The 71,309-nt window shown below is 47.3% G+C and overlaps 4 protein-coding genes and 1 pseudogene across 11 annotated transcripts; 2 read left to right on the top strand and 3 right to left on the bottom strand.

The window, feature by feature from the left end:
• Positions 1-10,020: 10,020 nt before the first annotated feature.
• Positions 10,021-12,708, bottom strand: LOC147960711 (uncharacterized). The gene is made up of 2 exons (XM_087533505.1): positions 11,341-12,708; positions 10,021-10,419 (listed from the first exon to the last, which is right to left on the bottom strand). Exons 1-2 carry the CDS (start codon positions 12,706-12,708, stop codon positions 10,021-10,023), a joined length of 1,767 nt encoding a protein of 588 aa, XP_087389631.1.
• Positions 12,709-18,358: 5,650 nt separating this feature from the next.
• On the bottom strand, positions 18,359-25,690 carry LOC125519146 (cadmium/zinc-transporting ATPase HMA2-like). The gene is made up of 9 exons (XM_087531381.1): positions 25,359-25,690; positions 24,290-24,556; positions 21,566-21,663; positions 20,772-21,027; positions 20,532-20,669; positions 20,101-20,428; positions 19,803-20,005; positions 19,343-19,542; positions 18,359-19,220 (listed from the first exon to the last, which is right to left on the bottom strand). The coding sequence occupies exons 1-9, from the start codon at positions 25,564-25,566 to the stop codon at positions 18,474-18,476; spliced, it is 2,445 nt and encodes an 814-aa protein (XP_087387507.1). The 5' UTR covers positions 25,567-25,690; the 3' UTR covers positions 18,359-18,473.
• Positions 25,691-30,272: 4,582 nt separating this feature from the next.
• On the top strand, positions 30,273-39,844 carry LOC147960710 (uncharacterized; annotated as a pseudogene).
• A 2,548-nt stretch (positions 39,845-42,392) lies between these two features.
• Positions 42,393-44,992, bottom strand: LOC125525204 (uncharacterized). 8 transcript variants are annotated; one of them, XR_007291200.2, is made up of 3 exons: positions 43,991-44,624; positions 43,425-43,480; positions 42,393-43,106 (listed from the first exon to the last, which is right to left on the bottom strand). XR_007291200.2 is itself a non-coding variant. In XM_048690214.2 (3 exons), exons 1-3 carry the CDS (start codon positions 44,629-44,631, stop codon positions 43,208-43,210), a joined length of 348 nt encoding a protein of 115 aa, XP_048546171.1. In that variant the 5' UTR covers positions 44,632-44,992; the 3' UTR covers positions 42,747-43,207. The 8 variants fall into 8 exon arrangements, 1 of the variants encoding a protein (XP_048546171.1); XR_007291203.2 differs by having other exon boundaries at positions 42,393-43,102; XR_007291202.2 differs by having other exon boundaries at positions 44,482-44,564.
• A 19,309-nt stretch (positions 44,993-64,301) lies between these two features.
• On the top strand, positions 64,302-65,510 carry LOC147960709 (uncharacterized). The gene has a single exon (XM_087533504.1). The coding sequence runs from the start codon at positions 64,302-64,304 to the stop codon at positions 65,508-65,510; it is 1,209 nt and encodes a 402-aa protein (XP_087389630.1).
• Positions 65,511-71,309: the final 5,799 nt, after the last annotated feature.

Raw genomic sequence — 71,309 nt, 5'->3', positions numbered from 1 at the left:
GAGTTCCAGAATGGTCCGGAGGTAAAGAATTATATATAGGAAGTGCTGTTTCGGCCATCGGGACAAGTTTCGGGGTCACCGGTATTGTACCGGGACCACCGGAAGGGTCCCGGGGGTCCACCGGGTGGGGCCACCTATCCCGGGGGGCCCCATGGGCTGAAGTGGGAGGTAACCCAGCCCATAGTGGGTTGGGGCGCCAACCCCCCAAGGGCCCATGCGGCTAGGGTTGGGGGAAACCCTAGAGGGGGGCGCCCCCTTGCTTGGGGGGCAAGCCCCCCACCCTAGGCCGCCGCCCCCCTAGTAGATCTCATCTACTAGGGCCGGCGCCCCCCCATGGCACCCCTATATATAGTGGGGGAGAGGAGGGACTTCACACCCCAGCCCCTGGCGCCTCCCTCTCCCCCCGTTACGTCTCTCTTCCTCGTAGTATAGGCGAAGCCCTGCTACTGTGACGCCCTGCATCCACCACCACGCCGTCGTGCTGCTGGATCTTCGTCAACCTCTCCTTCCCCCTTGCTGGATCAAGAAGGAGGAGACGTCTCCCGTCCCGTACGTGTGTTGAACGCGGAGGTGCCGTCCGTTCGGCGCTTGGTCATCGGTGATTTGGATCACGTCGTGTTCGACTACATCATCACAGTTCTTTTGAATGCTTCCGTGCGCGATCTACAAAGGTATGTAGATGCATCCAATGACTCGTTGCTAGATGAACTCCTAGATGATCTTGGTGAAATGAGTAGGAAATTTTTTGTTTTCTGCAATGTTCCCCAACATGTTCACCGTCCGCACTTGTGGGGGAAAGCCCTTCTGTCCATTGTTGTTCGGCGGCTTGGGCTCCTCGTCGTCACTGTGCAGCCCCTTGTCTCTGTTTTCGGCCCTTAACTTGCCTGCCTGCTTGAACACCCAACAATCCCTGTTAGTGTGATTGGCTGGCCTTTCGGGGGTGCCATGTATCTGGCACAAGCGATCGAGTATTCGGTCCAAACTGGACGGGCCCTGAGTATTCTTTTTGAATGGCTTTTTCCGCTGACCGGATTTATAGCCTTTGAATCCGGCATTGACTACCGTGTCTTCATTGCTGTCGCTGCTAATGCGACGTTTTTGCTTGTTCTGACGTGTCCTGCCACTTTTGTCCTTAGTATCCGAATTACCAGGGTTCTTTGATAAGTTGTTACTGCGAGCTAGCCAGCTGTCTTCTCCCGCACAAAAGTGGGTCATGAGTGTCGTGAGGGCTGCCATGGATTTCGGCTTTTCCTGTCCCAGGTGTCGGGCAAGCCATTCGTCGTGGATGTTATGCTTGAAGGCTGCTAGGGCCTCTGTGTCCGGACAATCGACTATCTGGTTTTTCTTTGTTAGGAACCATGTCCAGAATTGTCTGGCCGATTCCTCTGGCTGCTGAATTATGTGGCTTAAGTCGTCGGCATCCGGTGGTCGCGCGTAAGTGCCCTGGAAGTTGTCGAGGAATGCGGCTTCCAGGTCCTCCCAAGAACCGATTGAGTCTGCTGGCAAGCTATTAAGCCAATGCCGGGCCGGTCCTTTAAGTTTGAGCGGGAGGTATTTGATGGCGTGTAGATCATCGCCGCGTGCCATGTGGATGTGAAGGAGATAATCCTCGATCCATACCGCCGGATCTGTTGTGCCATCGTATGATTCGATGTTTACGGGTTTGAAACCCTCTGGGATTTTATGATCCATTACTTCATTCGTGAAGCATTGAGGGTGTGCGGTGCCTCTGTACTGGGCTATATCACGAAGCAGCTCAGAAGAGCTATGTCTGTTGTGTTTGGCCCGGCCGGATTTGTTGTATCCGGAGTGAAGATCATTGTCACATGCCGTAGGGCGCCTGCGCGATCCGTAGATCGATCTTGTTTGTCTTGCCTTATCCTCCAGTATGTCTCGCAGGTCTGGCAAATTTTCCCGTGCCTTAGTTGAGCGGCGTCGGGGCATGGCTTGGGTGGAGGGCCGAGAGGCCTCTCTGTCGCGGCCGCGAGGTGGCCGGTCTGCCATGTCATGCGCTGGTGATGTAGGTGCTTCCTCCTCTGATCGGGGTAGCGGCCTGCGCTTTGGGTAACTCTTGGAGGGGCGTTCGAGTTCATACTCTTCGGTCGCAAGGACTTCAGTCCATCTGTCAGCTAGCAAATCTTGGGCAGCTCTAAGCTGTTGCTGCTTTTTCTTGAGGCTGCTTGCCATGGCTAAAAGCCTGCGTTTAAAACGCTCTTGTTCGGCGGGGTCTGATGGTATGATGAATTCGTCTGTGACGCCCCCGATTTGACCGTACACTAATCATGCACGCAAATGTGTACGATCAAGATCAAGGACTCACGGGAAGATATCACAACACAACTCTACAATTAAAATAAGTCATACAAGCATCATATTACAAGCCAGGGGCCTCGAGGGCTCGAATACAAGAGCTCGATCATAGACGAGTCAGCAGAAGCAACAATATCTGAGTACAGACATAAGTTAAACAAGTTTGCTTTAAGAAGGCTAGCACAAACTGGGATACAGATCGAAAGAGGTGCAGGCCTCCTGCCTGGGATCCTCCTAACTACTCCTGGTCATCGTCAGCGGGCATCACGTAGTAGTAGGCACCTCCGGTGTAGTAGGAATCGTCGTCGACGGTGGCGTCTGGCTCCTGGGCTCCAACATCTGGTTGCGACAACCAGGATGAAAGGAAAAGGGGGAAAAGGGGGAGAAAGCAACCGTGAGTACTCATCCAAAGTACTCGCAAGCAAGGAGCTACACTACAAATGTATGCATTGGTATCAACTGGAATAAGGCTATTATATGTGGACTGGACTACAGAAAGCCGGAATAAGAGGGGGGATAGCTAGTCCTTTCGAAGACTACGCTTCTGGCAGCCTCCGTCTTGCAGCATGTAGAAGAGAGTAGACTGAAGACCTCCAAGTAGCATCGTATAGCATAATCCTAACCGATGATCCTCCCCTCGTCGCCCTGTGAGAGAGAGATCACCGGTTGTATCTGGCACTTGGAAGGGTGTGTTTTATTAAGTATCTGGTTCTAGTTGTCATAAGGTCAAGGTACAACTCCAAATCGTCCTGTTACCGAAGATCACGGTTATTCGAATAGATAAACTTCCCTGCAGGGGTGCACCACATACCCCAACACGCTCGATCCCATTTGGCCGGACACACTTTCCTGGGTCATGCCCGGCCTCGGAAGATCAACACGTCGCAGCCCCACCTAGGCACAACAGAGAGGTCAGCACGCCGGTCTAAACCTAAGCGCACAGGGGTCTGGGCCCATCGCCCTTAGCACACCTGCACGTTGCGTGGGCGGCCGGAAGCAGACCTAGCCTAGTGGCGTTCTAGTCCAATCCAGCGCGCGCCGCTCCGTCGCTGACGTCAAGAAGGCTTCGGCTGATACCACGACGTCGGGATACCCATAACTACTCCCGCGTAGATGGTTAGTGCGTATAGACCAAATGGCCAGACTCAGATCAAATACCAAGATCTCGTTAAACGTGTTAAGTATCTGCGAACGCTGACCAGGGCCAGGCCCACCTCTCTCCTAGGTGGTCGGAACCTGCCCTGTCGCTCCGCCTCAAAGATCCACTCGCGGGTGCTCCTACGAGCCGACCCGTCTTTAATCACCACATGTATCATGTATAAAGTAAATAGTATATACCCGTGATCACCTCCCGAGTGATCACGGCCCGATAGTATAGCACAGCAGACGGACAAGAATGTAGGGCCACAGATGGAAATACTAGCATCCTATACTAAGCAAGTAGGATTGCAGGTAAAGGTATCAACAGTAGTAGCAAGGACAGGCTATGCATCAGGATAGGAATAATGAAAGCAGTAACATGTTACACTACTCTAATGCAAGCAGTATAGAGGAGAGTAGGCGATATCTGGTGATCAAGGGGGGGCTTGCCTGGTTGCTCTGGCAAGAGAGAGGGATCGTCAACTCCGTAGTCGTACTGGGTAGCAGCGGCGTCGGCCTCGGTGTCTAGCGAGAGAAGAGGGGGAAGAAACAATAAATATTTAAGCAAACAGATGCATAGCGATGCATGACATGACAAGTAGCGGTGCTAGGGGTGCCCTATCGCGGTATGAGGTGATACCGGTGAAGGGGGGAAACATCCGGGAAAGTATCCCCGGTGTTTCGCGTTTTCGGACAGATGAAACAGAGGGGGAAAGTTGCGTGTTCGCTATGCTAGGGATGCGTGGCGGATAAACGGGCTGCGTATTCAATTTCGTCTCGTCGTTCTGAGCAACTTTCATGTACAAAGTTTTTCCATCCGAACTACGGTTTATTTTATATTAATTTTAAAATATTCAAATCATTTTTAGGATTTATTTATTTAATTTAATCAACATTATCCAGAATAGTGTCTGCTGACGTCATCATGACGTCAGTAGTTGACTTGGTCAACCTGATAGGTGGGTCCCGATCGTCATACTCTATTTTAATTAACTAACAGTTAATTAGGTTAATTAGTGATTAGGTTAATCTAATTATAATTAATTAACTTAATTAATTCCTTAATTAATTAATTAATTAATTTTATTATTATTATATATTTTTTAATTCTTTTCTTCTTCTTTTTTTTAATTAAAACGTTCTGGGGCGGGCCCCCCTTGTCATTGGCCCATAGGGGTCCAGCGGGCTAACGGGCGCGGTTGCTGGGGCGAAGCCCCGTGAGCGTGCGGGCATGCGGGCGCCAATTGGGCGAGCCCGGGCGTAGGCCGATGGGGCACCGCGGGGCGAACGCCGGCAGCGGGCGAGCAAGGGCCGACGGTAGTGAGCGCGCGAGCGCATGGCGGCCGCGGAGTGCGGGCAGGGGAGCCCGGGGGTGCGGCAACGCGGGGCAGGACGCGCCCAGGACGGCGATGCGCGCTGGGGGCCGAGGCGCAGGTCGCGGGTGGCGCAGCATGCAAGTGCGGCGCGACGGCGGCCATGGGATGCAGCGGGCGAGCACGGTGACGGCGGCACGCGCGCATAGAGGAGGAGGGAGGAAGAGGGAGGCAGTGGCTCACATAGGAGGGGGGAGGGGTCATGGCAGCGGGCTCGGGAAGGTGGCGGCAGGGTCGCCGGCGATGGGGGCGGCAGAGGGCGGCGCCGTTCGGGGAAGCAGCCGGCGTCGGGGTCGAGCGGCACCGGGCTCGGGGCGTTCTAGCTGGGAGGAGGACGAGCAGGCGACGATGACGGTGGGTGGCTCCGGCGAAGCAGTGGCGGGACGAGGCATCGGCGGTGTGCGGCGGTGGCGGCGCCCTGGGCGCGGCTCAGATCCAGTCGGGGAGGTCGAGGTGGAGGATGGGGCGCCAGGGCATCGAGTGACGCCGGTGACGGCGAGGGGCGACAGAGCGCCGCAGGCAGCGATCGGCGTCGAGGGCGAGGCCCTGGATCCAGAAGGGATCGAGCAGAGGAGGGGCAAGGGGATCGGGGGTGGGTGGGGTTTGTGCGGTCGTGGGAGGGTGGCGGCGCCAGGAGGGGAGCGAGGGGAGAGATGGGTAGAGTGCTAGGGTTCGGTGCCCCCAGGGGGTTATAGGCCAGGGGAGGGAGTGGGCCGGCCTGGCAGGCCACTGGCTGGGCCGAGGCCCAGCTAGCCTGGGGGGTTTCTTTTTATTTCTGTTTTATTTTTCCCCCTTGTCTTTTCTGTTTGTTTTTATTTATTTAATACTTTATAGTTTTACAAAAATAAAACCCACACCTAAAATGGAGTTACAATTCCAACTACTGTCTTAAAAAGTTTTACCCCTAAACTAAACAGTTTAATATTTTATAAAAGAAAAATGCATTTATTTAATTGTTTTAGCTACTATTTTACTCATTTTAGTTTACTTAAACATTTTATAAAAGTGTGGTTTCTTTACCATAATTACCTATGCATTATTTGGGTCACTCCGAACATTTTTAGTTTTAATATTTAAAAACTTTTATTGTTTGCTTGATTTTGAATTTGAATTCGAACCGGTTTTGAACTAACGTGAGATTATCAACACTAACCGAGGTGATGTGGCATCATTTCCGGAGGGTTACTGTAGCTTAACTACCGGGGCGTTACATCGTCGTCATCAAGGCTTGCCTCGTCTTTGGAGGGAGGCGTATAGTTATCATCCTCGACCTCTCGGTCTGCCGCTCTCTCATGAGGGCTGGCTTCTCCATCTTCCTGTGCCGAATCTTGCTGTGGTGGGTGTTCTTCGGCGCTATCCGGGGTAGTATTATCTCCCGTGCCGGAATCACCGTTTTTGCTTTGGCGGGATTTAGAGCGGCGCCGCTGACGCCGGCGCTTTGGCTGTTTCTTGGGGGCGTCATCCCCCACTGTTCCATCGCCATCTCCATCTTTTGGAGTATCCACCATATATATGTCATATGACGAGGTGGCCTTCCAGCGCCCTACAGGTGCTGGTTCCTGTTCGTCTCCTACATCGTCGTCCACGCCGTCGATGTCTTCGGAGCCGAAGTCAAGCATGTCGGTTAGATCGTCGACAGTGGCTATAAAGTGGGTGGTGGGTGGGCTTTGAATTTCCTCATCGTCCGTATCCCACCCTCGCTGACCGTAGTCCGGCCAGGGCTCTCCTGATAAAGAGAGAGACTTAAGAGAATTCAGGATGTCGCCAAAAGGCGAATGCTGAAAGATGTCTGCGGTGGTGAACTCCATTATCGGCGCCCAATAGGATTCGATTGGCAGGGGCGCGGGGGGTTCGGAGTCCGGGGAGGGGTCCGGATCCTCGGAGTCACGGGTCGTGCAGAGTGCGGGACTAGCGTTCGGCTCGATCGCTTTTGGGATCGCAGCCCCCGAGGTGACGTCCAACCGCTCATCCTCGATTGGCGCAATAGGCTCCGAGTTAGGGGTCGGAACCGATGCGTGTGCGGCCTCCAGGACACTGTCCGGGGGCAGAGCTAGATCATGCCCCTCGAGATAGTGCGGCGCGCTTGGCCGTGGTTCGAACCCGTCGAAGATCAAGTCTCCGCGGATGTCAGCCGTGTAGTTTAAGCTTCCAAACCTGACTTGATGGCCAGGGGTGTAGTTTTCGATCTGCTCCAGGTGGCCGAGCGAATTGGCCCGCAGAGCGAAGCCGCCGAAGACGAAGATCTGTCCGGGGAGAAAAGTCTCACCCCGGACCGCATCGTTGTTGATGATCAAAGGAGCCATCGGGCCTAAAGGCGACGACACAGAGGAACTCTCAATGAAAGCACCAATGTCGGTGTCAAAACCGGCGGATATCGGGTAGGGGGTCCCGAACTGTGCGTCTAGGCCGGATGGTAACAGGAGGCAGGGAACACGATGTTTTACCCAGGTTCGGGCCCTCTTGATGGAGGTAAAACCCTACGTCCTGCTTGATTAATATTGATGATATGGGTAGTACAAGAGTAGATCTACCACGAGATCAAGGAGGCTAAACCCTAGAAGCTAGCCTACGGTATGATTGTTGTATATGGAGTTGATGTCCTACGGACTACAACCCTCCGATTTATATAGACACCGGATAGGGTTAGGGTTACATAGAGTCGGTTACAATGGTAGGAGATCTTGAATATCCGCATCGCCAAGCTTGCCTTCCACGCCAAGGAAAGTCTCATCTGGGCACGGGACGAAGTCTTCAATCTTGTATCTTCATAGTCCAGAAGTCCGGTTGAAGGTATAGTCCGGCTACCCGAACACCCCCTAATCCAAGACTCCCTCAGCATGATTATAGTACTATGAACACGTTAGGTACTCCCCACAACTTTTTCGTTCATAGTATGTGTAATGCGCTCCTTGCTATTTCCCAGAAGAAATAATTCATTTCAGCAAATAAAAACGCAACAACAGAATGGACATGTTTAATTCTAGCAAGCCATCAACCAAACAAGGCAGATCGAACAAGACAAGACAGTGAGCATGCACAATTAATGAAAGTTCATCACACATATGTGCACTTCCTCAGCAAGCACTCGCCCACGCAAGACCAAACGGCCGGCCAACAGCCATGCATGTCCGTATGTCCTGTGCATATCGAAATATCTAGAAACAAACCCACAAGGGTTGCATGCACATGGACATGGATGCATCCTGCTAAGTGTTTAGGTGGTAGCTAGCTGTTATGCGTACCATTGGTAAAATCAGAGAAGCTAGCTAGCCTCCATGAGTTGAGTTCAATCACCTTTTATGCTACTAGCTAGCTAGTCTGTGCATGAGTGCATGTGTGCGTGTCTTTCGCTGTACGCTATTCTTCTTGACATTCTGCACTACTCCTGTGTGGTCAAATCGGAGCGGAACACATGCATGTGGTCGGTCAATTATCTTGCTATAGCTATTCGTAGCTTCTGTTGGAAACGAATATTTTGGCAATGCAACTCGATGTATTGATCGCTGCAGAGCGCACGTATATATGGAGTACAAGGTGGGCCACAACCTCAACTATACAATGACTAGGAGATGGGCCGGACTATACAATATACATGCACAAACCATATATTCAACACCCCCCCCCCCCAGTCGAAGCGTCGCCGGAGACGTAAAGACTGGACCTGAACTCCTCGAAAACAGAAGTAGGCAGTCCTTTTGTCATAACATCGGCAAACTGTTGCGCCGTCGGGACGTGGAGGACCCGGATGCGCCCAAGGGCCACCTGCTCACGAACAAAGTGTATGTCGAGCTCAATGTGCTTCGTTCGTCAATGATGGACCGGGTTGGCGGAGAGGTACACGGCGGAGACGTTGTCGCAGTAGACGAGTGTGGCCTTGTGAATATCACAAAGCAACTCCTGGAGCAGCCGACGAAGCCAAGAGCATTCGGCAACGGCGTTAGCCACTTCCCGATACTCTGCCTCGGCACTCGAGCGAGAGACTGTGGGCTGTCGCTTGGAGGACCAAGAGATCAGAGACGGCCCAAGGTAGACACAGTACCCTGAAGTGGAGCGCCGTGTGTCCGGGCAGCTAGCTCAGTCCGCATCAGAGTAGGCGACGAGGTTGGTAGAGGCGGAGGCCGTCAGTGTAAGTCCCATGGACGTAGTGCCGCGTATGTAACGGAGGATACGTTTCACCAAGGTCCAGTGAGAGTCACGCGGAGCATGCATGTGAAGACAGACCTGCTGAACGGGATACTGCAAGTCGGGGCGCGTCAGAGTGAGGTACTGCAAGGTACCCACAATGGAGCGATAGAAGGCCGCGTCGGATGCGAGAGAGCCCTCCAGAGCTGAAACCTTGGCCTTGGTGTCAACAGGCGTGGGAGCAGGCTTGCAGTTAAGCATGCCGGCACGATCGAGAAGCTCATGGGCGTAACGCTGCTGATGCAGAAAGAACCCATCTGGCCGTTGAACCACCTCAATGCCGAGGAAGTAGTGGAGGGGCCCCAAGTCCTTCAGGGCAAACTCATCGCGAACACGAGCAGTAAGCCGCTGGAGAAGCGCGACAGTGGAAGCCGTCAGGATGATGTCGTCGGCGTAGAGCAACAAGTAGGCCGTGTCAACCCCGTGATGGTACACGAAGAGGGACGCGTCGGAGCGGGTCGATGTAAATCCGAGCGTCTGCAGGAAGGCAGCGATGCGCTGGTACCAGGCCCGAGGCGCCTGCTTCAACCCGTAAACAGAACGGGAGAGCAAGCACACATGGTCCGGATGTGTGGCGTCCACGAAGCCGGTGGGCTGCTCACAGAACACCTGCTCGGCGAGGTGGCCGTACAAGAAGGCGTTGGAGACGTCCAACTGATGCACGGGCCAAGATCGGGAGACGGCCAGCTGAAGCACGGTGCGGATCGTGCCCGGTTTAACAACCGGAGCAAAAGTGTCGGTGAAGTCCACGCCCGCACGTTGCCGAAAGCCTCGAACCACCCAGCGAGCTTTGTAGCGCTTGAGAGTCCCGTCGGGACGAGTCTTATGCCGAAAGACCCACTTGCCCGTGATGATGTTGGCATGAGGTGGCCGAGGGACAAGCTGCCAGGTGCGGTTCCGTTGGAGCGCATCGAACTCTTCCTGCATCGCAGCGAGCCCATGAGGGTCCCGAAGGGCGGCTCGAGCTGACGATGGGAGAGGGGACGGCTCGGAGACGGAAGCGGCGAGAAGATACTCATCGCTGGTGTACCGCGTACTCGGGCGGAAGGTACCGGCCCGACAGCGAGTCATCGGGCGGGGCAGCAAGTCCGGGGCAACGGGCGAGGACGAAGAAGAGCCCGCCGCCACTGATGCCGCGGGTGAGACCGCGGGTGAGGCCGCCGGCCAGGGCGCGGGGAAGGTCGCCGCGGGCAAGGCCGCCGGCGAGGGCGCGGGGGGGCGCCAAGGAGGCCTGCGCTGATGGTGTCGCAGGGGGCGTCGCAGGCGCCGGGAGGGGTGCAACCCCTAAGGAAACCGGCCGGGCAGGAACTCGACCCGGGGCACAGGGGGCACCCTCAAAGCCAGGAGGCGGCCTGAGAGAAGCGCCCGAGCGGCCGTCACCAGGAGCGGGCAAGGCCGCAACATCCAAAGGTACCTGCTGAAATGGAAAAACCATCTCATCAAAGTAAACGTGTCCGGAAGTGATGACCCGATGTGAGATAGGATCATAGCAGCGGTAGCCTTTGGTGTTGGGGGGATAGCCAAGAAAAATACAGGCCACAGACCATGGTGCGAGCTTATGAGAAGTAGTGGAAGCGATGCTAGGGTAGCACAAGCAACCGAAAATGCGAAGGTCGGTGTAGGAAGGTGGTGTGCCGAACAAAAGATGATGAGGAGCAAAATTCCCGCGAGTGCGACAGGGACGGATGTTAAGGAGTAGTGATGCGGTGGCGAGCGCGTCAGGCCAGAAACGTGGTGGCACGTTGGTGTGAAAGAGAAGGGTGCGAACGCAGTCATTAAGAGTGCGAAGCACGCGCTCAGCGCGGCCATTTTGTTGTGAAGTGTACGGGCAAGTGAGACGAAAAATCGTGCCATGTGCGGCGAGAAGGTTGCGGATTGCAAGATTATCGAACTCCTTCTCGTTGTCTGTTTGCAACACATGAATGGGGCAACCAAACTGCGTGGAGACATAGGAGTAGAATGCGGTGAGAGTGGCAACAGAATCCGACTTTCGCCGCAACGGGAAGGTCCACACATAGTGCGAAAAATCATCAAGGATAACAAGATAATAGAGATAGCTCGTGTTACTTGCAACAAGAGAGGTCCAAACATCACTATGAATTAACTCAAATGGGTATGAAGCAACATGCGAGGAAGTGCTAAAGGGTAAACGAGTATGTTTGCCGAGACAACAAGCATGACAAGTGTGATCGTCGATCTTATTACACGTGAATGAAAAACTGCGAAGAATATGACGAAGGGTGGCAGGGTTGGAATGACCAAGACGAGCATGCGAAAGGTCCACTCCAGCGGAAAGCGCCATGGGTGCAGTGATGGAGGATGTGGAGGAGTGGACCGGGTAGAGATCGTCGGGCCTGTCACATCGGTGGAGCACCATCCGAGTACGGGCATCCTTAACAGAAAAGCCAAACATGTCAAATTCGACGGTGACAGGATTTTCACGTGTAAGAGAACGAACAGAAACAAGATTTTTAATGATGTCAGGTGAAACGAGTACGTTAGAAAGATGTAATGGAACGGAGTTAGAAGGAAAAGCAGCATGGCCGACAAGAGGGATGGGCATGGAAGAACCGTCGCCCACAGTAATGCGAGCAGCAGTGTGAACAGGGTGAGCGGTAAGAAGGTTACTAGGGTTGGTGGCCATGTGAGCCGTGGCTCCGGTGTCCATGTACCAGTCGCCACCACCGGTGTACTGCTGTGGCGTGGGGGCGGTGTGGAGAGCCGCTAGCAGCGCGGGGTCCCATGGTGCCGGCGGGAGGGCCGGGGCCGACGGCAGAGGCTGTGGCGGCGGCGCCACGAGCCCATCGGCTGGAGGCAGCCCATAGGCCGCCGAGGGGCCGTAGAGCGGCGCCGGCGGATATGCCTGAGGGGCCGCGTACAAAGCCTGATGAGGGACCGGACGGGCGCCAAAAACATCGGGGACGGGGGCGCGCAGTATGGGCATGGAGTATGTGTGAACAACCCCCGTCCAGGGGTTCTGGCCTGCCTGCCAGGGCGCCGGCGGGAGCTGGTGCTGCGGCTGGCGCGGCGCCCCGCCATGGGCAGCTGGCGGCTGCTGCTGCTTGCGACCACCTCGGCCACGACGCCCGCCCCGGCGCAGCTGCTGCTCGGCGGGGGGCGGCGGAGGGGCCTGCGGCGGCGCGGGATATGGGAACCCGGGCGGCGGCTGCACGTGGAGGGGCCCCTGGGCGGGCCGTGGCGGGGGAGCCGGAGCGGTGGGTGGTGCATCGCCGCGGGTTCCGACAGTGAGAGCCGTATGGGAGGCCCGGGTGCGCGACATCCGCATCCTCTTCTCCTCCAGCTTCAGGTGCGCGACGACCTTGGGAAAGATCGGGTTGGTGATGAGAGGGGTGTTGGAGGCGGCATTCCCGAAGTCTTCGTTCAGGCCGGTGATAAGAGTGCTGAGGAGGAGCTCGTCGGAGACCTTCTCGCCGAGGTCACGGAGCTCGTCGACAAGCTTCTTGAGGCACATGCAATAATCGTCGACCGACGAGTCAAGCTGTTGGCATCCAAAAAACTCACCGTGCAAGAAAACCTTGTGTTGGAGCGCGTTGTCAGTGAAGAGGCCGTTCAGCTTAGTCCAAACGGTGTGAGCGTCATCATCGGCAGATACCACTGTGTGGAAGAGGTCCTTCGAGATGGTGGTGTAGAACCAGCGGATAAGAGTGGCGTCGATGGATGTCCACTCCTCATCGTCCTCCATGAAGCGGGAGTCCACACTACTAGGAAAAGGGCTATAGATGAAATTGGCACTAATGGCGCACTAGAGAAGTGGTGCGCCACTACTATATACTAATGGCGCACCATGTGGTGATGCGCCATTAGTGTGGAAGACACTAATGGCGCACTAGGCACAAGGTGCGCCACAAGTAACAATTTTTTTCATTTTTGCAAACACACTAATGGCGCATCCTGGAAAAGTGCGCCATTAGTAATTCTAACTAGTAATGGCGCACCAGACATGGAGTGCGTCATTACTGTATTTTTTTTTGCAAAACTATTAATGGCGCACCGTTGCAAAGTGCGCCATTACTAGTTTAAACTAGTAATGGCACACTATGCCACGGTGCTATTAGTATATATATACTTTTTTGTAAAACTACTAATGGGTTACTAATGGCGCATGGCTGTATGGTGCGCCATTAGTAACCTGGGACCAGCTAGATATTTTGGACAGCCACACCTACACACTCACTTTACCCACTTCATTTCCTTCACCTCCTTCTCCAAGCTTGTCGGCTGCCTCCTCCTCCTCACCTTATTTGCATTATAGATTTATCAAAATTAAGTGGTGAAATTACCTCATTTGCACCATGGTTATACCCGAAGCCAAATCCAAGACCGCGGTCGCAAACGTCACCGCGAAAAATGAGCCATGGGTACTGGCTTCCCAAGTGAACCAATGCTTCTTCATTACCGACCCGTCAAAGCCCAGTCGTGTTGTCGTGAGGAGAGCAAAAGGAAGATCATCGGAATGGATGGAGTAGCCAATGAGCAAGACTTCGACAAGTACGGCGACCCGAAGATCAAACATGACGACGACGATGAAGTAGCAGCATACACCATAAGAAGAAGCAGGACCACCCTATCTAAAGGACGTCCGTTCCACAGAAGAACTCCATTTGCGAAAAAGAAGGGCAAGAAGATTGTAAACAGATAGCTAGCTAAGATCGATTGTATTTAAATCGTAGCCTTCATTTCTCGATTGTATTTCATGGGAACTTTTTGATATCATGAATATTTTTAAATTTCATGGGCACTTTTTGAATTCATGAGGACACTCGATCTCGACCCCCCTTCATCTCGATCTCGATTCCCCCTCCATCTCGATCTCGATCCCCCTCCATCTCAATCGCTATCCCCCTCCATCTCCATCTCGATCCCACCCGCACCCTCCCCTGCTAGCTCCATCGCCGCCGCCGACCCACCGCACCCTCCCCCGCTCCACCGTCGCCGACGAGCACCCCCCGCATCCTCCCCCGCTCCACCGCCGCTGACGAGCACCCCCCGCACCCTCCCCCGCTCCACCGTCGCCGATGATATTTTCAAATAACAAATTTGATGATATTTTTTAAAAAATTATTACTGTTTTTATAAAAATATATTACTGTTTCATATTCATATTCATTTTTTTAAATAATAATAAAAAAAGTGTAGACTACAATCTATACTACTATTAAACAATCAAACAAGAACTTCTTTAAGCACACCCCACAAAGCGTACACAGATCCAATACCACCGCATGATTAGGCCCACTAAAATCAATCTAACGGTTAGCCTTAACCTAAATCATTTTCTGTGTGCACTTAGCAATTTACATTGACTGACCGTACTCCACCGTGGAGGAAAATATGAAACTCCATGCCTGAGCAATTAGGAAACTAATAATCACGGGCGCATCCTATTTTAGGAAACTAAATCAGAGTGCATCCATCCTATTAGGAAACTAATCTCAGACAAATCCATCCTATTAAAAAACTTATCTCGGACACATCCATCCTATTAGGAAGCTAATCGCGAGCCGCCTGCCGCCATCATGCACGCTAGCCACGATGGGGGAAGCGCGAGGAGCTTCGTCTTCCTCCGGGAACACATCTATACTACTATTAAACAATCAAACAAGAACTTCTTTAAGCACACCCCACAAAGCGTACACAGATCCAATACCACCGCACGATTAGGCCCACTAAAATCAATCTAACGGTTAGACTTAACCTAAACCATTTTCTGTGTGCACTTAGCAATTTACATTGACTGACCGTACTCCACCGTGGAGGAAAATATGAAACTCCACGCCTGAGCAATTAGGAAACTAATAATCACGGGTGCATCCTATTCTAGGAAACTAAATCAGAGTGCATCCATCCTATTAGGAAACTAATCTCAAACAAATCCATCCTATTACAAAATTTATCTCGGACGCATCCATCCTATTAGGAAGCTAATCGCGAGCCGCATGCCACCATCATGCACGCTAGCCACGATGGGGGAAGCGCGAGGAGCTTCGTCTTCCTCCGGGAACACACGTGCTATCGCCGCCATCTTCTTCTGTTTGGAGGCCAGGCGCTCTTCTGCCGCTACTGCGACTACTTTATCCACGTCCAGGGCATGCTCTCCGGCAACCATCGGCATCCGTGTTGACTTCAGCACCGTTCGCAGCACCCACGCCGACAAAGTGTCTGTTCGGTGGGTGCACGTGCATTACATATTAAATAAGAATCATGGGGCTTCAAGCAATCTAGAATCTATACTTCCATACTACTATTAAATCTATACTACTATTAAACAATCAAACAAGAACTTCTTTAAGCACACCCCACAAAGCGTACACAGATCCAATACCACCGCACGATTAGGACCACTAAAATCAATCTAACGGTTAGCCTTAACCTAAACCATTTTCTGTGTGCACTTAGCAATTTACATTGACTGACTGTACTCCACCGTGGAGGAAAATATGAAACTCCACGCCTGAGCAATTAGGAAATTAATAATCACGGGTGCATCCTATTCTAGGAAACTAAATCAGAGTGCATCCATCCTATTAGGAAACTAATCTCAGACAAATCCATCCTATTAAAAAATTTATCTCGGACGCATCCATCCTATTAGGAAGCTAATCGCGAGCCGCATGCCACCATCATGCACGCTAGCCACGATGGGGGAAGCGCGAGGAGCTTCGTCTTCCTCCAGGAACACACGTGCTATCGCCGCCATCTTCTTCTGTTTGGAGGCCAGGCGCTCTTCTGCCGCTACTGCGACTACTTCATCCACGTCCAGGGCATGCTCTCCGGCAACCATCGGCATCCGTGTTGACTTCAGCACCGTTCGCAGCACCCACGCCGACAAAGTGTCTGTTCAGTGGGTGCACGTGCATTACATATTAAATAAGAATCATGGGGCTTCAAGCAATCTAGAATCTATACTTCCATACTACTATTAAATCTATACTACTATTAAACAATCAAACAAGAACTTCTTTAAGCACACCCCACAAAGCGTACACAGATCCAATACCACCGACGATTAGGCCCACTAAAATCAATCTAACGGTTAGCCTTAACCTAAACCATTTTCTGTGTGCACTTAGCAATTTACATTGACTGACCGTACTCCACCGTGGAGGAAAATATGAAACTCCACGCTTGAGCAATTAGGAAACTAATAATCACGGGTGCATCCTATTCTAGGAAACTAAATCAGAGTGCATCCATCCTATTAGGAAACTAATCTCAGACAAATCCATCCTATTAAAAAACTTATCTCGGACACATCCATGCTATTAGGAAGCTAGTCGCGAGCCGCCTGCCGTCATCATGCACGCTAGCCACGATGGGGGAAGCGCGAGGAGCTTCGTCTTCCTCCAGGAACACACGTGCTATCGCCGCCATCTTCTTCTGTTTGGAGGCCAGGCGCTCTTCTGCCGCTACTGCGACTACTTCATCCACGTCCAGGGCATGCTCTCCGGCAACCATCGGCATCCGCGTTGACTTCAGCTCCGTTCGCAGCACCCACACCGACAAAGTGTCTGTTCAGTGGGTGCACGTGCATATTAAATAAGAATCATGTGGCTTCAAGCAATCTAGAATTATAGATTTGGGATTATCTTAGGTTGCCGATTGCTGTACTGAAAATGTGTAATTATATATTGCACGTACATAAGAATGCAGCAATCTTGTCTTACAAAGTAGGATCAGGAGGGATACTGAAGAAGTCAAGATGTAGAGTCTATTTCCCATGATTACTTCTCATGTTCATGTCGGCTTCCTTGGGCTTTACTTCGTACCACCATATGCATTAAACTGGACCGTATCAAGAGGTAACGCCATCCCCTTGATTAGAATTGCCTTATTTGTGCTATTTGATCAGTGTGTGTTTTACCTATGATGTTGCTTTACCTGGAATTAAGGTGGGTTGCACCTGCCTAGGCACTATCTCGAGGGATAGGTTGGAAATCAGAATATATGATTCATTCTTAGAGAAAACTTTACACGCGTCACTTTAACATAATTGCATAGCAATCCAGTAAATTATGTAAGATTCAGTAGGAGGCAAGATATTGAAGATGTACTACTATTTCAGTTACATGATTCTATACATCTAAAACGGGTCACATGCTGTTTAAGGCCTTATTTGCACCGCCTCTCTTTCTTTGTCTGCGCGCCTCTTTCCTCCAATAATAATAATGAACAACTTTTTCCAGATCAGGTATTACACAGTTACAAATGTATGCTGAAGCTACTCCTTACAACAAGGAAAAAGAGGATGAATGCTTTCTATCTTCACCAGTTTTGTAGCATGTTGCAAATTGTTGGCTTTTTCTTATTTGAGGATTCATCATTTTTTTGTAATTTAGAAGCTGACCTGAAAGCTTGATAAGGTTAAGCTTGACAAATACTCTAGAATACTTTTCCTTCCATCTTTATTTTTCTTCATAACTTATTTCAATTTCTATACGTATAAAGCGCCTTACATCATTGTAAGTTAGTATGGTTGCCAAAGCATAAACACATACAAAACCGGATAAATATTTTCTATCATGATAATTATTGGATTTCTTTTAGCTCTTTTACATTTCAATTAGTTCTTGTAAATCATCTTTATTTCATATAGAAGTCGTTGTAGTCACACATCATCTTTTATTTCCTATTATCCATAGTAGGTAGCTATATAATTTTGGCAGTCCACACAACCAAAAAATATATATAATTTGATCCAAATTAGTACAAATATATATTTTGCTATGCAGATTAGTAGAATAAAATAATATTCAAGAATTAAGCATCTTCAACAATATAATTGCACCGTAAGGCAGTTTATACTTTTTTCCTGGCTACACTCGAAGAGAAGACTATACTACATGCCTATATTACTGCATTAATAAATAATTGTTGATTTTATTTAAATGAGAATATTTTCCTGCTATTACTCTATGCAGCAACATAACCACTATTGTGTCTCGCTTTTGAAAATACAATTTGAGCGACATCAAACATTGTGTATCCATTTGATTTATATTTTGAAAAACGTTTATTTTTTATATATTATGTGAATTCACATGTTTTACGTTTGAGACGTGCGTTGCACGTGCATGCTTACTAATTGTTGTTAAACAACAATTATTACTGTTTTTATAAAAAAATACTACTGTTTCATATTCATATTCATTTTTAAAATAATAATAATAATAAAGTGTAGACTATAATTGTTGTTAAACAACAATTATTACTATTTTTATAAAAAAATATTACTGTTTCATATTCATATTCATTTTTTAAAAAGTAAAAAAAGAAATTCTTACTTATGGCGCACGGGTGGCTGGTGCGCCATTGCTATCTAAAAAAGAGTATACTTATGGCGCACTGTCCCACTGGTGCGCCATTGCTATGAAAAAAACATTCTAATGGCGCACCGCCTGGGGGTGCGCCATCAGTAATCTTCCCCATCCATACACTTCGTCCCTCCCTCTAATGGCTGCTCGGCTCTTTGCAGTGGCTATGGCCATGGCCATGATCATGGCAGCCATGCTTGTCTGTGGAATGCAGGTTGCTCGGCTCTTTATGGTGATCATGCTCATGGTGATGATCATGGCAGCCATGCTTGTCTGTGGAATGCAGGTTGCTAGGCTCTTTGTGGTGATCATGCTCATGGTGATGATCATGGCAAGAATGCTTGCCTGCAGATACATGCTCATGCTGATGACCATTGGAGCAGTGGTGGTGGGAAGTACTATGCTCATGCTTTTTTGAGTGAGAGGAAGCACAGCATTTCTTCGCCACCTTTCCACTGCCTTTCTCCCTCAGTAGCAGCATGTTGTACATGATCACCAACAAGCATGTGCCAACATCAGCAAGGACTGCTGCCCAAATAAGCGGATGCCCGGCAAACGCAAGTGCAACAATTGCAAGCTTCGTAGTCACCGAGAAGACAATGTTCACGAGGATGGTCCGGTGTGTCCTCCTGGCTAGCTTGATAGCCTTTGGGATCCTGCGGATGTCATTCGACATCAGAGTAATGTGACTTGTCTCCATTGCGACGGCTGAACCGGACACACCCATGGAGACTCCAACATCAGCCTTAGCCAGTGCTGGGGCATCATTCATGCCGTCGCCAATCATCAGTGTAGGGCCATCTCTTGCCTTCAGTTCATCAACAATTCTCACTTTATCTTTTGGCAGAAGTTCAGCATGAACCTCGGCTAGTATGTTCCCCAGCTGCCACAAAAAGAAAAGAAACAGCAAAATCAGAAGGTGTTGCATTTGTATCCACTAGAGAAAGGAAAATACAAAACAATAAGATCCACCTATTCTCCAGAAGAAAAAGAAGAAATCATTACCTGGTTTTGCGCATGTGTGGCAGCGGCAGTACTATCGCCAGTAAGCATCACTGACTTTATGCCCAATGATCTCAACTCCTTGATGGCCTCGGCTGACCCAGTTCGGCATGAATCCGATAGGCTGAATACCCCAATCAATTCCTTGTTGCAGGCCACGTATCCGATGGTAACTCCTTTCATGTGTTCTACTATGTCCGGAACTATAGAACAAAAAAAGTTGCACATGATCAGTTAACAGCTCAAGATTTCAACAGAAAATTGTGTTTCGATTAAACAAAATAGAAGAATGAAGAAAAATATACTGTAAAAATGACTAACTTAATGCTACTGAGCAATGCTCATTTCAGTAACTTCATGCATGGGTAGGTTTGTCTCTTATTAAACAGTAAGTCCAATTGTAAATAGCAAAAGAATGTTGTCAACATTGAATATGTAAATGCTGAGTTCACATTTCACCAACCTGTTTGACACGATGCCCTTGCCAAGATCCTTTTGTTCCCAACATATACGCCCTCTCCATCAATTTCACCGTAAATCCCCTCGCCAGGATAGATTTGAAACTCAGCAACATTTTCTGATTTTGGCTCTACAGAGTTTGATTGAGCATAACCAACAAGAGCAGATGCCATTGGGTGGCTCGACCTGCTCTCGATGCTTGAAACCCTGCAACAGTCATGGAATTAAAATACTGCAAGAAGATCGAAGCACATAATGTCGTTGAAGAATTTTGAGCATTCTGATATGGACGCCACACTCACCAGTAAATAAGTTGTTGCTTCGAAACACGCTCACCAACTGTCTGAAACTCCTCGACAGAGAACTCGCCTCTAGTGATTGTACCAGTCTTGTCGAAGGCAGCAACTTTGATACTGGCCAAGGACTCAAGGACATCCCCTCCTTTGATGAGGAGCCCGGTCCTCGCGGCCCTCAGTAGCGCGCAGAAGGTTGCCACAGGTGTCGACAGCACCAGAGCACATGGACAAGCACTCACCAGGAGAACTAGGGCCAGTTCAAACCAGTGTCTTAGGTTGCGTGCTCTGACACACACAGGGATCACTGCCACTGCTGCAGACATGAAAATAACAGCTGCGAGGTGCAACCAAAGATCACAGTAAGTAAAACCATCCGATCCAACAACTGTCAATGACTGAATTTTCGCTACAGGCATAGTCTCTTCTATCTGGCTTACCGGGTGTGTAGTACTTGGCGCAAGTGTCGATCAGCCTCTGCGTACTGGATCGACTGTTTTGGGCTTCTTCGACCAGCCTTGCCATTTTGGCCACCGCAGAGTTGTCGGCCATAGCAGTTGTCCTCACAGCAATGTAACCTGACAGATCACCAATGTAGAATCAGTGCATGATCAGCGACCAGAGGTGAATTTTAGGCATCCCAGCAATGTCGATTCCAGTGACAGTGTAGTATGTATTACCATCTATGTTGAGTGTGCCAGCCCAGACCTGGGAGTCTGCCTGCTTGGACACAGGGAAGGACTCCCCGGTGAGGGTGCTCTCGTCGACCTCACTCCGTCCATCAACAACAACACCATCGATCGGCACGACTTCCCCTGCCTTCACAGCTATTACTGTATTGATCTTCACATCCTGGGTAGCAACCACTTGTCCAGTCTCTGCCAGAACAGCATTTTGTGGTGCCATGCTCATCAGTGACGACATGCCAGCAGTGGCCTGCATGTCAAAGAGTATGTAATCAGATTTTTCAGGGACAAAGTAGCACAAAAAGAAAAATTATTGCCCATGTAGACATATTTAATGATTACTGCTTCTTTTTTAGAAGACATTACTTTTAGTAGTTGCCTTCAGCTCCTCATCTTTCCAAAATTATTGGCGTGGCTTTCCCTAATCATGTCTTACACCTAGATATGAGTGTATATGCATGTCTGAGTCCACTAGATATAAAGTTCATTAGTCCCTTGGCTGATAAGTGACAGCTGAGGTATGCTAAAAAGGCAATACAATCAGCGAAACGGGCCTGGCTCTACTCCAACCTACTACGCGTAGAATGGCAGACCAAAATATGTTCACAAGTCCATCAGTGGGTCTAGTGCACATCAATATCAGCATACCCTGCCATGCCGCATCAGTACGAATATGTGCTCCTAACCATGCCACATCGGAAAAAAAGCTCCCTTTCCCGGTAAGTGGGGTCATGAGAGGACCTCACAGCTCTGATCTCTTAGGTGAAAGGAATTTGTGGACAACATACCTTGCCGCAGGCCCTGGTCTCGAGCCATTCGGCTATGGTGAAGAGGAAGACGATGAACCCGGCCTCAGAATAGTCCTTGAGAGCTATGGCCCCAGCAACTGCAAACAAAGCAAGTAAAACAAGTGAGCCATTGGCTATTCAATTGCCACCATCCATTTCCTGCCAAAATTGCCACAATTTATGGGACGGCAGAGCACCAAAAAGGAATGGGTGTAAATATGTGACGATGACAAGATACCGTTCCTCCAAGACGAGTAGATTAAGCCAACAGGTATATAGTTTTTTACAGAAAGTGGTGATTATATATACACACAGACTAGTTCCCTAGATACAACTTTCCTTTTATATTACCACTGCAAATAGAAACTCTGACACCTACTCTCATAATTGAGTCTCCATCAAAAGATCCGAGATGCTGACACATTTTTATCTGCTATCTGAACAGAAATTTTGTTTTCTAGCATAGTATTATAGAATACATAAACGAATATAAATTCTGACCAAAGTTCCTATGCTGATCCTTTCAAGAATCTGAGCAATCTTGACAGCACAAAAACCACAACGCTAGAAAGACCGATTCGAGCAAAGCGTTGCTTGTTCTAAGTGGAATCCGATACCCTATCTGAGATGCGACATCGCCACATGGAGAGGAAAGGAAGCAGATTTCTGTCCATTTGGCATAAACCTTAGCATCACAGCAACCTATCGCTTTGGTGCAGTTCAAAGTGGGGGGTCCCTACAGGAAGAACAAATACCAAGGGGGAAGTTTTAGCAAGTGAGACATAAGCTTTTGGTAGTATCTTTCCAGAGCCTGTTTTCCCACTAGCTAAGCACCCACCATTCATACTGGTGCAAGGAAGCAACCTGCCTTGACCCCAGTTTCCTGGGTGACTTTTGGCTTTTTTCTCAGCGATGTTTAACACCTAGCAACATCATCAGTACTTCCAATGATTCAGTCTGTGGTTTTTCGTTAATTAACTAGGCAAGTCTCTTCTGCTTAATTAATCGACGAGGTAAAGCTTTTGCCCCCGTTTATAAAAAAGGTATTTCCAAAGAGTGCTAGCGGGTGTTGAGCGTATACGAAGCAACAGAAGATGGCGACAGAAGATTTGTTTTAGAACAAGGCCCTGATTGGCGTGGAGGTGGACTTATAAAATTACTCATGTCTTCCTCTCTTTTGAATTTTTGATGTGGTAACTAGTTCAAAGCATTTTTTTATTCAGATGTATAAACAAAATCTTACCAGAATTGGTAAGGATTCCTCTGTCAAACTAGCAGATTCCACACGAGTTAAACACATCACATTCGTAGGAAATTTTTTTTTTAGAAAATTGATGAGTTTTATCTGCAACTAGGCTATGTGGTGGTGGGGGGGGGGGCAAAGATTCATGAATTTAAGGATACTGTACACCATAACTGCATGAATCTAGAGTTCTAGACAGGAAAAAGGCAAGCCCAGTGACATGAAACATATGCTGTGTGCGTGTGCAGGCTACAGATCACATCCTGAGTTTACAGAAAGTGGTGATTATATACACACAAAATTGCTACTGCAAATAGAAAATTGGATCCCTCCTCTCATAATCGAGCCTCCATCAAAAGATTCGAGACACTGACACATTTTTATCTGCTGGTCTGAACAGACAATTTGTTTTCTAGCATAGTACCGGGTAAAAGAAGAACTCTGTTCAAGTTTCTTTCATGAAACTGAGGTATCTTGACAGCCAGACCTCTAGAGAGAACGACTCGATTCGAGCAAAGCGTTGCTCACTCAAAGTGGAATCCGATACCCTATCTGAGATGCGACATCGCCACATGGGGAGGAAAGGAAGCGGATTTCTGTCCATTTAGCATAGACAGTAGCATCACAACAACCTATCGCTTTGGCTACAGGAACACCACCACCAATCTAGATGTGCCATAGACAGACCCGATCCAGAACTCCCAGGGGGTTCTGGACGGGTTTCGGGGAAGTTTCGGCAAGTGAGACATCGCAAGCTCCGAGTATCTTTCCAGAGACTGTTTTGGTTCTGCCCTCCCACTAGCCAGTTAAGCACCCACCATGCGTGCTGGCACTGGTGCAAGGAAGGAACCTGTCTTGACCCCAGTTTCCTGGGCGACTCTTATTTTCGGCATATTGGCACCACTGCTAACAACAACACCATCAATTGTTCCAGTGATTCGGGTCTTTGGTTGAACGTGTTTTCCCCCGATCCAAAGTGCTAGTGATCGTTGTGTCAGCGTCGTATACGAAGATAAGATAACGACACGAATTTTCTAGGATTTTTTCATGTAGTAACTAGTTCAGAGCATTTTTTTTTAACTCAGATGTAGTAAAAGCAAAAAACTTGCCAGAATTAGCAGGATTCATCTGCCTAACTAGATTCGGCACAGCCAAGCAGGGCACCTTATGCTCTGCACCTGGCTAGGCAATTTATTTGTTTACTTATTTTCAGGAAATGGATGAGCTTTTATTTCTCTTGGCTTCCTCTGCAAGTAGCCAGGCTAGTGGGGTGACCCAAAGATTCATGAATTTCAGGATATATACACCATGGCTGCTTAATATTGATATTGATCGCACACTATGAATCTAGTCAGGAAAATGGCAGAGCCTAAGTCACATGAAACACATGCTGCGTGCGTGCGTGCGTGTGGAAACTTCAGTGCAGCTCACAATGAACATCAACATCGGAACGGTTCGAAGGTGGCGAGTGTTGGCCGTACCTGCGATGAGCATGAGTATGTTGACGTCCATGGTGCGCCGCCGAAGCGCGGCGACGCTCCTGAGCACGATCGGCGGCAGGCCCGCGGCCGCCCCCGCCACGGCGAACCACTTGAGCGGCCGCCAGAAGTGCTCGAAGAGCGAGACCACCAGAAGGACCCCGCAAACGAGCACGTAGGGGCTGGGCCATTTGTTGGACACCTTGCTCTGCCCGGCGCCGCCGTACGCCCTCACCGACGCCTCCAGCCTCGCCCCGTTCAGCTTCCTCACTGCACCAAAAAAAATGATACAGTTCAGAACTTGCAGTTTCAGAGATTATACTGAATAAATAATGGTTACGTAAACAACTGTGAAATCCATAATCCCATACTGTCAGAATAATAATCAGGGAAAATCTGGGAACGAGCAGATTTGGCAAAAAAACCTGTACTAAAAACAGTAAAATAACCAAGGACGGGACAAGAACGGAAAGCGCATAAGAAATTCAGAGAGAAGAATAGGGACTTTGCGTGATCCTTCACGTGGTTCGATGTATTCCTCCGTCGCGGCAACTGCAAGTAAACAAAGTTCGAGAATGATTTCTTTTTTTTATTAAAGCCCAGAACCCGTACCCCGGAACCCCGGCGACGGTGAAGTTGGCTCACGTCGGCGGTCGGCCAGTTTTAAAATCCAGAACCGTCCAGTCCAGGGCCGTCGTCATCGGAATTTATGAGGCGGCAGGCAGCACGTTACCCCAGTTTTTCAGTTTTTAATCCAGTTGAACGGCGACCCCGGTCTGCTCTGCTGCGGTCCGGGGTCCGGCGACCCCGGCCGCCCCGTCGAGTCAAAATCCAATTAAAAACCGCGGATTACGGGAGAAAAGTTACTGATGAACAGCGAACGCCGGCGGCTTTCACCGGAAACCAAGGAGTAACGGCGAGATAAACGAGGAGCTATGCGTCTGACATGCGAGGAAGAAGACAGTTGGATGATGACCGGGTCACGGGGGCCGGCCGGGCGGGACGGCGGAGGGATCTCGGGGAAAAGCGGGAGGGGGGGGGGGGGGGGGGGGGGTTGCATGTTGGTGCTTACCGATCTGGGCGGTGGAGATGGCGGCGGCGTCGTGGAGGACGATGACGGTCCGGGAGGGCACGACGACGGTGACCTTGTGCACGCCGGCGAGCGGCTCCAGCAGCTTCTCCACCAGCGGCACCTCCGACGGGCAGCAGATGCCCAGCACGTCGAAGTAGCTCTTCTCCAGCCTGCCTGCCGCCGCCGCCGGCGCCGCCGAGTCCCCCATCGCTCCCTCTCCGTACACTTGCTCGCTCCCGCTTCTTTGCGAGACTCTCTCACCTGCCCGTGCCTCCCTCCCTCTGCGACGCGTGCTGATCGGGGCCGGGTGGGGCGGGGCGGGGCGGATTAACCGCCTCCGCGCCTGATGTAAACGCAAGCAGGCCTCCCCCGTGGTTCCATCAACCGCCTCGTTTTGGTTTCCGTTTGGGCCACGCCTGGTTAGGCCTGTCTTTCTCAGTTTTCATATGGAAGAAGTTGCACTATCTTTTTAGTTTCCAGGGAGGACCCTCCCAATTGGTATTATTTTTTAGAAATCCCCTAAAAAAAGTTTTTTCAGAATGCCATAGTTACCTAGAAAAATGTAGTTTGAAATATTTTGAGACGTTTGGGCAGAAACGAAAACCCAGTCTCCTTTTTAACACGGTCCAATCGCAGAAGCCCTATATACACACACATACACTCATCATATGAATGCACGCGCGCATACCCTATCCATATGAGCACCTCTGAGATACTTTGAGCCGGAATCACATCTTGAGATTGACGAAGTCATCATAGACACCTCATAGTCGCCCGGTGCCAAGTCTAGGACTTGAACTTTGATGGGCGGTTTCACCATAAGAAACCTAATACATGACGATTTAATGCAATTTTAGATTGTTTACTGAGATTATGACAATGCTTAGACCAAAATTTAATATTAGTTGTGTAATTTTTTGACAAAATTTGTACTATGATGCCCCCAAGACCAAAAAACTAGGTTCACCACCGGCGGTAGACAGAAAGGATGCAATACATAGGCTCGCTGAAGGAAATTGAGGGGAGAAAGGCTTCACCCTAGTCGCCTTGCAAGAGGGGAAAGAAAGAGCCGTGTCAAAATAAATAACAGGATAACAATGATATTTTGTCTCGTGCACATAAGAGAGAAAATAATTTATAATTAGTATTCCATCCGTTCACAAATATAAGATGTTCTAATTTTTTTGAATTGGATGTATATAAACAGGTTTTAATGTATTTGTTCATTCATTTCAGCCCGTATATAATTCATATTGAAATATTCAAAATATCTTATATTTGTGAACAGAGGGAGCTGTTGTTAATTATACAACTTTAATTTCCTTGCTGGCAAACTCCGGTGCTTGATGTGCTTTGTACTTTCAGTAAACTTTAATACTCATTCCGAGTAGTAGATTTGCACACTAGTAAAAAAAGGGTCAAATGTGAAGCACATTAATGCCGGGTTGAATTTGAGCCGACACTAATGTGACCATTAGTGCCGGTTTCAACGGCTAGGCGGGCGGGCATCATTAGTACCGGTTCGTGGGCAACCTTTAGTACCGGTTCATGCCATGAACCAGTACTAATGAGGCCAGTGGTCAGGCTGGGGCCCCCACGACGACCTTTAGTACCGGTTCATGGCATGAACCGGTACTAGAGTTTCTTAGTAAGCTGATTTTTAGTCCCACCCCGCCAAGAGAGAGACAGTATGAGCGGTTTATAAGTCGTGAGTGAGAGACAATGACGAAGAGGCGCAATGCTCACCTGCACGTTGATTAGCTTCAAGCCTTTCGGAATAGCATAGATTGCACTGAGCTATGTGCAGTGCAGTCTACACTATTCCAAAAGGCTTGAAGCAAATTAACCAGCATTGCACCTCTTTTTTATTTTTAATAACTTATTTGAACTCCGAACTTCTTGTGTTCCGTATGCAACATTCAAAGCGACGTCATCAACTTCCAACATGTTCTGACATCATTTGTTGTTTTTCAATCATTTACCGAATTGTTTAAAGAGCTAAATGACCGTGAAATTGAAAATCTCTACAAAATGAACTGTGAAAATGTTGAAATTTAGCATGGTATCATCTGCATGCTTCCACTGTCCCGGGGCTTGGTATTTGAACCAGTTGAATAATTAATAGATCTCAATTTATATTGACAGCTTACTTCCAATCAAGCAAACATGTCCGGCGCTTAGTAGACAGGACCGTCCACTGTCCCGGGGTTGAACTAAACTCCGAGGAGACAAGTCATTATGTTTCATGGTTTGAGGATCTTGATGTTGTCAAGACAATTTTTTTTCCTGCACTTAGAAATGTTAGTACTCAAAACGTGCGACCAATAGTGTTCGTACTGAACTACGATCACATATATTTAGGAAAGATGGTAAGATTTCTACTATTTCTCCTTAGTGCATCTTTTGCATACATTATTTTTTAAGCTAAACTTTATTGCTAAGTATGTTACTATACGATGTTCTTCAACAAGGACTCCTGATGAATGTTGTGCCTGATTGGATCGAGACTAAAGGTATCATGAATATTGTTAGCTTACGGCCAAGATATCCTATAATGCACTTTAGTGCATTCAGGATTTCTAATAGCGAGGAATGCTTAATAGTAAAATATTGGAGCAAAATTGTGAACGATCACAGAGAAGTACTAGGGGGCAGCAATCAGAAGCGCAACCCACGATTAGGAGACAGGTTCATCTGCATGCTCCAATATGATGAATCAGCAAAGCTATACATGTTCTATACTATTTTACCTGAGAGAGAGCAGCAGGAGTGATTAATTAGCTAGTTCATGCTCTTAGTACTTGTCCTCTCATGTCCGTGTTCTTCGTCCTGAACTTAATCTCAAAGAGTGATTTGCTTTTGTGGTGTTATGAACGCTTATAATATCATTACCATGTTGAACTCGATGATATCTTTGCTTCTGGTACAAGTGAATGTTTCTTCTTTAAACTAGTGTTGGTGGTGATTAGATAGCGGTAATGACTATATGATGATTAAGTAGTGATAATGAGACGACTATTATATGATGATTTTTAGCTAGCTATGAAAACTGTTGTTGGTGATGATATATATGATGCAAGAGTTTTGATATTAATATGATGATGATGATGAGTTATTATATCATTTATGAAAGAAACTGCATATTAGTTTCAACTGGATGGATTCTAGCTAAGTAATCAAGTATATGCCATATCCACATTACCTCGATCACTTAATTAGGTGATCAAGTATATATAATATGGATATGACATATACTTGATGACTTAGCTAGGATCCACATGCATCCAGTCAAACTAATCTGCGGTACATTCACCTAATGATTTAAAAAATCATTATAATGTAAAACAACCACTAAATTAAATTAAAAACACAAAATTAAAGTAAAAATAAAAAATAAAACCAAAACACACCCAAACATTTAGTACCGGTTGGTGTTACCAACCGGTACTAATGTTCTACGCGCCCACGGAGCTGGCTCGTGCCACGTGGTTACCCTTTAGCACCGGTTCGTGCTGAACCGGTACTAAAGGGGGGGGGACCTTTAGTGCCCACAATTTAGTGCCGGTTACCGAACCGGCACTAAAGGGCCTTACGAACCGGTGCTATTGCCCGGTTCTGCACTAGTGGCATCATTTTCGTAAAAAAGAAGAAGATTCATTTACATCCACTCAAACATGGAGCAGGGATGATGTTGCAACACCGCGTTTCCCCCATTACCCCAGGTTATAGAATGATGCAGATCAATACTCCCTCCGTTCCTTTATATAAGGTGCATATGTTTATGATAAAATCCAACAATGTAAGGTGCATTTTTTCTAATATCTCGTAATCTCTCTTTTAGCCCTTCAAAATAAAGGAAATAATATCTCTTCTGATTGCATGTATCTCTTTTTCTAGAAAAAGAAAATAAAGTATCTCTCTCTTGATTGTCAGTATCTCTTCATTTCATAGCCTAACTGATTTACTTGCCACTAACCAACAAAATTATCAAGGGTATTTTTATCTTAAATTATCTATAATTTGTTGCTTCGGTCACCGTGCCTGAAACAATACACCTTAGATAAAGCAGAGGGAGTAAGTGCGATCGGACGGAGAAAGCATACGTTTTAAAATACGTAGTTTGAGCCAACCAACCTGTGATTGGATGGTTAGAGGGACTGTGGTATCCCGGCCCACCAGACTTTATAAAATTCATTCAAGATGATATGCCGTATATGAGCGCCTACGTGTGTATTGTGTTAAAAAAAGTAGTTTGAAACAAGAAGGTCAGGTGCATAAAGGAATGTGAAACCTACTAGTACGAGAGAAGATGCGTGCAACTCTGAAACCCGCATCTTTCACGAGTCTGTAGCGAGAAAACCTGGGAAAGCTTTAAGCATCCGCTTTGTACATTTTCAGTTCCAACAGAGAAGATGGGTAGATCGATCCTACGCGCGGCAATGGCGTGGATCCCACTGGCATCATATCTCCTATCCTATGATGAAGCACCGATATACGTCAAAAGCTGGCGTGTCCATGTACCGCACGTCGCCGATATGGCGATACGCACGATACGGCCTGGATACCCAGACCGTGCGTATCATGACTTCTGATTATTATTAAAAAAGAAAAAAAATGACGATACGCCGGGGACGCCCTCGGGATACGGCAGGACACGGCCATGCAACCTCAAGCCCATTAGGGCATCTCCAACCGTTCGGCCCCCAGGAGGCATTTTTTTCGCCGCTTGGGGGGCTGCCCGTGAAATTTTTGGCTTGGGGGGGTGAAAAGATCTCCAGCCGTTTCCACCCTCAAGCGAGGCCGTCGAACGCGTCGCCTTCCAGCAGCTCGCGCCCGCGCCTGGTCGTGGCCGCCCTCCGCTGCTGCCGCCCGCGCGTGCACGCACGCACCAGCTCCCCCTGCTCGCTCGCGGCCATGGGGACGGCCACTGCGAGGACGAAGAAGATGAGGCCCTCCCCGCCCCGGCCATGCGCGCGCGAGCCCCTCCCCGGCTACGCGTGCTCCGCTCCGGCCACGCGAGCCCCCCGCCACAGCTGCGCGAGCGCGAGTGTTGGAAATATGCCCTAGAGGCAATAATAAATTGGTTATTATTATATTTCCTTGTTCATGATAATCGTTTATTGTCCATGCTAGAATTGTATTGACAGGAAACTCAGATACATGTGTGCATACATAGACAACACCATGTCCCTAGTAAGCCTCTAGTTGACTAGCCCGTTGATCAATAGATGGTTACGGTTTCCTGACCATGGACATTGGATGTCATTGATAACGGGATCACATCATTAGGAGAATGATGTGATGGACAAGACCCAATTCTAAGCCTAGCACAAAGATCATGTAGTTCGTATGCTAAAGCTTTTCTAATGTCAAGTATCATTTCCTTAGACCATGAGATTGTGCAACTCCCGGATACCGTAGGAGTGCTTTGGGTGTGCCAAACGTCACAATGTAACTGGGTGGCTATAAAGGTACACTACAGGTATCTCCGAAAGTGTCGTTGGGTTGGCACGAATCGAGACTGGGATTTGTCACTCCATATAAACGGAGAGGTATCTCTGGGCCCACTCGGTAGGACATCATCATAATGTGCACAATGTGATCAAGGAGTTGATCACGGGATGATGTGTTACGGAACGAGTAAAGAGACTTGCCGGTAACGAGATTGAACAAGGTATCGGGATACCGACGATCGAATCTCGGACAAGTATCGTACTGATAGGAAAAGGGAATTGTATACGGGATTGATTAAGTCCTTGACATCGTGGTTCATCTGATGAGATCATCGTGGAGCATGTGGGAGCCAACATGGGTATCCAGATCCCGCTGTTGGTTATTGACTGGAGAACGTCTCGGTCATGTCTGCATGGTTCCCGAACCCGTAGGGTCTACACACTTAAGGTTCGATGACGCTAGGGTTATAAAGGAAGTTTGTATGTGGTTACCGAATGTTGTTCGGAGTCCCGGATGAGATCCCGGACGTCACGAGGAGTTCCGGAATGGTCCGGAGGTAAAGATTTATATATAGGAAGTCCTGTTTTGGTCACTGGAAAAGTTTCGAATTTTATCGGTAACGTACCGGGACCACCGGGAGGGTCCCGGGGGTCCACTAAGTGGGGCCACAAGCCCCGGAGGGATGCATGGGCCAAGTGTGGGAGGGGACCAGCCCCAGGTGGGCTGGTGCTCCCCCCACCAAGGCCCAAGGCGCAAGGGAGTGGGAAAGGGGGGCAAACCCTAGGGCAGATGGGCCCTAAGGCCCACCCTGGTGCACCTTCCCCTCTCCCCTTCCCTTGGCCGCCCCTAGATGGGATCTAGGGGGCTGCCGCCACCCCTAGGGAGGGAACCCTAGGTGGGGCGCAGCCCCTCCCGTTTCCCTATATATACTTGAGGTTTGGGCTGCCCACAACACACGAGTTCCTCTCTATCTTGGCGCAGCTCTACCCCTCTCTTTCTCCTCATATCTCGCGGTGCTTGGCGAAGCCCTGCTGGATCACCACGCTCCTCCACCACCACTACGCCGTTGTGCTGCTGCTGGATGGAGTCTTCCTCAACCTCTCCCTCTCCCCTTGCTGGATCAAGGCGTAGGAGACGTCACCGGGCTGTACGTGTGTTGAACACGGAGGTGCCGTCCATTCGGCACTAGGATCATCGGTGATTTGGATCACGACGAGTACGACTCCATCAACCCCGTTCTCTTAAACGCTTCCGCTTAGCGATCTACAAGGGTATGTAGATGCACTCTCCTTCCCCTCGTTGCTGGTCTCTCCAAAGATAGATCTTGGTGACACGTAGGAAAATTTTGAATTTCTGCTACGTTCCCCAACAGTGGCATCATGTGCTAGGTCTATTGCGTAGATTCTATGCACGAGTAGAACACAAAGTAGTTGTGGGCGTTGATTTTGTTCAATATGCTTACCGTTACTAGTCCAATCTTGATTCGGCGGCATTGTGGGATGAAGCGGCCCGGACCAACCTTACACGTACGCTTACGTGAGACCGGTTCCACCGACAAACATGCACTAGTTGCATAAAGTGGCTGGCGGGTGTCTGTCTCTCCCACTTTAATCGGATCGGATTCGATGAAAAGGGTCCTTATGAAGGGTAAATAGCAATTGGCATATCACGTTGTGGTTTTGCGTAGGTAAGAAACGTTCTTGCTAGAAACCCATAGCAGCCACGTAAAACATGCAAACAACAATTAGAGGACGTCTAACTTGTTTTTGCAGGGTATGCTATGTGATGTGATATGGCCAAAGGATGTGATGAATGATATATGTGATGTATGAGATGATCATGTTCTTGTAATAGGAATCACGACTTGCATGTCGATGAGTATGACAACCGGCAGGAGCCATAGGAGTTGTCTTAATTTATTTATGACCTACGTGTCAACATAAACGTCATGTAATTACTTTACTTTATTGCTAACCGTTAGCTGTAGTAGTAGAAGTTATAGTTGGCGAGACAACTTCATGAAGACACGATGATGGAGATCATGGTGTCATGCCGGTGACGATGATGATCATGGAGCCCCGAAGATGGAGATCAAAAGGAGCAAAGTGATGATGGCCATATCATGTCACTATTTGATTGCATGTGATGTTTATCATGTGTTTGCATCTTATTTCCTTAGAACGACGGTAGTAAATAAGATGATCCCTCATTAAAATTTCAAGAAGTGTTCTCCCCTAACTGTGCACCGTTGCGAAAGTTCGTCGTTTCGAAGCACCACGTGATGATCGGGTGTGATAAATTCTTACGTTCGAATACAACGGGTGTTGACGAGCCTAGCATGTACAAACATGGTCTCGGAACACATGCAAAACACTTAGGTTGACTTGACGAGCCTAGCATGTACAGACATGGCCTCGGAACACAAGAGACCGAAAGGTCGAGCATGAGTCGTATGATAGATACGATCAACATGAAGATGTTCACCGATGTTGACTAGTCCGTCTCACGTGATGATCGGACACGGCCTAGTTGACTCGGATCATGTAATCACTTAGATGACTAGAGGGATGTCTATCTGAGGGGGAGTTCATAAGATGAACTTAATTATCCTGAACATAGTCAAAAGGTCTTCGCAAATTATGTCGTAGCTCGTGCTTTAGTTCTACTGTTTAGACATGTTCCTAGAGAAAATTTAGTTGAAAGTTGATAGTAGCAATCATGCGGACTAGGTCCGTAAACTGAGGATTGTCCTCGTTGCTTCATAGAAGGCTTATATCCTTAATGCACCGCTCAGTGTGCTGAACCTCGAACGTCATCTGTGGATGTTGCGAACATCTGACATACACATTTTGATAACTACGTGATAGTTCAGTTAAACGGTTTAGAGTTGAGGCACCGAAGACATTTTAAAACGTCACGAAACATATGAGATGTTTCAAGGGCTGAAATTGGGATTTCAGGCCCGTGCCCACGTCAAGAGGTATAAGACCTCCGACGATTTTCTTAGCCTGCAAACTAAGGGATAAAAGCTCAATTGTTGAGCTTGTGCTCAGATTGTCTGAGTACAACAATCATTTGAATCGAGTGGGAGTTGATCTTCCAGATGAAACAGTGATGTTTCTCCAAAGTCATTGCCACCAAGCTGCTAGAGCTTCGTGATGAACTATGACATATCAGGAATATATATGATCCTTGAGCTATTCGCGACACCGCGAAAGTAGAAATCAAAAGGGAGCATAAATCGTTGATGGTTAGTAAAACCACTAGTTTCAAGAAGGGCAAGGGCAAGAAAGGGATACTTCATGGAACAACAAATCAGTTGCTGTTCTAGTGAAGAAACCCAAAGTTGAACCCAAGCCCGAGACTAAGTGCTTCTGTAATAAGGGGAACAGTCATTGAAGCAGAGCCATCCTAGATACTTGGTAGATTAGAAGGCTGGCAAGGTCGATAGAAGTATATTGGATAAACATTGTGTTGATGTGTACTTTACTAGTACTCCTAGTAGCACCAGGGTATTAGATACCGGTTCGGTTGCTAAGTGTTAGTAACTCGAAATAAAAGCTACGGAATAAACGGAGACTAGGTAAAGGTGAGCTGACGATATGTGTTGGAAGTGTTTCCAATGTTGATATGATCAAGCATCGCACGCTCCCTCTACCATCGAGATTGGTGTTTGCGTTGAGCATAGACATGATTGGATTATGTCTATCGCAATACGGTTATTCATTTAAGGAGAATAATGGTTACTCTGTTTATTTGAATAATACCTTCAATGGTCTTGCACCTAAAATGAATGGTTTATTGAATCTCGATCATAGTGATACACATGTTCATGCCAAAAGATATAAGATAGTAATTATAGTACCACCTACTTGTGGCACTGCCACGTAAGTCATATCGGTATAAAACACATGAAGAAGCTCCATGTTGATGGATCTTTGGGCTCACTCGTTTTGAAAAGTTTGAGACATGCGAACTATGTCTATTGGTGTATATGCATGAAGAAACTCCATGCAAATGGACCGTTTGGACTCACTTGATTTTGAATCACTTGAGACATGCAAATCATACCACATGGGCAAGATGATTGAAAGCCTCGTTTTCAGTAAAATGGAACTAGAAAGCAACTTGTTGGAAGTAATACATTTTGATGTGTGCAGTCCAATGAGTGCTGAGGCGTGTAGTAGATACCGTTATGTTCTTACTTCACAGATGATTTGAGTAGATGTTGAGTGTATTTACTTGATGAATCACGTGTCTGAATTATTGAAAGGTTCAAGTAATTTCAGGGTGAAGTTGAAAGATCGCCGTGACAAGAGGATAAAATATCTATGATATGATCATAGAGATGAATATCTGAATTACGAGTTTGGCACAAAATTAAGACATTGTGGAAATTGTTTCACAACTAATACAGCCTGGAACACCACAGTGTGATGGTGTGCCCGAACATCATAACTGCACCCTATTGGATATGATGCATACCATGATGTCTCTTATCGAATTACCACGATAGTTTATGGGTTAGGCATTAGAGACAACCACATTCACTTTAAATTGGGCATCACGTAATTCCGATGAGATGACACCGTATGAACTATGGTTTAGAGAAACCTAAGCAGTCATTTCTTAAAAGTTTGGGGCTGCAACGCTTATGTGAAAAAGTTTCAGGCTGATAAGCTCGAACCCAAAGCGGATAAATGCATCTTCATAAGACACCCAAACAGTTGGGTATACCTCCTGTCTCAGATTCGAAAGCAATAAGGGATTGTTTCTAGAATCGGGTCCTTTCCCGAGGAAAAGTTTCTCTCGAAAGAATTGAGTGGGAGGATGGTGGAGACTTGATAAGGTTATTAAACCGCCTCTTCAACTAGTGTGTGGCAGGGCACAGGGAGTTGTTCCTGTGGCACCTACACCAATTGAAGTGGAAGCTTATGATAGTGATCATAAAACTTCAGATCAAGTCACTACCAAACCTCGTGGAATGACAAGGATGCGTACTACTTCAGAGTGGTACGTAATCCTGTCTTGGAAGTCATGTTGCTAGACAACAATGAAATTACGAGCTATGGAGAAGCGATGGTGGGCCTGGATTCCAAAATGGCTCGAGGCCATATAATCCGAGAGAGGATCCATATATGAAAACAAAGTGTAGACTTTGGAAGAACTACTTGATGGTCGTAAGGCTGTTAGGTACATATGGATTTTAAAAGAAAGACGGACAATGATGATAAGTATCACCATTAAGAAAGTTCGACTTGTCGTTAAGATGTTTTCCGACAAGTTCAAGGAGTTGACTACGATGAGACTTTCTCACTCGTAGCGATGCTAAGAGTCTGTTGGAATTATATTAGCGATTACTGCATTATTTATGAAATCATGCAGATAGGATGTCAAAACATTGTTTCCTCGACGATTTTCTTGAGGAAAGGTTGTATGTGATACAAACCGGAAGGTTTTGTCAATCCTGAAAGATGCTAACAAGTATGCAAAGCTCCAGCAATCCTTCTAAGGACTGGAGTAAGCATCTCGGAGTTGGAATGTATGCTTTGATAAGATGATAAAAGTTTTGGGTGTATACAAATTTTATGAGAAACTTGTATTTCCAAAGAAGTGAGTGGGAGCACTATAGAATTTCTGATAAATATATGTTGTTGACATATTGTTGATCAGAAATGACGTAGAATTTCTGGAAAGCATATAGGGTTATTTGGAAAGTGTTTTTCAATGGAAAGCCTGAATTAAGCTACTTGAACATTGAGCATCAAGATCTATAAGGATAGATCAAAATGCTTAATGGTATTTTCAAATGAGCACATACCTTGACATGATCTTGAAGGTGTTCAAGATGGATCAGTCAAATAAGGAGTTCTTTCCTGAGTTGTAAGGTATGAAGTTAAGACTTAAAGCTCGACCACGGCAGAAGAAAGAGGAAGGACGAAAGTCGTCCCCTATGCTTTTGTCATAGGCTCTCTACAGTATGCTATGCTGTGTACCGCACCTGAAGTGTGCCTTGCCATAAGTCAGTCAAGGGGTACAAGAGTGATCCAAGAATGGATCACAGGACAGCGGTCAAAGTTATCCTTAGTAACTAGTGGACTAAGGAATTTTCTCGATTATGGAGGTGGTAAAAGAGTTCGTCGTAAAGGGTTACGCCGATGCAAACTTTGACACTAATCCAGATTATTCTGAGTAGTAAACTGGATTCGTGTAGTAGAATAGTTATTTGGAATAGCTCCAATTAGAACGTAGTAGCTGCATCTAGGAGATGACATAGAGATTTATAAAGCACACACGGATCTAAAAGGTTCAGATCCGTTGACTATAACATCTCTCACAAGCATAACATGATCAAACCCAGAACTCATGAGTGTTAATCACATGATAATGTGAACTAGATTATTGATTCTAGTAGACTCTTTGGGTGTTAGTCACATGGGGATGTGACCTTGAGTGTTAATCACATATCGATGTGAACTGGATTATTGACTCTAGTGCAAGTGGGAGACTGTTGGAAATATGCCCTAGAGGCAATAATAAATTGGTTATTATTATATTTCCTTGTTCATGATAATCGTTTATTGTCCATGCTAAAATTGTATTGACAGGAAACTCAGATACATGTGTGGATACATAGACAACACCATGTCCCTAGTAAGCCTCTAGTTGACTAGCTCGTTGATCAATAGATGGTTACGGTTTCCTGACCATGGACATTAAATGTCATTGATAATGGGATCACATCATTAGGAGAATGATGTGATGGACAAGACCCAATCCTAAGCCTAGCATAAAGATCATGTAGTTCGCATGCTAAAGCTTTTCTAATGCCAAGTATCATTTCCTTAGACCGTGAGATTGTGCAACTCCCGGATACCGTAGGAGTGCTTTGGGTGTGCCAAACGTCACAACGTAACTGGGTGGCTATAAAGGTACACTACAGGTATCTCCGAAAGTGTCTGTTGGGTTGGCACGAATCGAGACTGGGATTTGCACTCCGTATGAACGGAGAGGTATCTCTAGGCCCACTCGGTAGGACATCATCATAATGTGCACAATGTGATCAAGGAGTTGATCACGGGATGATGTGTTACAGAACGAGTAAAGAGACTTGCCGGTAACGAGATTGAACAAGGTATCGGGATACCGACGATCGAATCTCAGACAAGTATCGTACCGATAGACAAAGGGAATTGTATACGGGATTGATTAAGTCCTTGACATCGTGGTTCATCTGATGAGATCATCGTGGAGCATGTGGGAGCCAACATGGGTATCCAGATCCCGCTGTTGGTTATTGACTGGAGAACGTCTCGGTCATGTCTGCATGGTTCCCGAACCCGTAGGGTCTGCACACTTAAGGTTCGATGACGCTAGGGTTATAAAGGAAGTTTGTATGTGGTTACCGAATGTTGTTCGTAGTCCCGGATGAGATCCCGGACGTCACGAGGAGTTTCGAAATGGTCCGGAGGTAAAGATTTATATATAGGAAGTCCTGTTTTGGTCACCGAAAAAGTTTCGGGTTTTATCGGTAACGTACCGGGACCATCGGGAGGGTCCCGGGGGTTCACTAAGTGGGGCCACAAGCCCCGGAGGGATGCATGGGCCATGTTTGGGAGGGGACCAGCCCCAGGTGGGCTGATGCGCCCCCACCAAGGCCCAAGGCGCAAGGGAGTGGGAAAGGGGGGCAAACCCTAGGGCAGATGGGCCCTAAGGCCCACCCTGGTGCGCCTCCCCCTCTCCCCTCCCCTTGGCCGCCCCTAGATGGGATCTAGGGGGCTGCCGCCACCCCTAGGGAGGGAACCCTAGGTGGGGGCACAGCCCCTCCCCTTCCCCTATATATACTTGAGGTTTGGGCTGCCCACAACACACGAGTTCCTCTCTATCTTGGCGCAGCCCTACCCCTGTCTTTCTCCTGATATCTCGCGGTGCTTGGCGAAGCCCTACTGGATCACCACGCTCCTCCACCACCACCACGCCGTTGTGCTGCTGCTGGATGGAGTCTTCCTCAACCTCTCCCTCTCCCCTTGCTGGATCAAGGCGTAGGAGACGTCACCGGGCTGTACGTGTGTTGAACACGGAGGTGCCGTCCGTTCGGCACTAGGATCATCGATGATTTGGATCACGATGAGTACGACTCCATCAACCCCGTTCTCTTAAACGCTTCCGCTTAGCGATCTACAAGGGTATGTAGATGCACTCTCCTTCCCCTCGTAGCTGGTCTCTCCATAGATAGATCTTGGTGACACGTAGAAAAATTTGAATTTCTGCTACGTTCCCCAACAGCGAGCCCCCGCCCCGGCCATGCACCGTGGAGTGCGCGGGCGGGGGCACCGACGCGCACGTCGACGCGGTGAGGATCCTGGCCACCATGGAGCCGGAGATGGTGCCCTACCTGACCCGGGACGACACGGAGAAGCATGGACGGGTCAAGATGGCCGTGGAGGCCATGGCTGCCGTCTTGTCTGAGGGCGGAGTCAGCGAATATGCCAAGAAACCGATCTGGTGAGGATCCTCAAGGAGGCCACATCACCGGCAGCCATCCTGTGCATGGCCGCGGCTGTGCAGGTACGCGCGCGGCCTGCCCGAGCGTCGATGGTCCGATCCGACGCAGTGCCCGCGCTCGCGCTCGCCGTGGCGGCCGCGCCCACAGCCGCGGCGGAGTCCACGCTGATGCTGTAGTAGAGGCGGCCCACTGCAGCCGCGTCGGCGGCCGTGATGGGCAAATGGGGCGCGAGGCCGTGGTGGCGTTGTTGTGGCTGTCCTGCTGCGCGGGAGGCGGGGAGCGGAAGATAAGGGAGGCGCTGGCAGCCGTGCCGGAAGCGGTGGGGAAGCTGTTGGTGGTGATGCAAGGGGACTGCTCGCCGGCGACATCGAAGATGGCCGGCGAGCGCGAGCCCCGCTCCGCGCCGGGCACGAGCCCCTCCGCGGCCATGCGTGCTCCGCTTCGGCTGTGTGTGTGGTAGGTGGCAGATGAAAAAGAAGAGGAGAGAAGAGAAAAAAAAGAGAAAGGAAAGGAGAGAGGAGAGACAGGGAAGAAAGAGGGGCTGGCAAGTGGGCCTGTGCATGCAAAAAAGACATGTCGACGTCCCCAGCTGCCTCCCAGGGGCCTGGGATTGGGGTGGGTGTGTCGGCGCTAACTTTCGTCAAATCCGGCGAAAAACAGCTTTCTGGGGGCCCGAGTGGGGCGCTTTTTACCCGCCGGCGTCTAAAAAGTGGCCTGGGGGGCGTCTTGGGGGGCCGGCTGGAGATGCCCTTAGAGGCCCACGTATACGCCTCTCCCACTCCCTCCCTCCCTCTTTGACTTTCACGATTGGATCGAGGGCGACGAGCACGGCAGCATGCTGCCGCGGCCTGTCTCACTGTCGCTCGTCGCCGCCGCACTGTCAACTCGCCATGCAGACGTCTCGAGCGACCTTTTCTCCGCCGCCATGGCAAGAGTGAGGTAATTGACCCAATACAAGACAAATACGCCCTATGGTAACGTTTTCGTACACTATGTCAAATTTGCAGCTTGAAAAAGTTTGGCTTGATGCAAAACAAGTAAGCCTTGTAAATCCAAATGGAGGGACTATATGGTAGCTGATTTAAATGGCATTTAATCCCTTTTGACATTTTATAACAATATTTGCATGCGAGCGCTACTACTAATTCTTTTATTCTCAAAATATTTTTTTTTATAGAAAATCATCAAGAAATCACTAGTATGCTACAAATAGCATGCAATCAATTTAACTTTATTGTTCACTTGGGTTTAACAACTTGTTTGGGACTGAAAGATTTTATTGCAGCTCGGGTTTACCCTTTAAATATAGAGTAAACAAAACACACAAGATAGGTTTGTTCCAATCAATCCAGAACATCCAAAAAAAAACATAATGGATGAAAAATTTATCTTTATTACGAATTACTCTCATAACTTTCCCTAAATAACTGCCTTATGTGCATGTTATTGGTTTGCCATGTTCCATTGTTGTATCTTTCTTCTATTTGCTGCATTCTTTCCTCGCAAGTCAAGACGCTCCATAGCCTCTTCTCTCAATTGCATATGTCAGTTTCAGTTTATATTTTCGATCTATACCACCCCTCCTTCTTGGTTATATATTTTGACATGATTGATGTGATCTATAGTATAAATTATATGTTATACATACACCAGTGCGCCTGTGTATTTTCGTCCAGAAAGTCAGTTACCATGAACATAGGTCGTGTATTGTACATCCACTTATATGCATTTTTCTTTTGACAAACAAATCAAATACTTTGACAAATTATCACAGAGTCATATGCATTAATCTACATATTTGCTTCATTGTTGCTCAGCCGTTCAAAAATTGTAAGGCATATAGATTTTTTTAAGTCAAACATTTTTAGGTTTAACCGAGTTCATAAAAATTCACCAGCATCTTTATGATACGAACACATACTTTATGATGGATCCACTTATTTTATTATTGGTATTGCATATGTAAATATATTTTTTATGTACTTACACACACATTAAAAGTTTGATTTAAGACACGATTTATAGACCTTATATTTTGCACGAGTAGTGTGATCCAAAATGTGTTCATTTATCATCAAAATATGTTTGTTTATCATGTACCAACAAGACGAAACGCCGAGCATGCACGATGAATGAAGGTTCATCACACATCCGGCATTCATATATTTAGCAAGTCCCCGCACGCAAGACCAAACCGCCGGCCAACAAATCTAGAGACAATTTTCTTATCACCACACAGGTGGATCCAAAACCAAGTTATTAGTTGAATTAATTCTTAGTGGAGAAGGATTGCAAATTGATCACCATCTCAACAACTTGTGTGCGGTTCTTTAGAGAGACATGTGAAGTTGCCACCTTCTATACTACAGTGCTTCACTGTAATTGATTCTATGTATCCTCAAGCTTCTGACGTAGTAGAGCATATGTCTACTATATACAACCTATATTAGAAATTAACTGAATTTAGTTTTTCCCTAGGTCAAAATTCTGTAACTTTGACCAAGTCTACATAAAGATGTGCTAATATGTGCAACATCTACCAAGGATAATTTCATCACTGCCTCACAACGGTACGATAATCAAACGTGATTTATGTAGTCGTGGGAACACGTTACCCCAGGTCATCAGGGACAATTAAGACACAATTTACCAAAGCTCCCCCTCCCCCGTCCCCTAGCCATGGGTAATAGCCCTAGCCCGTCTTGATTGATACTAGCGGGTAGTGCGCGGCGGCACGCCGCGCCACATGAATTGATAAGCTATTTGTTATCTTTGTAATTTCTGGTAAGTTCTCGCAAAACTCTGATTCGTTGCAAAGTAGTTCATATAAGGAAATGGTAGGCGACATGCCGTGCCTCGCCTATCCCTCAAGAAAAATGGCCATATTGAATGGCAATTCTGGCTTGCTTGGTGGAATATTTTTGGTGTTTTTCTTGTTCACACTGATCTGCAATACTACATAGATGAATAGTCAATTAGCCTAGTAGTTCAAAAGTGGCGAAAAAAACTATATGGTTGGTTCTAGTGCCGCAGAGTATACACTGACCAGTTACTTGGTATAAATAGTTAGAATCTCAAACTATAATCATGTTTCATTATTTTTTATACTTCCAACATTTTTGCACTGAAGTACACACAACACTATTTTACAACTCCATTTATTTTGTATATTCTAAAAGGCACACCTATGTGAATCTTAAAAACAAACTGGGTGTTGTTTACCTTGTCGTTGGCATTGCAATTGTCTTGTTCTAGACAACAAGAAAGTAGCCTCGTGCACTTTCAATTTAGGGTATCGATGTCCAGCAGATTTTTTGATCTCTCACCAATCCACCAATGGTCACACACATCCACTACTGCCCATAGCTGCTCGGAAAACCAAGCCTAAGAAATGTAATTTCCTGATGAAGAGACCAGAGTCAACAGCATCACCGGTATTCACAAGTCCAATTTTGAATCACTTCATACAGGTAGAAGTAGAACTTTTAACAAAATGTCTGTTTCAAAAGCTGATCCGTACTACTAAAATACACACTACACAGATTGGAAGTTCTACCCTCTTAGATAAGCTCTACCATCTTAGAGCAGCATATGTTGATTATCTGACCCTTGTTAGCTCAATAGTTGTAGCAAGCTCCAACATTCAAATGGCAAAGTTTTTTGGTTGGGGTGTTACCCCTATCAGTGTACTCTGCGAAGTAGATTCGATTGTATGAGAGGTTCCTCAGAAAATACAGTTGTATTGCTGAACTCTGCCTTCCCATTGTCCTCTAGGAAATTCCATCTTTCTAGCATACATTAAATAAATAAGAAGGATATAATCAGATCTTCTAAAAGGCAATTGCAGTACTAATCATAAATTGGGAGCTTCCTAACATAGGTAGTACAATTATATGACCAAACTAAGATGAATACAGAAGTTCACATGTCCAAGAGATTGCAAGTATTCTTTCACAAAAGTATCAAGTATCATTCCAATATCTAGCATAGCAGCAAATCTGTTGATCAAATACAGAGGTGATTGTGCAGATCTGCAAGCTTATAGAAACAACCGTGAGCAACAGTATAAGAAAATTGCAGTTTATACTAACATATAAATAACCTACCGGTACATATTCCACTTCCCAGTTTGCAACTTCCCAAGAAGAACAAAGCTGTAACCCTGCATTGAAGAAGCTATGTAAATTGAATTAACAATAACAATTTATTCCTAATAAGCGATTTCCCAAAATATAAATTATGTGCCAGTGTCCAAGCAAAATGCTAACTGGAATCATAACATGTACAGTTGAAACTGAGAAATGATAAGTTGTGTTCCGATGTACTCATCGAATCATCACTGACAGTTTGTTTCAAAATAAGACACTTCCCAGAGAAAGAAAAAAAACACATGCACTGTCGCCCTAGGGTACCTGCCATTTAAAGTCAAGTATGTAAAGCTCCACATGAGGACCAAAGTGAGTAGGTGAATATAATTCATTCTGCTCCAATCATGTGATTATGAACATAACAAAGCCATTTTAGTAGAAATGGAAGATGAAGCACTCGACCAAGGCTTTGGACCAAGGCCAAACACTTGAACCAGAAATGCACCAGTACCAACAACATGTCCTTGTACTTTATCAGAACCTTCATGGCAACAAAAAGCAAGGTAAGAAGAAAAGTAGTTTACCAAAGGGAGTGCGCAGTGGAGCACCAGTTGCTTCAAGGCTCACTGACGTTCATAGCAATATGGCACAATTACAGGCTCAAATGGAGAATCGTTAGGAAAATTTAGAGTTCCAAGGCAAATATTGAGTGTGATTGATAACTGATATACAATGGCCTCATATAGAACTGAACAAAATCTACTGCTGGGAAATTTGTCTAATTGAAAGTATATTTTTCTCACTCCAAGGTAAAAAATCAACTGTCCAGAACAGTGGCCTGATAAGCATTGGGGAAAATTTCTCGCTTCAAGCAAGACCATGTATGGATAACTCCAAGGCGATCCAGCAGTCTAGAACAATGGCCGAATGCCCTAATCCTTATGCATTAGGTGCACGAGTGTCGAGTGCAGGGATAACTGAGACATCCAGATTTTCAAAACTCTAACGCGTAACAAACACGTAACAAAATAAGACGTGCTCACATGCATAAAGTATGGTTTGAGGATGAAAAAACCTGCCCTATGTCTCTCCGGGCGCGCTCCTTGCTGGCCTCTCCGCATCCACTTCGTTCGTTCTCCAATTCTGCTCCTCGTGGGCGAGACAGCCGAGGTGGAAGTGGATGGACGCAACCAGGTAGAGGAAGAATAGACGGAACCCACATCATTGGGGCTGGCCGACAGCCGGTTGCAGGTCGAGACGTCGAGTTCCAGGACCGGCAGGCGGCTGGTGCTGCTGGGAGATTGTTGGGGAGCCGCCGCTCTCTCTCAACCTCGTCGAGTGATGGGGAGCCCAGCCGCCGTGGGACTGCCGCCAAGCCGTCCGTCGGCTCCTCAGCGGACGGAGACAAGGAGATTAGCGGCGGGCGACGTGACACGGGGAGTGGTGCTCTCCGTCCACGCCATCCTCTTGATGGCGGGTTCCCTGGCTGCAAAGCTAGGAGGTACGGCTGTGGCGATTTCTTCGGAGAGATCGCAAACAATAGAGAGATAGGGGGTGGGCGACGAGAGGACCAGGAGGCCAAGCATTTATAGGCGGCCCAAAAGAAACGTACAAACGGCTTCGACTGGAAAAGCCCAGAAGAACACTGCGTGTCAATCGGAAGAATTTGTAGTCAACGGCGGGGGTCGGACGTGGCTACATGCATGGCCCGTGAGGGGCGCGTGGAGCGGGAACGAACCCACGCGAAGCTGGAGGCGCCACGTAAAGTTGAACGTGTAGACCAGTACAAAAATAAGGAACTCTCTGGTAGAACGTGCAGCGGGAGACAAGAACTGGCAACCACAACGTCAAATCGAACTGTTTAAAAGACCCAACCAGAGAAAAAAAATCACGCCCAAAGAACTACAACGTACACGCGTCACGCTTCAAACAGCGGTAAAATTTTTTCCAAAAAAACCAGGTAAATGAATCCCTTACGGGCTTAGTCTTCTTAATATATTATGGAAAAGATTACGATCAGGGTTGCAAAGAGTGGATCCACAAGTTGGTAGGCAACTTGGCAGGCTATCATGGACAATCTAGGCGAGATGCCCCAAATCACTAGGCACTAGTAGAAAAAGGGCCTTTAGTCCCAGTTCATAAGGGTCTTTTCCGGTTTTGGAACCGGGACTAAAGGGTCGGTACTAAAGCCTCCCTCTTTAGTCCCGGTTCTTACTGAAATCGGGGTGGCCGCTGCCTGAAGGTCCACCTTTAGTCCTGGTTGGTAACACCAACTGGTACTAAAGGAATTTTTATGAAATTTTTTGAATTTTTTTAAGATTTTTTTTCGAATTTCAAATTTCTAAATTATTTTAACCTCTAATCTCTAATCACCCCTCATCACTGCTCAATTTAACCTTTAGTCTCTAATCACCACTCATCATTCTAAATCATCTAACTTCCCAAACGGTCACCCATCCTCTCACTATTCCAGCCTGAGCACGCTTAACTTCCGGGTTCTATTCTCCCTCGTTTCCAAATCTGCACTTGCTGTTTTCCTGACAATAGTAAGATGTCAATCCTATTAACCCTCAGGAATTTAGCTTGAGCATGAAGTTACACATTTCACTGTTTGAGTTTGAAACTATTGTTCTAAAAATCAATAATTATTTAGTAAAACTAATATTTCTTGAATAAGTAGTTTGACCACAGTTTGACCAGATTTGACCAAAATTCAAAAAACTAAAATAATTATTTAGTAACACTAATATTTCTTGAATAAGTAGTTTGATCACAGTTTGACCATAGTTGACCAAAATTCAAAAAAACTAAAATAATTATTTAGTAACACTAATATTCTTGAATAATTATTTAGTAACACTAATACTTCTTGAATAAGTAGTTTGACCATAGTTTGACCAGATTTAACAAAAATTCAAAAAAAACATAACTTTTTTCCTTTTAGAATTTGAGGATTCTAAAAAATTGCAAACATGCCGTAGGCTGTCTCCATCGGATGCGCATTTTCGTGCTGAATTTTTTGATGCATTATACATTTTTTTCCGACATCGTATGCAAAAGTTATAGCCGTTTTACATTTTCCCTACACTTTTTGCAAAACATGTCCAAATTTAAGTTTCTAATTTTCCTAACTACTAGATGTAGTAATATAACTACCTCTCGAAGGATTTTATTTTTTGAAGTTTTTATCATTTTCTTTTAATTTTTTCAAAACATAAAAGGCGATCAGGGGGAGGGGGGGTAGAGTTTGAAAATGGGACCTTTAGTCCCGGTTTGAGACACAAACCAGGACTAAAGGGCATCGCACCCTTTAGTCTCGGTTAGTGTCCCAAACCGGGACTAAAGGGCTCAGGTGAACCGGGACTAATGCTTTAGCCGCACGAACCGGGACTTTGAACCGGGACTAATGTGAATATTGCCCCGTGACCAAAGCCCTGTTTTCTACTAGTGAGGGTTTCTAACTATTAGGTGATAGCTTGTGTAGATCTTGGTTGTCTTGCATGGGCCAATTGCCCACTTTATATTGGGGTGTAGGAGGTGGGGTAGACTCAAAAGTCCTCCCCGAACGCGTCTCTCTTCCTCCTCCTCCTCCTCTTCTATTGGGCAGTATTAGCAGGCTCTTCAGTTAATTTGGAATGATTAGACCACGCGAGTATACATTTTTTCACAGAGGAGGCTGCTATTGGGCAGTATTAGCAGGCTCTTCAATTAATTTGGAATGATTGATTTCCCCGCAAAAAAAAACTGGAATGATTAGACCAAGTGGGTATACATTTTTTCTACAGAGGAGGCGGCTATTGGGCAGTATTAGCAGGCTCTTCAATTAATTTGAAAAGATTAGACCATGTGAGTATACGTTAAACAGAGGAGGCGGCTATTGGGCAGTATTAGCAGGCTCTTCAATCAATTTAGAATGATTAGATTGTGTATGTGTCCGTTTTCTGGGGGTGTATGATGGTATTTTTCTGATTTCTAAGGGACAAAAGGTGCAGAAGCGACATATTCATGTCTGGTCAAATCATAGCGGACACATACACGCACGTGGATGTGGTCAACGAGCCTGCTAATACCGCCTACAGCTACGCACGTACAGCTAGCTTAACCTGATGCTCACCACCCATACAGTTCGATTTCTTGTTGACATGCTAATTAATCTAACCCTAAGAAAAAAATGGAGCTTTGAGAGTTCCAGACAGATGCAGGCAACTAATTAAGAAGGTAGCGTAAAAAAGGATGTAGCGTGCCGCCGTAGACGGTGCTGAATGACACGTTCATTTTGTGCGTGCACGCTCACCTGCGAGGCAACATCGTTTGTTGAACGTACATCCATAATTTTTTTCAGATCAAACTTGATTGTCTTCATTCAGCCTAGCTGGTGAGCATAAAGGAAGGTCTAGAATCAGTCCAACTCTAAGTGACCATCAGCGAGCAATCATGCATACTAAGCACAAAGATGGACCGATACATTGGCTAATTTATTTACATGTTGAATGTCAAAATCAAAATAAGAGAAAAGCGGAAGATAGCTCGCGCGATCCACATCGACCGACCGTATCCGCTGAAGACAAGAGCACGGGCAGCGTGTCGTTGCCTCTGCTGCTGTTATTTTTCGCTGAATTTCTCTTCTGTAACTTATGAACACAATCGACGCCGGCCCGGGCATGCAGCGCGTCGCCTCCGGCGATCACGACACGTATGCCGTACCGCTAGCGAATGGCACTTCGCCCGTGTGATTAATAAAAGGTTTAATTAATCAAAGTTCCAGCACTAACTCACGTCTGCATCGACGTATCATCAGCGGCGTGGGCTGCCGTCAGAGTCATGCATAGCTTTTTCTTTGCGCAGGTGCATCTCCTTGTGTGTAGCCTGAGTGACCGCGCGCACGCGTTTGTGCTGCACACTGAAAAATTGTGGAGTGCGACACAGAAAACGATAATAATATTCTAGTGCTCCCTTGGTCCGAGTTCGTTAGGCTCTTTCGTATTTTGGATTATTTTTTTATAATTTTTTTGAACAACTTTTTTATAATTCAAATGATTAATAAAATATGAGGTAAACGTTACAGAAAATATACTATTGGATTTGCTTTCGAAAGAGGTTTATAACGGTACAATTTCTGTGCCACATATTTATATTTCATCAATTAAATTTTGCCCAAAAACATGAGGATACTCAATAAGTCTGAAAGAAAGTTACCATTTGTATTAGGTTCAATCATCTATACCATTTGTGTTAGGTTAAATCATCTGTAAACGTCGATAACTACCCTTATCTGAATCTTTGTGACAAATATAATGTTAGTTCGCCAATTGAAATATTCGTACGATTGTTCGATCACTACACGTTTCTTCTTCGAGCAAGTCTTCCGGGCTTCGATCCTCCTCAAGTTTGTCTGTCGGGACGTATTAGATGCAGCTCCGGCGTAGACTCCCGCTAGTCCTGGGGGGAGGGTGGTGGTGGTGGTGGTGGGGGTGGGGGGGAGGTAGGTTAAGGCGATGATTGACCCTTCGGGTGCTTGTTCTTAGGGCACATGCACGGAGACTTCCTTGTTGTAATTGTTGAGATCGGTCTGGCTCCAGCATGGGAACGGCGACAACGATGCTTGTACGGCTAGTTCTTGCAACAACAGTGGCCGTTTAGTGTCCCATTGACCTCAATGCAATTTTTATTATGTTTAGGGCTTTGTATTTTTTATGAACTTTTATAATAGAAATAAGTCATTTTCACAAGAAAAAAAAACAGACCTACGTTATTGCAATATAACTAGGTGCCTTTGCTCTTCGAGAAAGGCTTGAGGTTCTTTTAGCTATAACTTTGTTTGTTCACCATGAAAAGTCGCTAACATCTATGATTCTTTTTGTGATTATAATCTTCTATACAAAAACTTGAGCATGCTTGAATTATTTTTAAGGATATCAATTAGGCCATAATAACCTATTTGCTCGTAAATCCGTGACTGAAACAATTTGTGCTAACTCTGAATGTCAGACTAGCTTTGTGTGTGTGTGTGTGTGTGTGTGTGTGTGTGTGTGTGTGTGTGTGTGTGTGTGTGTGTGTGTGTGTGTGTGTGTGTGTGTGTGTGTGTGCAGAACGCCCCTGCCCATATTTTTTCCAAGTGTGCAGGTTGTATCATGCATGGTAAACAACCTTCAACTTTTAAATATTCTATGGATTCTTGCTTTCTTAGAGTGGACGACCTTCGAAGACAAGAAAATACACACCGACAGGTTTCCAAAATCCAAAATGTCCGCTTTTGACAGTTAATGTTTGTGCAGCACTCAACAGTCAACAGCGGCTCTCCCCCATAGTTTTTCCTTTTCATTTTGTTTTTTGTAGATCTCCTCCATCGATCTGTTTGTGGGTTGAAACTGAAGCAGGAATGCATCCAGCAGTGCAGTGCATGCTGAGGAAGCAGGCAATACAAACTGCCACGTACGTTTGCCGCGTGCAAATGAAATAAGATTAGACAACATGCATCGATCGTGTGCACCAGCTAGGCACGGTACGTACTATATCGCATCAGCGATCAATAAACCACTATCTTTTGAAACGACATATATATTATTCCGCTTGGCGACACATTGCACATGGATCTAATTCCAGTTGGGTTCTTGCCCTTGCGGCAGACATGCGTGCATGTAACATTTTCCTAGCTACTGCTGTCGCTATCCTTGATTAAAACTGCCTAAGAATATAAGCAAGGGGATTGCTAAAAGTGATCACACATTTGCCAAGTCTTAGTCATTCTTTACTTTAATTTTTTTTAGTTTAGCTTTCAATCTATTTGTTGGGGTTGCCCTATTTTCGTGCAAATGTACTTTTAATGGTGGGATCGATCCAAGACAAGAGTGACGCCAACTTTTGAACTTTTTAGTCACCTCCGCCCTGGACCTTTTCATCCTACGATGATTATATATTTACGTGTGTAGTAAATTCTCACCTCAGCTAATGTTTGTCGAAATCCGCATGCAGCAGCGTGTTGGACTGGGCTCTACCTCTCTCTACCTATGAGTGCATGCCGGCCGGCCTATTCTCTTGTCTGTTAATTCTTTCCTAGAACACTTCATTATTTATTCTGACGATCAAGTGTCATTCATCACATCGGCCAGCTCGAAAATTCAAACAAGGAAATTTAAAATGCGCGTGGTCTCTTTCTCATACTAAAGTTATAGCTTTGCAGAAAATATGTAAAACCCTTAGGCCTCCTTTGGTTTGGAAGAATGGGAGTACCTAGAACTCATCTAGATGAGACGTAATTTGGTCTCATTCACCTGAAAAATAAGAACGGATACAACCCACGTCAGCACACACGCATCTTATAGCATCACATCCAATGGTTATAAAAGGTGAATGAGACCAAATTAAATCTCATCTAGATGAGTTCTAGCAAAACTGTGGAAGAATTTCATAGAAATTTTAGAGGATATAATTCTTATAGGATTTTTTTTCCTTTAGAGCCCTTTGGTTCGTAGGAATAGATTCCTATTCCTACATAGGATTGGTTCCTATCCTCCACATTTCATAGGAAAATAAAAATGAGCCTAGACTCAATGAAAAATTTCCTTTGGTGTCAACCAAATGACATCTCGTTTCCTATTCCTACTCATAGGATTTGAGATACATGCCATCTCATTTCCTACAAAATTCTTATTTCTATAATAATCCTATCTTATGAACCAAAAGAGGCCTTAAAGTTGACGGACTTGCATGAGGAAGGTCTGCAAAAGAAAAGAAGTCGGCCGAAAGGTGCTTTGCATGATTTGTCTGAAAGCTGAGCTCTGTGCTTGGGCTTTGGACTTTGGACGACGCGTAGATGCGCCGCCAATGGGTGTCAGAAAGTTGGTGTACATGTGTGTAACTTTACTTGTTGAGACCTTCTGGATCCTTTATATATGTTCACACCACTAACAGGTTTACAATATTTGTGCCCATGCTCCTCCGCTGCCACTATCTTCGTCTGATGTGCCCGGTGACCGATCTAGCTTAATTTCGGTGTTGAATATATCGTCAACAAAGAAATATTACCTTGCTATATATTAAAAATATAAATGTTTTTGCTAATTGTCAAATGATTGTTTTATGTTGTTGTAATCCTAATCAAGATTTTAAACCTGAAACCCCTTGTTCTTGCACGTCTGAGCAGAGTGCATGTGAAGTGTCTTGCATATGCAACTTTCTGTGCCAACTGATTCTAGCTTACATTACATGGTCAGGTTCCTAACACCGGCAAAAAAGGTTCTTTGTGGTGTAATCAACCCCCACAAATTCAAGTCTTAGATTTGGCATGGGTGCTTGTATTTCTCTTAGTTTATTTTAGGCTGTTCAACACTGTGCGTTCATTAGGAGATGTCATTTGCTGAGATAAACTATCCCTTTATTTTTATTTTATGTTTTCGAGCAGGGTAATTAGATAAAATCCAATGATTTTATCTTCTTTGTAACATAGTTGAAGTTTTTTTAATCGCTTTTTTGTGAGTTGTATCGCATATATTCACGAGAAATTTCTAGTTAACGTAAGAAAAAAAATACCTTCTGGCACATGCACCGATGTATTGCTCTACAAAAATTCAACTTATTCAAAACATTTTTTCAAGCGACTTACATATAGCCGGTCCCATTCAACTATACATAATCAAATACTACAATTTTTTCAATTTAGCTCATAGATTGTTAATTCAAATATTCATGATACAACCAAATCTTACTGAAATATATTGCAGCATTCCTACAACAATGCAGGGTATCATTTAGTTTTTGAAAAGACAACTCTAGTGATAGGACACATCTTCACTTTGATAGCTAAATAATAATTTCGTCCTGCACAACAGATATGACATGGTATTGAAGGTCATAATGGCATAGTACTATGAACACGTTAGGTACTCCCGACAACTTTTTGTTCATAGAATGTGTAATGTGCTCCTTGGTATTTCCCAGAAGAAATAATTCATTTCAGCAAATAAAAACGCAACAACAGAATGGACATGTTTCCAGCAAGCCATCAACCGAACAAAGCAGGTCGAACAAGACAAGGCAGTGAGCATGCACAATTAATGAAAGCTGATCACGCATATGGGCACTAGCTTTCTCAGCAAGCACTCGCGCCCACACAAGACCAAACGGCCGGCCAACAGCCATGCATGTCCGTATGTCCTGTGCATATCGAAATATCTAGAAACAAACCCACAAGGGTTGCATGCACATGGACATGGATGCATCCTGCTAAGTGTTTAGGTGGTAGCTAGCTGTTATGCGTACCATTGGTAAAATCAGAGAAGCTAGCTAGCCTCCATGAGTTGAGTTCAATCACCTTTTATGCTACTAGCTAGCTAGGCTGTGCATGAGTGCATGTGTGCGTGTCTTTCGCTGTACGCTATTCTTCTTGACATTCTGCACTACTCCTCTGTGGTCAAATCGGAGCGGAACACATGCATGTGGTCGGTCAATCATCTTGCTATAGCTATTGGTAGCTTCAACTGATCATCTGGGTACGCATGTCTGCGATCGAGTTGTACGTGTGTTCCTAAAAAGATATACACCACGCAAAGTAATAACTCAAGAACAAAAAGTTGCATCTTTATGTGCACGCGTGCTCTCTCTCCGGATCACCAAGAGTATATAATTTGACATCATAGTGAGCTATGAGAAAGGGAATCCGCGGACGGTGCCGGTGCAGGCCGGACTACACTACATGTAAGATGGTGCACCGGTCGAGCGAAAAGTTTGTGCACATGACTTTCTTGCATGCATGAGGCGACGACGTACGTACGTGCCGTGTAGATTTGCACGACGGCCACGGCGAAAAACGGTTAGCTAGCTGGATATGTACACGAACAGGAATTAGTTGATGCATGTGCTGATGTGGATGAGCCATCCCGCAGTCCGTTCGTGTGCCAGCTGCATGCCATGCATGCTCGAGCGGTCCGCGTCGTTTCTTCTTTTTTATTTTGAGAAAGAAACGATCAGCATCGTTTAGACAAGCACGAGCGGACAAGGACAGGCCGACCCCGCGAGGAGACGGTTGAGATCGGTCGGTTCACTGGCGATCCACAGCACACCGTACGAGGAATGGGTGATGTCGTTCAGCTGCCTAACCAGCCGGCTGGAATCTTCATACTGTTTTGATAATGGAGATTAAGCACTTGATTATTCGATCGTCGTTTTCCGTAATTTCATGGACACGCCAACGACAAATTAACCCGAATATATCTTTGTTTGAGCATGCGGCACGCAGCACGCACGGAACGGCACGGACCAGGGAAAGAGAAAGCATCGAATCTCCCATGCATCTTTGCCCTAATTTCCCGTAGAATATGGACGGCGGTGGATCGACGCATAATACGCCTGAGTGCCGGCCGGCGCACCGTCTCCGCCGGGACGTCGTAGGCTCGTAGCGTCGCCGCTAAGCTACGCGCGGACTACTCGAACGGTACCATCTGAGCTGTGTTGAAGGAATCTCAACAAAAATTGCATGCACGCACCCGATCGAGGTATATATACTGTGTTACATAAGCTTGTGGTTGTTCGTCCAAAATGACACGACACACACTTAGCAAAATGCACTACGACGACCCCCTGATTAGTTTTTCTTGCCGTACATACCCGATGCTACTGATTTCTCCGTCCACGAGAACAGGGAACGGGATCATCTGCCATGAATATGACGCGTCACTAAAGTCAAGATAAGCTTAGCTAGGTGTGTGTAGGGTGTTTACAGGAGCGTTTTACATGTAGCAAATTCACTTAAGCTAAGCAGCTAGCATAGGATCGACCTGCAAAGTACTGCTCTCTCAAGTGATCTAAAACGTCTTAACAACACTTTGCATGCATGGCAGCTGGCAGCGTATCTGCGAACATATGTGTTGGACTGGACTATCTCCATGCTCGTGGTGATCGACCTGCCTAACCTCTCTTCCTTTTTTCCATCTCTCGCTCTTCGCTTTCTTATCTTGTGATCACTAGACTGCCTATAGCTGGCGTGCCTGTCTTATCCAGGATATTCAAGTCACCTAATTAGGGTAGACAAGTCACAATTGATGCCTTTGGCCTTATTGTTTTGCATCACCTTTAATAAAAATGACTATGTGCATCAATACAAAGGCAGGAGCTTTCAACCTACTTTTCGGGAAAAAGTCACTAGACTAGTAAGGCCGAGTAGATCCCTAGAAAATTTATTCATACGACAAGTCGCAGCAAAGATATATCTAAAAAAACTGAAAAAGATATATCTGGAAAAGTACTTAAAAACCTAAAGGTGAGATGATCAAATGTGTATCTTCTTTTGCAAATAAAAAAAGTATGAGATGACAAACTCTGTGCTGGGGCTCCGGGGCGATATGAGGGGGGGTCTGAAAATGAGTGAACCGTTAGGTGTACGGACTGGCGACTGCGCTGGCGACCGCGTGCCCTCGCCGGTGAGGCCTGCGGGCAGGGCTGCCCCGGCGGGGTGGACCTTGGTGAGCCGCAGGGTGGGGTCCCCCAGGTGCGCTCGCCGGCGGCGCGTGCTGGGGCGTCGCCGGCGGGGGTTGAGACCTGCCACAACCGTTTTTGGGCGCTGTCGGCGGAGTCTTCTGAAGATGACGAAGACGGGGACGAGCTCGCGGAGCAGATGCGCGTGGTGCCGGCGGGCCCGTCAATTGGGGACTTCGTGGCCTTCGCGGCGGACGTGCGAGGCCTGGGCGCCGAACGCAGGCGGCGATTTGCGCCGGGAGGGCACGGACCCAGGTCCACGGCGCTGCGCATTTGGCAACCCACGTCGGCTCGGTGTGTGGCCGCCGGCGAGGGGGATGCGACCGACACGGCTCGTCTCATCAGATCCATGGCGGCGGAGAGCTTGGTGGTGGACAAGGCGGTGCCGTCTAGGGAGGACTGGCCGTGCCTACCTGCCCCTTCGTCCCCGGCGGCGGTGGGTCGGGCGAGACCGCGGTCCCCGCCGTTGCCTAGGGTTGGTGCGGGTGGGCCGTGCGCTGTTGGGCCTGGGCCGGTGGGCGCGACTGACAGTGGGTCGGGCGTGTCTGCCGGGTCGGGACAGGAGTTGGACCCAATTCTGTCTCCGCATGGGCCCCCAAGGCCCGTTGCGTCGTGGCCTACCTTGCGCCCGGTCTCTGGCTATATTTGGCTGAGACGCGGCTGCCTGGACCCTCATTTAGGGTTTCCAGCCACTGCAAGTGAGGTGCGGCGCCTCGCTCACTCCGCCCGCACACTCCAGATCTCACTCCCCCCTCCCGCTCTCCACAGATCCTTCGCGGCGGTGGTGATGGGAGATTGGCGCGCGGATAAGCGCCCCATGGAGATCTCGGATCCGAAGGCGGAGTGGCGTCGTGAGCGCGAGCTGCGAGACAAGGCTAAGCGGGCGATGCGGGAGCGGTCGGATGGTCGGGAGGCCAGGGCCGAGCGCGGCGGATCCCGCGACCAGGGCGGGCGCGAGGGGGATTGGGGTCCTCCTCCCCCGTGGTGGATTCAGCAGCAGGAAAGACGGAAGAAGAAGAAGGTCAGTCAACGACGGCGAGAGCTCGAGAAGAAGCCGGAGGCGCACCCTTTCTGTGGTGGGGGCCATGGAGACCCGCTGGCTCAGAAGCAGCGGGCGGCTGCAGATCCACTGGCAGTTACCTTCCCCTCCTCCTCCAAGGGCACGGCGGAGGAACCCATTCCGGTGGAGGAAGTGCCCGATGTGGAGTGCTTCAAATGCGGCCGCCTCGGGCACTATCAGTCCAAGTGCAAGTTCCCTCCCCTCTGTGTGCTGTGCAAGGAGGAGGGACATGCGTCTACGCACTGCCCGACGAGGGGTCGGCAGCTGCAATTGCAGATCATGGGGAGCGCTATCACCGGTGAGGGTTTCTTCTGCTTGGAGTTCGACGAGGAGGCCGAGGGTGAGCTGCCAGTGGATGCACGGATCGAGAATGCGGCCATCTTATCGGCTGAGCCAGGGCGGCTCAATCTCCGCATCCTCAAGCAGGAACTACAACACATGGTGACCGGATCTTGGGATTGGCAAGTGACACAGGTGGGCGACAATGATTTCTTGGTGGTTTTCCCTTCTGCAGATCTTCTTCACATGGCAAAGACGAGTGGGAAACTCTTTCTGTCAATCAATGACATCACGGCATCGGTTCGGGATATGCTCCACGAGGAGGTGCAGCCAATGGCCATGCCAGAGACTTGGGTCCGGTTGCACGGCATTCCAAAGAAACACAGGCGTGAGGACCGCATCAGGGAAGGGTTTCGGATGCTTGGCCGCCCGATAGTGGTGGATGAATTGTCCCTTATCAGGTTGGGGCCTGTGAGGATGAAGTTAGCTTGCAAGGCTCCGGAGAAACTGAATGGATTTGTGGAAGTGTGGTTCAATCATGAAGGGTACCAGATCAAAGTGGAGCGTGAGGTTCTGCCCAAGCGTGGGGGAGAACGTGTGATGAATGGTTCTGAACCTCCCAACCCCCCGCCAAAAGACTCTGCTGGTCACGGTGGAGCTCGGCCATCGGGTAGCGCTCCACCTAAAGGGGCCGCCCCTGGTAAGGAACCTCAGCGAGAGGACCCGGCGCTCGCCAAGGCCCCTGATGGCGACACCAAGATGCAGGAGGCGGGCGAAGAAGGGGATGACAGCCAACAGGACTACTCTATTGACACGGAGACTTGGGACAAGCTGGGAGCGGCGTCCACTGATTTGGGAGCCTTGGGTTCGGCGACCCAGGACACGGCGGTGAGTGTGCCACCCCTGGCCAGATCCCTGACGCTTTCCTTTGACGAGTATGGATCGAACATCCCGGCCCTGGCAAGGGCACAGACGAAAACTCAAGAGGTGGCTGGGGCCATTGTGGTTGCGGACCCGTTGTCTTCCCTTCCTGTGGAGCCGGGGACCAACATTGACGTGACCCCTGCCAACAAGCGGGGTTCCAACAGTGCGGGACGACAGGCTAAGAAGACGGCGGGGCGGAAGCCGGCCCCCAAGACAGTGTCGACGGTGGCGGTGGCGACGCTGGGTGGCGAGCTGGGGGAGGCGTTGGGCAAGGCAGACGTGGGCAGCAAGGCAAGACGCTCCAAGGCAACTCCGGTGACACCGCGGGCCCCCAGCGCCCGCGCCAAGGCCAAGCTGGGAGAATTGACGTCGTTGGAAAGTGCAAAACTGCGGCTCGCCGACAAGAACCTGGAGGTTACAGGTAATCCCCTACCATCTTACCGTATCTTGAATGCTTTTACGGATGAACAACTTGCTAGCATTCTGGATGATAGTGGCGTGGCGATTAGTGACCCTTGTAGCGAGATCATCTCTATGGTTCGTGCTCGAGAAGAAGCGCAGGCCATGCTGGCGGCTGCGGCTGCTCGTGGGGACGAACAGATCCAGCGCGCCAGCGTGCCGGGTGCGGACGGCAGCGAGGTAGTGCCCGAGGAGGAGACAGAGGCTAGGGAGGTCTCTGATTTTCCTTCTTCCAGTCGGATGCCGGCTAGGAAGCGCGTGGCGAAAGCGGTGACATCCAGGGGGGTGCGCCTGCGCAATCGTATCATTCAAAATGCGTTATCTTTTTTGGAACATTTGGGGTTGTGGCCACGGGGGCGGCGTACACAACTCAAGGACTACATTGCCAGAGAGAGGATTGACGTCGTAGCCCCTCAGGAAACGATCAAAGCTAACTTCTCGTTCCGTGATCTTCTGGCTTTCGATCCCTTACAGCGTTTCTCTTGGCACTGGTTGCCCTCTGCGGGCCACTCGGGTGGTATCTTAATGGGATGTAATAATGATATCTGTAATGTATTGCAATGGGATGTTGGTGAATTTTTTCTTTCTGCTACTATTAGTCACCGCGTCTTGGGCCTTTCGTGGGTAGTGGTGTGCGTTTATGGGCCGGCAGATCACTCACGCTCGGCTATTTTCCTTCAGGAACTGACTAACTTGGTAGGGACCAAGCGAGCTAGCAATTTGCCCCTGGTGGTTGGTGGGGACTTCAATCTTATTCGCTCGGGTGCGGACAAGAACAACGCCAACATTGACTGGACTCGGGTGTCCATGTTCAATGCGGCCATAGCGGCATCGGCGTTGCGTGAGGCCGCTCGGACCGGTGCGAGATACACTTGGACTAACAAGCAGTTGTGCCCGGTCCGGAGCGTGTTGGATAGGGTATTTTTTACCCCCGAATGGGAGGTTCTATTTCCCTTATGCAACCTGGTGGCTGAAACTAGAATCGGCTCAGACCATGTTCCGTTGATATTCTCTTCAGGGGAGGAATATATTAGGCGAAGCCCCCGATTCTATTTCGAAACGGCTTGGTTTGAGTCCGAGGGGTTTGCTCAGATGGTGTTGGATCGTTGGGACACGATCTGCCACCAGCTTGGGCCGCAACGGGGACCGGCAGAGCGCTGGAACTTGGCAGCAAGCAAACTCAGGGCTTTCCTGCATGGTTGGGGGGCTAACCACAGCAGCGAATCCAAGCGAGAGCGGGCCCAAATTGTTGAGGCAATTGCCGCGTTAGACTTGGAGGCTGACCGGCGGCCCTTCTCGGAGAGTGAATGGGCTGCTCGTTACGACTTGGAACGCCAAGTCCTTGCCATACTCCGGGCCGAAGAGGAGTACTGGCGCCGCAGGGGCGGGATCAAGTGGGTCACCATTTTTGACGCTAATACCGGCTATTTCCATGCTTACGCTAACGGTAGAAAACGTAAAAGTACGATCCTTAGACTTCAATCCGATCAAGGGCTCTTACTCTCCAACGAGCTCATCGTAGCTCACATCTATGAGTACTTCATCGGGCTGCTGGGAACGGCCGAGGAGAAAACTCTATGCTTCCGGGATGACCTTTGGGACCCTGCTGATCGGGTCTCTCAGGAGGAGAACGATGGGCTCGTCCTCTCTTTCCTTTCGGAGGAAATAGACCGTGCTGTGCATGATATGAAAACGGGCACGGCACCCGGTCCGGATGGGTGGTCGGTGGAATTCTTCAAGAAGTTCTGGACTAAGCTCAAAGATCTTTTCTACGACTTAGTGAATGGCTTTGTGCTAGGTACCGTTGACCTATCTCGTCTCAACTACGGGGCTATTAGTCTGAATCCTAAGGTTAAAGGGGCCGATGACATTAAGTAGTTCCGGCCTATCACTCTGATTAATGTCCCTTTCAAGATTTGTGCAAAAGCCTACGCCTCCCGCTTGGCGCCTGTCGCTCAACGAGTGATTAGTCCTAGCCAATCGGGTTTCCTCAAACAGCGTAATATTCTTGAAGGGCCGTTAGCGCTTCTCGAAATCGTTCATGAGCTCAAACGTACCAAGTCTAGAGGTGTTCTCCTTAAGTTAGATTTCGAAAAAGCGTACGATCGCGTGAACTGGGAGTTCGTGCGACAGGTCCTCATCAAAAAGGGTTTTGATGTGGGCTTTGTCCACCGTATCATGCACCTGGTTAGTAGTGGTCACACGGCCGTGACCATCAATGGTGTAATGGGAAAATTCTTTCACAACAAACGCGGCCTTAGCCAGGGAGACCCTAGTTCTCCTTTGATCTTCAACTTCGTTGCGGACGCTTTGGCGGCCTTGATCAGCAAAGCCAGGGCTGTGGGGCACATCAAAGGGTTGATCTCCCACCTCATCCCCGGCGGCGTGACCCATCTGCAATATGCGGATGACACGATGCTGCTTTTCGAGCCAGACGACCATAGCATAGCAACAAGTAAGTTGCTTTTGATTGCTTTTGAGATTCTTTCGGGTCTAAAGATTAATTTTCTCAAAAGCGAAGTGATCACCATAGGGATGGATGATCGCGAAGGTCGGAGAATCGCAAACTTGCTCAATTGTAGGATTGGGAATTTTCCGATCAAATACTTGGGACTACCGATAAACCACAAAAACTTGACGATTGCCGACTGGGCACCACTTTACGGCAAAGTGGTGAACCGGGTTAGTCCTTGGAGAGGTCGGTTCATGTCCTCTGCTGCTAGGCTGATTTTGACAATTCTAGCTTATCCTCCTTGCCTATATTTACGATGGGTATGTTCCTCCTAGCAGATGGAGTGCATGCCAAGCTTGACACGCCTCGCGCCCGGTTCTTTTGGGAAGGAACTGGGACAAAGCGCAAATACCATCTGGTTAAATGGGCTGCGGTCTGTCGCCCTAAGAAGTTCGGTGGTCTGGGGATCACGAATTCAAAGCTGATGAACGTTGCTCTCCTTACCAAATGGTGGTGGCGCCTTGCCCAAAACGAGAAGGGTCTCTGGGCTGATATTCTCTGGGCCAAGTATTTCCCGGATGGCAACCTCTTTAAGGCCAAACCCAAAGGATCGCCCTTTTGGAATGGCATTCAAGCGGTTAGGCCAGCGTTTGCGGTTGGGGCCCAGTTTATAGTTAACAATGGCAAGTCCACGCGGTTTTGGTTGGATTGCTGGAAGGGTCAAACGCCGCTGTGGCAGTCCTATACACAGCTGTACCAGCTTGCCACAGACACACACATTACGGTCGCTGACGCTCTCAGAGTGCACCCCCCGACGATCTCCTTCTTCAGACCTCTGGAAGCGGGAGAGGCGGCGGCTTGGGAGGCTTTGGTGGCTGAGCTCGAGGGATGGAGTCTCAGCCACGATCAAGATCAGATTGATTGGAAGCTTTCGGCTTCTCGTAAATTCTCGGTTAAATCCTTATACGAGAAGCTTACAGAGGGGACTGGGCTTGATATGACCAGGGGGCTGCGGAAGGTTGGCATTCCACTCAAAATCAAGATCTTTTTGTGGCAAATGTTTCGCAACCGTCTGCCAACATCGGACAATGTGGCCAAACGCAACGGGCCGGCGAACGGGACATGCGCCATCTACGGGCTTGGGGAGGACGCTAACCATGTCTTCTTCAAGTGCTGCCTTCAAGGTTGTCAGAGTCGCGATTTTGGATCAGATCGGAGCTCCAATGGTAGGATCGCAAATTGTAGAATCTTCACTATCAGGATCGTAGAAACGTAGATTCTATGAACTGAAGTCGTAGAATCATAGGAGTTAGTTTGGATCGTAAAGTCGTAGAATCGTATAACAGAATCGCGATTCTGACAACCTTGGCTGCCTTGCTAGATTGGCGTGGAGCGCGGTTAGGGACACATTTAAACAAAATTGGAACCCGCAAAATAGCTCAGACCTTCTTTCTTTATTAACCGCACAGAGGGGTGCGAACGCGTGTGTGGTATGGCGCTGCGTTGGGGCGCTGTTTTGGTCCATTTGGACTGTGAGGAACAAAATTACTATCGAACATAAATTCCCTGCTCACCCAGCTGAGAATTTTTTCAAATGCCATATTTTCCTACAGGCTTGGGCGCCATTGGGGAAGCAGCGTGATGAGGGGCGCATGAACAAGATCATGGTGCAGATCAAAGCATGCACGGCAAGAGCAAGACTTCAAGATCCGCCAGACTGAGCTTTTGCGTTTATTATCTTTATGGTTATGTGCTTTTAGCGTCCTCTTGAACTTTAGTATCTTACTTTGCCAGGACTGCGAGCCCGCTGAATCTAAATGTTATGTGGTTGTGGAGTTTCGACCCGGTTGGATGCTGCCTAGTGGCTTTATTAATTTAAAGTCGGACGCTTCGTGCGTCTACGTTCCAACAAACTCTGTGCTTGTTGGCTACTGGAGTAACTAAAAGGGTGTCCATCACCCTTCTGATCCTCTAAGAACCGTCATTTTGAACAAGGTTGCAGCTATTTATAAAAGTTTGACAAATAATATACTTAGACAGCTATTTATAAAAGTTTAACAAATAATATACTTAAAATACTAAAAATTGTGGGAGTCAGTTGCATGAACATGTCTGGAAAAGTACTTACCCATTTGTTCTTACATTTTGTAGAAAATGTTGTAAGAGAAACTGATTGTCAAAAATAGGAGTACATATTTTTAAGACCGTGGCACTATGGACCAAAACGGCAAATTTCACGTGACCGGAGGCTGTTCACACGAATCAACTCGACGAATTGGTTTTGAGTTATAACTTGTCGCAAATTTTCAGGACAAAAGAGGCAAATGAGAGGGACGCGTTAAACGCAAATAGGCGTAATCTTAGTCTTTGGCAGCAGTGCGGCGTTAGATCTTTATAAAGCCCCTTCGGGGATCCGCCTGGAGAATAGGCTAGCGTTTAGTGCCCAGGGCACCCTGTTCTTCTTCGTTCCTTTTTCTTTTCTCCTTGATCTTCGGATCGCCGCCTTTGTACCCTTTTCCACTGCTCTCTGCTTAAATCAATGAAACACCAGCCAATGCTGGTCCTTTAAAAAAACTTGTCGCAAATTAGTGAGTATAGAGTTTCTGAACCTGCTTGGCTAATAGACACAAGACTGATAAGCCCACGTCGATCAAACACACATGTTACAAATTTCTCAGTTTGTAAATAGATGTCAGATAAGTTCCTGTATAAAAATTCATATTTCTCTGTTTCAAATTGTAGCCGACATAGATTATTGTTATTTTTAAATGGATATACTTGTATAGTTTTGGATAAGTTTGGGATATTAGAGTGCTTCTTGACAGTGTTAATTATGTTGTTATGCTCATGTCTAGATTTTTTCCCTGTCTTGAAAATGGCAGAGTTCATGTCGCGGCAGTTGCAGCGACTACACTTCAATAGAGACGCTCTGATATAGTATTGCTGGTTTACTACTACTTCACATATTAATTATATTACCATGCAGCCGGCTGCAGCTTCGATCAAGTGGATGAGAATATTTATGACGAAATATAAATTGGAACGGAGGGAGTATAATCTAAGTCACTCTTAATTAGCCTGCAGCGGGTTGCCTCTTCCATCAAGTGGACGGGTATAATTATGTTACGTGATGAATGGCGAAAATAAAATGAGGATGGCATGCATAGACGTCTACATTTACAACTTCTAATTTGCTGGCTCTCCAGGGAAAATAATATATTCGTGCACGCCTTTACAATCGTTGCTAATCAAACAATCATCACAAGCTGATATAACTAATCTGGTCAATGACATCTCTATCCATGGCTATATATGAATAGCCGAAGAATGCTGGGGAGGAAGAGCACGCTGGGGATGAAGAAGACGACGGAAGCCCGGCGCGTACGCCCACGGCGGTGCCTCTGAGGCCACATCAGCTGCTGCCTCCAATGGCCCCCTCTTCACTCGGATGTGTGTCTTTCGGACCCAAGTCGGCTGTTGATTCCTTGAGGGAGGGTCTGGCCTTCACTCCGGCCCCTTCCATCCTGGGTCCTCGACCAGCGACCTCTGCCCCGGCAAGACGCAGGAAGCCGCTACCTCCAGGGTTCTCGCCACGCAGGAGCGCCAGAATCAGCAAGATGAATGATGGCAAGAACATCGGTCCGGTGCAACGTGCTCAAACGGTGCTGCTCCGCCGCATGGGTGTGATCAAGCCGGAAGAGCATCTGTCACAGGATGCACTCGAGGCGTATCTGAAGCTGTTCGACAAGCCACTAGCCCCCCACCACATTAGAGCTGTAACTGCCCTCTTCGATCCCGAATGAGCTGATTTTGACGAGCCTGCAATGGAGGGGTTTGCGGGTCTCGCGATACCGGAGTCCGTCGAGCCGTGTGGCGCCTAGTGGGGGGTCTGCTGCTGTTTTCGGGTCTCTACAATTTGCATCATGTCTTTAGGCATCTTGGTATGGAATGTGAGGGGACTTAATAATCCCGCCCGACGAGCGTCCATTAGGATGTTCATGCAATCCTGCAATGTTTCGCTTGTTTGTTTGCAAGAATCTAAATTGGAAGTGGTGGATATGTCGGTGGTTGGCCAGACCTTAGGGCCGGGCTTCGATGGCTTTGAGTATCTGCCAGCCGTGGGCACCAGGGGGGCATTCTTGTGGCATGGAAATCGGATTTGCTGCGGGTTTCGGTGATAAACAAAGGAGAATTCTCAATCACAAGCAACATCACTTCTCTTTAGAATGGCAAGGAATGGGTGTGCACCTCTATGTATGGGCCGCAAACTTTGGAGGACAAGGTGAGGTTCCTGCAGGAAATCGAGCTTATTGGGCAACAAATTCACCTCCCCTGGATAGTCAACAGGGACTTCAACCTTGTCAGAAATGTGGAGGAACGCAGCACAGGAAGAGGGAGCCGTCGGATCATTAATAAGTTTAGGCATACTATTAACAGTCTGGGCCTGCATGATATGCCGTTAGTGGGTCGGAAATACACGTGGAGCAACAAGCAAGAGCACTCGGTCATGGCTAGGCTCGATTGGGTGCTCTTCAACAACGCATGGGAGGAGGTCTACCCAATCAGTGATCTCCTGCCATTGAGCTCTAATGTGTCTGACCACTGTTCGCTTCTTCTAACTTGTGCGGAGGGCCGGCCAAGAGCGCACCGGTTCCGTTTTGAGAACTTTTGGTGCAAGCTGCCTGGATTTCATGACACGGTGAGGCAGGCGTGGGAGGAAGAAGTGGCCAGTTCGGATCCTGCTAAGATTTTCGGTATCAAGCTGCAGAGGACATCCAAAGCACTCTGTAGTTGGGGCCAGAAGAAGCAGAGCGCGATGGTGATCCAGTTTCAGATTGCCAATGAGGTGATTCTGCGCCTCGACACGGCACAAGAGCCGAGGGCCCTGTCGGCAGAGGAAAGAAGACTAAAGGGGTTCTTGAAAGGGAAGTGTCTTGCTTTAGCATCTCTGGAACGGGTCAGATTACGCCAACATGCTCATGTCAGAGACTTAAAGGAGGGGGATGCTAATTCCACATATTTCCACATGAAGGCCAATGGGCGGCGGAGGAGGTGTCTTATCCCGTTTCTGAAAGATGGGGAGCGCACTGTCACCAGTATGGAGGAGAAGTTGAGCCTGGCGCTGGAGTTCTTCAGGACCAGAATGGGCTGCTCCTCTTCTCCGGGTTGTTCACTCCGATGGGATGAGATGAACTTGCGTCCGTTATCTCCGGAGTGGGCGCACGGGCTGGAGGTACCGTTCACTGAAGATGAGATCAAGAAGGTTATCCAGGTCATGCCAGCAGACCGTGCTCCGGGACCAGATGGGTTCTCCGGCCTGTTTTTTCAAAGCTGTTGGCAGATTATTGTGAAAGACATCATGGTACTGATGCAAGCTCTCTACGAAGGCCGGTTTTACTCGTTCGGGGCCCTTAACTCTTCCATAGTTACTTTGCTTCCCAAGAATGAGGACCCGATGTAGCTTGGCGACTTCAGGCCGATCAACTTGATACATGGAACTGCGAAAATCTTTGCCAAGGCCTTGGCTACCAGGCTGCCCCCCTACTGCCTTCCTTAATATCCCAAGCACAAAGCGCTTTTGTCTGAAAATGGAGTATACATGAGAATTTTAAATTCATGCGGAACACGACAAGGGCTCTTCACACGAAGAAGCAACAGGCGGTCCTCATGAAGATTGATATTTCCAAAGCCTTTGATACTCTGTCCTGAGGTTTTTTGCTGGAGACCCTCAAAGCCAGGGGTTTTGGGGATAGGTGGTGTTCATGGATCTGTGGCCTGCTGAGCTCCTCATCTTCTTCCGTGATTATCAATGGGGAACTCAGCGATCCTTTCACCCTGGGTCAAGGTGTTCGTCAAGGCGATTCGCTGTCTCCAGCGCTGTTTATCCTGGCCATGGATGCTCTTCACGGGATGCTTCAATGGGCAGTCCAGAAAGGATTGCTTTCTGACTTGGGGCTGGACAGTGGCATCCCAAGGGTGTCCATATTTGCTGACGATGCAGTCATCTTCTTCAAGCCACAAATCACGGATCTGCGGGTGATTTCGGAAATTCTTCAACTTTTTGGCAAAGCCTCAGGGTTGCATATCAACCTGCAGAAGAGCTGGACTACATGCATTCGATGTGAGGAGGAAGTGAGCTCCATGGTGGCCGAGTTCTTCCAGTGCCAACGGAAACCTTTCCCAATCACATACCTCGGGCTGCCGCTCTCTGTCTTCAGGTTGAGGAAACAGGACATCATGCCACTTGTGGACAAGTTTTCCAGCAAGATGAAGGGCTGGAAGCCGAAGTTACTGCCAGCTGCGGGTAGACTTACACTGGTTAACTCGGTGCTAATGGCTCTCTCGATCCATTTCATGACAGTTCTGCCTCTCCCAGTCTGGTCCATCAAAATAATCAATAGGAGATGTCGTGGTTTCATTTGGAAGGGAGAGGAGGCTATTAGTGGAGGACACTGCTTGCTGTCGTGGGCTCAGGTGTGTGCACCCAAGGACTGTGGGGGGCTGGGGGTACTTAATCTCAGGTGGTTCGGTTGGGCTTTGCGATGCAGGTGGCCATGGATGAAATGGGACGAAAATCTCAGGCTGTGGCATTCTCTGTCTAACACCACGGAGAAAGCAGTTTCAACAATGTTCAATGCAGCCTCTGCGATCTTACTCGGTGATGGGGCGTCTGCAAGGTTCTGGACCGATAACTGGCTCCCGGGAGGTAGTTCTATTGCAGCAACAACACCAGCGTTGTTCTCTTTTGTCAAAGACTCAGGCTGCTCTGTTCGGGAGGCTCTTCATAATCAATCTTGGATCAGGGATATCTCGGGCGGAATCTCGATGCAAGCCCTAGCGCAGTATCTATCAGTTTGGGATCTAACCTCCGCTTCAAGTCTAGCGCCAGGTGCGAGGGATCAGGCTCGCTGGAAGCTTACTAAGGGGCAAGAGTTCTCGGTCGGCAGTGCGTACAAGATGATGTTCATGCCCAACATTCGTTTTTCTTGCAACAAACCAATCTGGAGATCCAAAGCACCACCACGATGCAAATTCTTTATGTGGTTGGTCATCCATGGCAAGTGTCTGACGGCCGATAATCTGGAACGAAGAGGTTGGCCTGCAAACACATCTTGCCCCCTCTGCCTGTCAGCGCCGGAGGACTGTACACACCTATTCGTTCACTGCCGTTTCACCCAGCACCTCTGGTGTCTGTTCAGGTCTTTGATTGGGGCACATTTTACTATACCGGATGACTCTGACGGCTGCACGGAGGACTGGTGGCTGTGTGCGAGAGCAGGCATTCCCAAGCCAATGCGCAGAAACTTCGACACTATTATAATTCTGTTGCACTGGAGGCTGTGGAAAGAGAGGAACTCCAGAGTTTTTGACCAAGTGGCGAGCAGTGCTGATAGAGTACTGGACTTGATACGGGAAGACATAGCAGTATGGCGCTCAGCAGGCTGCATAGCGGACCTTGGTTCCTAGTGAGCCATTGGCATTTGTACCGTGTTGTAATCGTTGTATTGTGGGGTTTGTCAGACTCTGGTTTTCAGATCTAGTTCGCCTAGACTGCTAACTGCGCTGTACTTCTTCTTTCTTTCTAATAAAGATCAGCCAAGGGCCCTTCGAGAAGAATGTATATTCTAAAAAAAGTGTATCATTATCCAACTAGCTCGATGGGATAGCTTGACGTTGTAGGTTTGAACTAATATGATGATTCTTCATGATTAATATTTAATTGAATCTACCACAACAAAAATGCCTCGAGCCAAGGTCCAAGTACCAAGCGTTGCAGTGCTGAAGTATGAGCTTCATGGACTAGCGATTGCTTCTCCACGAGGCTCATACTAGGCGCTACGGCACCGAAGTATGTAACCGATGCCATACTCCTAGGGCTTTTCAACGGCTTCTCTTGCCTTACCAGGAACGGGTGGTTTTGTCCCAGAATTAGTAGTATTTTTTGGACTAATTACTAGTCCAAATTTCTGTTAATGCGAATAATTCCGACAACCTCAGGAGAAAAAAGGCACTTACTTTATTAGCCACTGGGTTTCGTACACAAGAGATGGATATGTCCATGATTTGAGTGAACATAATAATGTGTCCGGTTCATTGGTTATCCCTGTTATGTGGTAGGGATTGCTAGTTTTAGTTGATCACCATGTGTTAGGTTGAGATGATCGATGACATACAAATGTGGAACAAAGTTTTTAGAAAATTTCCCAAAAAAAAAACGATTGGTGAGACCCACCACAAAATGGGACGGATGGGTATTTGAGACCCACCACAAAATGGGACGGATGGGTACAACCAAGCGCAGCAGCCTAAATGTACGTCATGTTGACGATCGTCTTTTTAAAATAAAATTATATGAAAAAGTTATCTTGTATGTACTAGATTTAAGCATGCACATAGCTACATATGTTTTGATAATAGAAGTATTAATTAATATCATCATCTCATCAAGAAAATGAAAAACTGTAGAAGAGTTTAGCCTCATGACTTCTGCACACAAAGATGCATGTAGCCTAAACACAGAAGATTAAAAAGGACAGTTGTCATACAAGGTCCATAACAGAGAAATGATTAAAAAAGGCTATAGTGGAAATCTGGAAGCCTAGGCTGCTATCCACAACCCGCTGTGCCTGCTCTACATGCTGCTTCCGCCAACTCTCGACCATCCTGCAATGAAGTAAAACAATTATCTTGTCAAAAGCAGAAGGCGTATGTAAGAAGAACCTTCATGTGCCCATATTGACGAACGTGGCCTCTCTATATCCCACATTCCCATGAGGTCACGATCAACAACCCTTCAAAAGCCAGGGGAAGAGGCTACCGGGACTTACTGTCATGTACAGAATATTTCTATTTTGTTTAGTCAGCTTTAATCATATTGGTTCATACAAACCAGAGAAACTAGAAAGTTGCACGATCTGGTGATTGTATCTGCATGAAGCTAACATGCTTGGTATGACTGAATAGAAAAGAAAACAAATTTTGAAGCAAACATACAAAGTTTCCCATCTTCCAGTCAATTATAGTTTTCGCGCGCAAATATCCCATCGAAAGCCAAGGGAAGGACTAACTGTCATGTACTCCCTCTGTAAACATTTCTAAGATGTTCTAGGTCACTCGACCTAGAACGTCTTAGAAATGTTTACAGAGGGAGTATAAAACATTCCTGTTTTGCTTAGTCAACTTTAGCCATTATTGGTTCGTACAAACAAGAGAAACTAGCAAGAAAATTGCACAATCGGGTGTCCGTATCTGCATGATGGTAACATGCATGGTATGACTGAAAATGAAAGAAAACAAATTATGAAGGTGAACACACTAATTAATAAGAGCCGGTATCCACGTGTGAAGTCCCTACCTGGCAGTCAACTATATGACGATGAAGATTCCATGCGCTAATAACCCAGGAAAGATCCTAGCAGGACTTACTGTCATGTATAAAATATTATTATTTTGTTAGTCAACTTTTACCATTATTGGTTCGTTCAAACAAGAGAAACTAGAAAATTGTGATTGCATGAAGCTAACATGTGTGGTATGACTGAAAACGAAAGAAAACAAATTACGTAGGTGAACGTACTAATATCACTACCAGAGACTTCACTTTTCCTTACGGCCGTCCATTTTCCTGTGAGGCCCGAAGCAACTCACAGGAATACAAATACTCCTGGCGGGAATTAAAACGGTCGGTGCCCACCTGCGAGGTTCCCAATCTTGCAGCCAACTATATGACATTGAAGATTTCATGCGCCAATGACCTATGAAAATTCAAAAAATGAAGAGAAGAGCCTACCACGACTTATTGTCATGTATAAAATATTTCTGTTATGTTTAATTGACTTTAGTTATTGTTGTTCCATGCTAACAAAATAAACTAGAAAATTGCACGATCAGATGACCGTATTTGTAAGATGATAAGATGGGCAGCATGAGTGAAAACGAAAGAAACCAAACTAATAAGGGTCAGTGCCCACTAGTACAAAATCGGCTACCTTGCAGCCAATTATATTAACTTAAAGATTCCGCGTGCTATTTACTTATTGTCTTACATGTCAACCCGTCTACATGTACATAGTTTACATCAGGTTGTTGATACATACGAAGGCGGCTAAGCCAGCGTTGAATGGGCTGCCACCGTACAATTATGCAAGGAAGTTAACTTGTACTAAATGTGTGGATCATCAGGTCATGCCCACTATAAAAATTACATATAACAAAAGATTCATATCTACGAGTATCTATATGCGCGTCCTGCATGTCATGAAGTCGATAATAATTAGCATCCGAAACACATCATATTCAGTTCAGGGGCGGAGCTCATGTACAAACATTGTTGGTTTCAACTTTCAAGTGAATCCATTAGAGCATCTCCAATAATTTGTTAGTTTTTTATCTTAAAAAGGAGGTTAAACCCCATGCCTCTACATCATTGTGACACATGCATCTATTTTTACCGAAGTTGATGCAAAGCAACTAAGACAAAGTCATTAAAATGTACTTCCTCTGTGAACTAATATAAGAGTGTTTAGATTACTAAAATAGTGTTCTAAACGCTCTTATATTAGTTTACAGAGGGAGTATAGTATAAAGCTTAGCCAACTACGACAAAATGATTACAAGATATGAGTATACCATCTATGACTAGGTCGACTTCTTAACACCGCCTTCAAGAAGGGGTACATTGCCCTCACATCATCGTCGCCATGTCCAACTGGAGGCAACAAGGACAAGGATTTCCATCTTGTAGATTACCGAGGCCTACCAATGATGGCCAACACCTCGAAGAGACAACACTTTTAACAACATAGCGTGCAAGTTCATCGATGCCGAGCCTAACCAATGAAGACCAGAGCAAGACTTTTCACCCAGTACATTAAGCAGTGCTTCAGTCACCATCTTGATAACAGATCTTCTGTTAGTCGTGACAATCAATACTCCACGCCAGGCCAGAGTAATGTTGGCACAAGGGTGAGACATTTTTCCACGTGAGACCATCGAGGGCCGCACACACAACGTATGTACACATGTACATGTCATCAACCAAAAATATATAGAGCAAAACACGAAAATCCAATTTGGCTCTTGGGAGCATATGTTGGGGAAAGTTGCATGGAAAAAATATATTCTACACACACGCAAGATCTATTCATGGAGATGCATAGCTACGAGAGGGGGAGATCATCTACATACCCTTGTAGATCTCTAAGCAGAAGCGTTTATCAACGCGGTTGATGTAGTCGTACACCTTCACGATCCGTCCCGG

The sequence above is a fragment of the Triticum urartu genome, chromosome 7A (genome assembly GCF_056163025.1).
Source record: "Triticum urartu cultivar PI428250 chromosome 7A, HENAU_Tu73, whole genome shotgun sequence".
NCBI classification, from domain to species: domain Eukaryota; kingdom Viridiplantae; phylum Streptophyta; class Magnoliopsida; order Poales; family Poaceae; genus Triticum; species Triticum urartu.
The sequence above is the reverse complement of the archived record's forward strand: the minus strand, read 5'-3'. Positions and strand labels throughout refer to the sequence as shown.

Coding starts and splice junctions, on each gene's coding strand:
- LOC147960711 (XM_087533505.1), bottom strand. CDS start 12,708: ATGGAGGACGATGAGGAGTGGACATCCATCGACGCCACTCTTATCCGC. Junction 10,420..11,340: donor GGCCCGACGATCTCTACCCG/GTCCACTCCTCC, acceptor CCATTTCAGCAG/GTACCTTTGGATGTTGCGGC.
- LOC125519146 (XM_087531381.1), bottom strand. CDS start 25,566: ATGGGGGACTCGGCGGCGCCGGCGGCGGCGGCAGGCAGGCTGGAGAAG. Junction 21,028..21,565: donor AGACCAGGGCCTGCGGCAAG/GTATGTTGTCCA, acceptor TTTGACATGCAG/GCCACTGCTGGCATGTCGTC. Junction 20,429..20,531: donor CGCCAAGTACTACACACCCG/GTAAGCCAGATA, acceptor TGCACCTCGCAG/CTGTTATTTTCATGTCTGCA.
- LOC125525204 (XM_048690214.2), bottom strand. CDS start 44,631: ATGATGTGGGTTCCGTCTATTCTTCCTCTACCTGGTTGCGTCCATCCA. Junction 43,481..44,481: donor CCCGGAGAGACATAGGGCAG/GTTTTTTCATCC, acceptor TCTTCAATGCAG/GGTTACAGCTTTGTTCTTCT. Junction 43,350..43,424: donor GGGAAGTGGAATATGTACCG/GTAGGTTATTTA, acceptor ATAAGCTTGCAG/ATCTGCACAATCACCTCTGT.
- LOC147960709 (XM_087533504.1), top strand. CDS start 64,302: ATGTATGGGCCGCAAACTTTGGAGGACAAGGTGAGGTTCCTGCAGGAA.